The following is a 72,089-nucleotide window of genomic DNA, read 5'->3' on the forward strand; positions in this document are numbered from 1 at the left end:
TCCAGGGCTTTTTCCTGTTGTACTGTGAGGGTCCATGTATCGGCCCCATACAGCAGTACTGACTCCACAGTAGCTATGAACTCAGGTCTAAATGGGTTAATACGCTGTACATGACAATACCCTCTGGATTCAACCAATCCCTCCACAGCTTCCGTAATGTCGTATAGCAGCAGTATAAGTTATAATGGTGTGTACCTTTGTTTGAGTCGGCACGGGTAAAAAGCTAAACAAAACAAAACAAAAAAAATAAGTAAAGTTATAACCTTAACTAAAAGTTGTTTTATTTACATTTGGGGTTTGTTATTTTTCGTCAAGGTTAGTGTAATTTTTTGGGGGGGTGTGAAGATTAATATACAGTACTTGGATTAAGGTTCCACTAAGGTGTTTGGGTTATAAAGGTCAAGTTACTTGGGTTAATTTTAGGTCAGGGGGAGTTATTTCGGTTAAGGTTAGGGTACGTATGTGGGTAAAGGTTAGGGGGAAGTATTTGGCTTACATTTAGGGTGATTTATTTGAGTTAAGGTTAATGTAATATTTTCTTTATGGTTAGTTTATTACACATCAAATTACTGTCAGCCTGAGTACATATATGTTGATTGATTGATTGATTGAATACTTAATTAGACATAAATGCAAACAGCACAAGGTACACAATGTGCGCCCTCTACCGATAACGACGTCAGACTTCGGTTATCTATAGTTGTCACAGGCACGGCAGCAACAGCAAGAGGAAGAGGAAGTTATGCACACACAAAACACAAAGGCTCATGGGACACGGGAAACAGGTGGATATAGCAGCGTTCAATGTTTCAACGGACACTATGACATAATGATAATGCAGCCATGCCCATTGGAACAATTATAAGACGAAATGGGCTTACTGGTTGCTAAAGTTAAACCTTGTAGGTGTAGTTCAGACCGCAGTGATTAATAATGCTTAATTTATGCTCCTCTTTTTTTAGGCTATTTTTGCAATGTGACACCATCGTATGATGGTTCCGTACAGGCTTAACAGTCCCATTCTTCACTGAACTATGACTTTACATGGCTTTACTGTACAGTATGTCCATGATATTGATATTCAGGTCAGACTAAATCAAGCTCCCACAACCCAACCCAAATGTGTAGCCATCACTCAAGCTTGTCTAATCTCGGTTTGATCATCTTTTACCAATTCAGACCCTCTCTTTCTCTCTCTCTAATGGACTGAGTTCTGAAAGTCGTCTCCCTACAGTCCGTGTGTCAGCAGAAGCTAATCTTCCTCAGGTGTCTCTAATTACCTATCATTTAGTATTTATGGCTGACGTATTCATCATCAAGTTCCTCATTGCTCACTGGATGGAAGACAAAGGTCTTTATTTCATCCCAAATGTAATCACACCTGGCAACCCCCCCCCCCCCCCCCTTCTCTCTCAGTGACAATGCTTGGACTATCCACTGATGGCAGGCTCTTTGAAACTTTGGATTGTCACATCTGTACGGTAGGTTGAAAATGTTGAAGTGGTCCTTTAACCAATTTAGTCATTCAAAGAAACAAGCATACCAAAGATCAACCAATTCAATTCAATTCAATTCAATTGGCTTTATTGTATTGACATGAGAAAACATATGTTTACATTGCCAAAGCAAAAAGTGGAACAATACAATCAAAACAAAATGTATGTGCAATTGAAAGTCGGAATAATAATAATAAATCAATTTCTATGCACCAAGATCACTCGATGCAGATAGTGCAAGAATACACTCAATGGTCTTTGGTTTTCTTTCAACCATGATTTGAGAGCTATACTAGCAGATCTACAAGCTCACAATATGCCTATTTGTGTTTTGGAATGTGATGGGCCAGAGTATAAAACAGAGATTAATTAGTGTATGTATCAATTTACAATGTAGGCATTTATCAGACGCTCTTAATCCAGAATGATTTACAGTAAGCAAAAACAAAAACATGGCAATACATACATAAAAATAGTTATCAGGAATCATACGTAAGCTAAGAACGTATAACAGTGGAATATTTATATAATGAAACTATGCGATTATTATATACTATATGTCTACATAAAATACTATCTAAATTACATAAATTCTGCATTTGCATACGCCTGTAAGGTCGTCAGGGCTAGGGCAATGTATCTTTCGTAAAAATAATAATCTAAATCTGCAAAGTATTTAGTAACTAAAGGAGTGAACATAATAAGTAGTGGAGTAAAAAGCACAATATTTGCCTATGAGATGCTGCAGTAAGAATGGAAATACTTAAGTGAAAGTACCTCACTATTGTAGCACTTGAGTAAATGTCGCAAATGGCCGAAATGTATAGGGTTGAAGTGGTTAGTGTATGTTTTCTAATCAAAATTGTAATCGCCAAAGTAACTAAAGTTTTCAAATAATTGTAGTGAAGTAAAAGTACAAATTTTGGCTCTGAGATGTAGTGGAGTAGAAGTAAAAGTACTGGAATTTGGAAATACTAAAGTAAAGTACAAATACCTCAAAATTGTACTTAAGTGCAGTACTTAAGTAAAAGCACTTAGTTACTTTCCACCACTGCCAGTATCTACTTCCCACCATATATAATCAAGTGAGACCTTTTGAAAGCCGTTATGGCTGGCTCTGGGGCCATAACCAAGAAGGGGAAACCACACCGGAGGACAATCGAAAAATAACTATTTTATTTCATACTTGTGGAAATATAAATAGTTCAAGCAATTAAATGAGAGTTTCCAACTTAACTTGGCAGGGAAACATACTGCCCAAAACAAACAAATGAACAAAGGAACTCTCCTGCGGCCGCCCCTGCAGCCTGTGGAGAATAGCAGATCTGTAGTGCTTTGAGAGCAGGTGTCTTAAATAGTGTTTGGGGAGGACACTGGCCAGGTGTCTCCCCTTCCACTCATCATCTCTGGCTCCGCCCTCCAACACTGCAATGGAACTGTTAAAGGCACAGCCACACATACACCAGAAACCCCACATAGTAGACTAAAGGCCCAGGGGGCCGTCACAAAGCTATAAAAGGCAGTGAACTAATGGCAGTATAAAGCCATAGCCGTATACTTGGTATCCATAGTTACAGTCCAGGGAACAATGTAAAGTATGCAGCCTGTAAAGTGAAGCAAGAAGTACTCCCATCTTGTTCACTGTTCAACAGTATAGTTTTAGTGCAAGGTATATATGCAGGCTTTAAAATTAAGCAGCACATAATCCTGTATTGTTCACAGTATTTATGGCGTAGGTACAAGATTTACCCACAGTAAATGCTCTTCAACAGAAAATTAGGTGCATCCATCCACATATTAAAATGATGTTAGAAGAAGTGAACCAGGCACGTTTTATTGCCTTTCGGTAATGATATAGCACACATAAGGAACGCATAAGTGGTAGATGTTTAACTTATCCCCCCCCCCCCCCCCCCCCCCCCCTTCCCTTGTACTGAATTCAAATGCATTTTTAAATGTGTTTTCTTTGCTTATTGTTTGATGACATTGAATTCCACTGTTGTTGTTGAAATGCTGGTGAAAGTTGGATTTTAGGTATAGCCAAGTATAACATTTTGAGGTTAGGTTTAGGCATAATAGTTTCTGTGAGGTTATTAGGCTTACGGTTAGGGTTAGCTTTTGTGATTTACTCTGATTTCCGATTACATAAGATTTAATTCTGTGTCTGAATTTAAGTTGTGACCCTTTCTTTTATTAGTACGGAGTCCATGAGTGGCCATGGTAAGACAAATAAATTATCTGTTCCGGACTCCAAACGAGATAATAATCTTTTCTTACCATGGCCACTCAGGGGCTCCGTATATTTGTGTTTAATTGTTCATTTTAATTCGGAAGGAAGAACTGATATATTGTAGCTCGACGACACTGCAAGTGAGGCAACCTCAATGTCCATCCGTGAATAAATAAAGGTTTGAATGGGAAAAAACTTAAAAATAATAACATCTGTCACATTCTTAATTAAGGGTTTACACTGATTATAATGGATGTTGTTTACATGAATAAACAATTCTTTGTCTCATTCTTTGTTTGTCATTGCTTGGTACGCTCTAATAAGGTTCTAAAATGCGATATATCTACACATCTATACACACACACACACACACGCACACACGCACACACACACACACACACACACACACACACACACACACACACGCACAGGCCCACACACATGCACACGCACACACACCATATGAGAGCAAATAATTGCATATAATATGATTAAAACCATTCTGACAAACAGCATGTTGCGGGTATTATTGTAATCTTGCATAAAAAGACCAACACTGTATCCATGTATGAAATCCACAGCTTCTTAGAGTTCCACTAGAAAGCCTTTGTTGGAGTGTATTTGCCTTGGAGGAATAAACAGTCTAATCAAAGCCTGTTCTGTTCCCCCTGAAGAATACTGTTAATGAGCTGAAGCATTCTCATTCTGTCTACTGGGTATCTGTTCTAATAATCATCACTAAGAAGCCTTTGCATTTTCAGAAGAGGAGACAAAATGAAATGTAACTACAATAACACTGCCTGTGATGTGCAATAGTCTAAATGCTGGTGGATTTAAAGTTAATCCCACATTTACTTTTATTTTATTAACACTAAACACATTGACAATGTGTTAAACCCCCCAAAAAACAATGCATGGACTCGTAGACGATACTCCTTCTGATTCATCACTTGATTGGGGGTGGGGGGACGTCCATGCTCATGCTTATGATATAGCATATCCCCTCTCTGGCTATCCAATTTGGGGCATTTGTTTTATCCCCGCTGGTCAGACTGAATTATAGACTACAGTCACTACACATGTATGTCCTACTATGTTTGAATGAAAGAAAGAAAGAAAGAAAATCTAGAAAAAGTGCCCCTGGGACACCTGTCTCCACCAGGGCAGGTCAGGTTGTGGCCTCCTGGTGGTGCTAAAATAAGCCAATGTGAAAAGGGTGCCATTTCTTCTTATGCCTTGGATGGCAATTGGATGATTTGAGGCATTTTGTTCCAAAAATGTGTTTTACAAAAATCCACCTGTTGGTGGCGCTATAATAGGCCAATGTGTAAAGGGTGGGATATATTCCTCAGCCTATAGTAGGAAAGTCAGTGAAAGATTCCACGTGAATTGCACGCTGCGTTCATGATTTGAGGCTTTGTGTTCAAATTTGGAACAAATTAGGATGGAATATGAAATATTGGACAGATCTGTCTTGAGCACATGACGATATTGTGTAATGATTTACGGGATTTTTGGACAAAGTATGGAGGAGTAATATAAAATAGTGGCGTCTATTAAGCAAGTCAAATCATATTACATAATACTATTACAGTTTTAAGAGGTGGAGGCATGGCCAATGTCATATTGCAATTATAGGCACGGTAAGAAGCGCTTTCGACACCCGTGGCGTGCGCAAAACGGCCAATTTCTATGTACCAAGATCACTCGATGCAGATAGTGGAGGAATACACACAATAAGATTAGTCTTTAGGGTGGTTGTGTTCCATTTTATATCCTTCTCCTATCAAAGCTGCTCACGATTTCTTCTGCTGTTTTTGCACATTGTGGCTGTGGCTCAGGAGGTAGAGCAGGTCGTATGATCCCTGGGTCGGCAGTTCGAACCCCGGCTCCAAATGTCGAAGTGTCCTTGGGCAAGACACTAGGTGCTTTTCCATCAATAATTTTCGAAAATCAGCTATTAAAATGACTATGACTAAAACTAAAACTAAATTTGCTGTCAAAATCAACACGGTTTCAGCTGTGGGCTGATTCTAGAGAAACGCTCATCCTATTTTGACTATTTGACACTGCACTTTTTTGGGGGGTTTCTCTGCTATATAAACCCACGTGAAGTCGGTCAGATGAATGGTTTGTGATATTAGCAAAGGACACGCATGCAGGGTCGTCGCCTCTGCTGTAACTGTAGACACATTCCAAGACCAGATCACTGGCCATAATTCATTTCTCATAGTGAAACGGTGGACAGAAAAACACAGCCTGCAAAATGGGAAAAGTGCTAGTTTCTCAATAAATCACAAATATATAAATTGCTCTACCACTGGAGTTCCGTGAAGATAGCAGCAATAGCAAGCTGACGTACCCAATAACCAAAGTCAAGCAAGAGAGAAAAAAATCCAGCTATCGCTGCAATGTAGCTAGCCTATACAGTATGCACTGCCATGTCCTCTAGCTCATACATGGGCAACTGGCAGCCCGGGGGCCACATGCGGCCCCCACCTTCATTTAATATGCGGCCCACAATATCCGAATATTGATATAGTATTTATTTCAGCTGTTACAATTCCAAACATGCAAACATGACCCGCTTTAATTACTAAATGAGTAGGCCTAGTCTTAAAAATGTTATTGTCTTTTTTTTATGTCGAATGGATTTCAGCTCATCAGTTCATAAAGTTATAAAATGTTACTTTTCAGGATTCCAATTCAACAATAGCAAAATTTGCTGCTACGACAGTAAAATGCAATGTGGCCCTGTTTGCTGTTTGCTTCATGAGCACTCTAGCCTGATTCATACTGGGTAATATTGGGTACAACAGTTAATCAAACTCATCAATGTCATTATAGAAATGTATCGATAATTGATCATTTAATAAAAGAATCAATTAGAAATCAATTGCTACTTTGAATGTGCCATTACAGGCAAAATGTTTAATAAAAAAAAAAAGACATTGTGAAACAGCTCACATTGTGTCACAGTGTGACGCGTTGGAAGCTTGTACTGCATCAGCTATTTTTTGTTTTATCAAAGCCGTTGTGCAACAAAGTCAAGGTGCCTTGAACAACATATTTTCAGATGGGGGTCCGCGGCCAAATACAGATAATTATGGGGAGGCTTGACATGAAAAAGGTTGAGCATCACTGACATAGAAACATAGGGTTTTTAACTGTCTGATTTTTTTATAATCGGCCTCAACCCCTAAATGGGTTAAAGCAGCCCTATGTAACTTTTTTAAGAACAAAATGTAATGCTGTCCATTTTGTATGGTAGAGTATTGCTGTTGGGAGGTAACCTCATGATGAGGCTGTATTGCTTTGTTTTAAAAATATAAGGTATTATATAGTGTGATTTTTCCCCCCGTTATGAAACGGTGTGGGAAACTGGGCCAATGTCTCCCTCTGCTCTTCTGTTGAAGCATTTAGAAGGGTCAAAGGTCATGTCTCACCTAGAGTCTGACACGAGGTTTGACCTGATGCAGGCTGGCTTTATTAGCAAATGGTAAAGCACTCTCGCAGGAAAGTTACAGTATATACAGCTTTAAGTGGTTCACTGTTTCATTGAAAAAGATGATAAAAACAGTGCTACCCAATTGTTCAATCAATCAAAAAAGTAACGGTTAACCCAATGCTATAAGACAATAATCAATATTTGCAGCCCTAATATACGTGTGCAGTTGGTATTGCACAGCCAAGTCTAAGTCAGGCATGCCAGTCAGTGCAGTGTGGTTGGTTAGCTGTGTGTAGATACTGTCCAGTGGTACAGAGGCTAATAGTATATGATGGAGCCTACAGTGTTTGTCTGAACTGTAGTTCAACTGTCAGGTCAGAGCCAGACAGCCACTCTGGCAGCTGCATGTTGGTATGGAAAGAAAATAGCCAGCTTGTTAAATGCTTCTTGTCCAGACTGATATTTCTGGAAACCATAGAGCTTGCAGTACGTGTTTCTCAAACTATTTATTTTCTTTAATGCTATTGAGAATCCCCAAATTGATGTATTTTGTATGTATTTGCCGCATACCCCTATTTGAAAAGAAATGTCTGCCAGTGATTGGTCTTCTGGGGGTTCCCTGGCACTAAACATTTTCCGACGGGGGAGTCCGCGGCCAAATACATATCATTTTGAGGGTCCTTGACATGACATACTACCGATTTATTTCAGGTATTTGAGCCACAGACTCATCTCATTTGATGAGATTTAGCCTCTCTGTCCTGATTGGATGAAGGCAAACCTATAGCCAAATTCCAATACCCCAAATCGGTGTTACAGTGAAATTGGTGACCTGCCTAAATATGTGACCATCTTATGGACTTCACACAACTTACACGGAGGTCTTTATATACGTGGCCTAAATACCGCTAAATTGAACTCTGCTAATAAACAAACCACAATCATTTACGTTCAGAAACTGATGTTATGTGATGTCTACACGATTGTCACATATTTCATCAGGTCACCAATTTCACCATAATACCGCCATGCAGTCAGTGTGAGTGAGCGAGTGGCTGAGATTTGGGGTATTGGAATTTGGCTCAGGGCTTACTACTGGGGACAGGGAGGAACTCCTTATAATTTATATGGTCAGCACACTCTATAGTAGGGAGGATTATCACAACAAAACAAAAACATAAGTGATATTTGAATTAAGTGAATCACTGAAGATACCTTTAAAGATCTAATGAGGGTCCATTTGGTTAGCAACTCTCCATCATTTAGCTGGGGACCACCTGGAACGCCTTCAAGGACCACTGGTGGTTCCCCGGACCACTGGTTGAAAAACCACTGAACTAGACTCTAGATCTAGAGGATTTACCAAAGCTTACATTTGAGCATTTTCCCTCAGTGTTAACATCAGTCACAGTGCTCACAGAGCCTCAGAATGAACCCAATCAGTGGATGAAGATGACACAAATAACACATCCACCACGCCGGATTGGACTTCAATATCTCACCGGATTGGGGTCAGAGATCAGAAATGGTTCTTTCGTTGCCGTGTATGTCAGAGCAGAGCAGTCACCCTGTCTGTAGGCGTTTTAACCCATTCTGAACGAACGGGAACCCCTTTTGGTGTTAAAAGCATTATGTCATACTTTAGCTATTGAAACATAGCAGATCTACAAGCTCACGCACCGAGTGCCGCGTTACGAGCTTGTAGATCTGCTATTTTCTTTTTATCGTGAAAATGTGGTGCACATTTCGAATATATATTCTTTCAGAGCGAATCAAATATTTGCTTCTGGTGAGGTCCCTGGAACAACATATTTCCAGATGGGGGTCGGCTGCCAATTACACATAGTTTTGGGGACCTTGTCATGAAAATGTTTGACAACCACTGACATAGAAACATAGGGTTTTTCTGAAAACTGTCAGGATTTAAAAGACATTTTGTAGAATCATCCTCAGGTCTAAATGGGTTAAAGTAAATGGCTGAGATCAATTCTTAGCCTAGGCTGAGGCTGCCCTTCTTTCTTGCAGGGCTTTATTGCCACAGACAGTGGAAGAAGTAAAGACTTTGGAACAGCGGTATAAGGACCACTTCACCCATGTTCAACCCTTATCTTCATTGTCTTTATTCAGACCTCAGCCATCTTGCCAGCAAGGTGCATGCTACTTCCCATAGACAGCCCATTCATCCAAGCAGAAAAGTCCTCTAATTATATTAAACAATTTGTGAATGCAGCCCAGTAACATCCGCTAACATCCGCCCCACCCCCTCCTGGTGCTGCGGCCATCTTGGAAACTAAACACAATATAAACAATGGGAGAAGGGTGGGGCCGAGAAAGGCCCTTATTCCAGACTTTTACTTGTAAGAGAATATAAATCCTACTTATTAATTGCAGTATTGATACTTTTACTTACTGTAAGTAAAAAAAATTGGGTACTTTTTTCCACCACTGCAGTTTATAAAGTGATTGCATGCATTCCAACACTGTAATTCTAAATGTAAATGAATGATCGAGGACCACTGATTGATTAATGAATGAATGAATGAATAAATGAATGATCGAGGACCACTGATTGATTATTATTAAATGAATGATCGAGGACCACTGATTGATTAAATGAATGATCGAGGACCACTGATTGATTAATGAATGAATGAATGAATAAATTAATGATCGAGGACCACTGATTGATTAGCCATTTATTTATTCATCCATAATTATCCGACTGAACAGGCAAGGCCATTTACAGTCAGTAATTGCATGAATTCCGTTTAACGAGGCTTTCATTGTACTGGATGGAAAAAGTACGGTAATAAAATGCATCCATTTCACTCCACATTTGAGAAATCAATGCATGTTTTATTCTTTTTTTAGCCTAGCAATCATCACAGCATGTAGGAGCTGAGTTCTCCAGGGGTCTACACCCCTCCCTTTTTTCCCACCAAAGCTCTCTTGTCAAAAAAGCTGGTCTACAAGCACACAACGTGACGTGTGGTGATGCGATGTGAGCTTGTAGAATAGACCATCAGCTGTTCTCCAAATGCCCAGAATAGGGACCTTAGTGTTCATATGCTTGGACTTCAATCAAACTGAAATCATACCGGACAGGCAATCCACCAGTGGTGGGCAACTGGCGGCCTGGGGGCCACATGCGGCCCCCACATTCACTTAATGTGGCCCTCAGGTTAATGTCAGAATACTGATATCATATTGGTTTCAGCTGTTACTATTCCACAACATGCAAACATGACCCGCTGTTATTACTTCAGTCTAAATTAGAAGCTCATGCATTGCTTCAACACAAGTATAATTAAAGGCATTTAAAACAAGTAAGGCGCGTAAACGCGGGAAGCGAACAAAGCTGTTGTGGCAGTCTGACACACACACCCACACACACACACACACACACACACACACAGAGACCTCTGTATTATTCCAATTTCAGTTGCCCTCTGGTGGCGGGTGGGTGGTGTTACAGCGTGACACACAGACACACAGACATACAGACAGACAGTTTTGGACAGCTTTGTTACAGCGTGACACACAAACAGACACACAGGCAGACAGACCGTTTTGGCCAGCTTCTATAGTTAGTGCTCACTTCGTTCGCAATCACTTCGTTCAATTACATAAAAATGTTAAAGATGGAGTGGAGTTTTTCAAGTTTTTCATGTGTCTATGATGTGACAGTACTTCATTAGACACCACTTTGTATTTAGGGTTTCTTCCTGAGGCTGAACCCTTGACAGTCAAACGGGCCAATGAAGTAAACAGTAATATAGTGACACCACACTATCAGCCCCTCCCCTAACCCCTCCGCTTTAGTTCAGGTGGATCACCACCCATCACCACCCAATTCAAATCAATTCAAAGGGCTTTATTGGCATGAGAAAACATACGTTTACATTGCCAAAGCAGAAAGAACACCCACCAGGCAAACCAGGCATACTAATGAAGTCCACATAAAAGCATGATTTAAAAAAATACTGTAAACTTTTTGGAACAAGTTCTTCCCCCTTATATATACTGGTGGCACTGCATCTTTAATTTTCAGGATTCCAATTCAAAAATAGCAAAAAATAATTCAACATTTCAATTTGAATATATAAAAAATAGCCGATCTATACAAGCTCAAAATGCGTCGCGCGACGACAGAAATATATGGCCCTAGGGTGTGAGTGTGGAATATAGCGGCCCTCTCAATCGTCAAAGTTGCCCACCCCTGTTCTAGACGACCAGCTATTCTCCAAATGCCCGGACTTCAATCACACTGAAATCATATCGGACAGGCAATCCACTACACCAGGGGTAGGAACTATTCTTAGGATTACTAGAGGAAAACATTATATCCGTAAATTGCCTTTTGTTTTCTTCCCATATGCAACATTTCCCCCGACTGCCTCTTTAATTCTGCTGCAGTTTTGTAAAGCTCTTAAATGTCAAATAATATATGTGTTATAAAATGGAATGAGGCATTTAATAGAGTCTGGAGCTGCAGGAGTGCACAGGTCCAGCATGACTTCTGGGGTGAATAGTAATAAGGAGAAGATCCTCTGAATGCTTGCTGAGAGAGAGAGAGAGAGAGAGAGAGAGAGAGAGAGAGAGAGAGAGAGAGAGAGAGAGAGAGAGAGAGAGAGAGAGAGTGTGTGTGTGTGTGTGTGTGTGTGTGTGTGTGTGTGTGTGTGTGTGTGTGTGTGTGTGTGTGTGTGTGTGTGTGGGGGGGGGGGGGGGGGGGTAAAAGTATGCTGCAATGTATAGGAATACCGTAATAGCCAGAATTCAGAAGTCCAGAATTCAAAATGTATACTTACTTTTACTTTTAGTACTCATTATGCAGAATGTCCCATTCCTCAAGTTCACAATGTATACAAATATTTGGTTAATGTATGCTTTGTAACATAATAATAATAATAATAATAATAATAATAATAATAATAATAATAATAATAATAATAATAATAATAATAATAATAATAATAAAACGTTCACAAAGTAAGTTTTAAAATAATAGTAGTGGAGTAAAAAGTCTCATGGCGTGTATAGTGTCCTATAGTGGAGTAGAAGTAAAAGTATTGAAAATTGAAATACTGAAAAACTGTGCGCCTACTTATTAGTAAACACTAGAGTAAATGTACTCAGCTGCTTTACACACGACTGCATGCACACCAGTGTGTCAGGGACTTCAATGCAACGACTCTCTGACTGTTAGCTCTGCATGCTGAGTGAGCCTGGTGTGAATGTTTTCACCAGTCTCTCTCTCTCTCTCTCTCTCTCTCTCTCTTCCCCCTTCTTCTCCTGGTTTCTATATTCTCGCTCACCCTAGCTTGCTGTTCCCTCATACAGACTTTTGCTGGTAACATGTACTGTACACTCTTGCTGATGTTAGTAGGCCTATACTGCACGCAAGAGCTCTGCAGATTTGGTTTCAGGGTCCAATGGGGTTGTCCCGATCCGATCACGTGATCGGAAATCATTTTTCAAATGATCGGAATCGGATCAGCAGCAAAAAACTTGGGACATCCCTAGTATCAACATTATATCCATATCATGATATCAGACTGGACATTGCCTGTGATTTTGAATATTGGACTGTTGTTATATGGCGTAAGTGTTCTATTAAAAATATAAATATCGGATCGGGTAAAATCGGTATCGGGACATCCCTAGGGTCCAACATTCACAGACTCTACCGTTGCATAGGAGAAGCTGTGTTTGATTTTTCTGGGGCTGGGGAGGGGGCATGCCGTTCAGGGCCCTCCATGCAAGTGCCTTCTTCACATTCAGATCTTGCTCAGTTGAGTTGACCCATGAGTCAGTTTCACAACATAGTTTCTTCTGAACCTTTTACTTTGCCATGTGCTTATACCTGAATATAGTAGGCCTACCCTTGAATGGAAATACCTATATACAGTACCTTGACCTCTCCCATACAGTGATGCAATGCGATATCTATCAAGGCAACTATAGACAACTCAGTGTGAATTCCTATAGCGATCGAAATGTTGGAAGAGCAAGAAATAAAGTTTTGCCAGTGTACTTTATGTGGGGACCTTGTATTGCTGTTTGCACTTCGGAGTCCTATCGGGCAGATCAACCTCTTACAGTATCTCAATATTGTCTTGTTTTTGGTAAATGAATGCCCTACTCGCTGCGAAGCCACACGTTTTGAGCTTGTTGATCTGCTACTTTCTGCCATTTTTTGAAAATTGGAATGCTCTTGAATGCAGTTTGTATTAGGTCAGAGTCGGACAGAGACGATATATGCGTGTCCATGGTGGAATGCAACAAAGTACATTTACTTAAGTTGTACTTAAGTACAATGTTGTATTTGTACTTAACTTGAGTATGCCCAATTTCCAATATTTTCACTTCTATTCCACTACATCTCAGCGGCAAATATTGTACTTTTACTCCATTACAATTATTTGAAAACTTTAGTTTCATTATTATTATAAAACAAGCGGCAACCACTTCAGGTTCAGGAAAATAGCCAATCTACAAGCTCACAATGTGTCGCATCGATAGCGCATCAAAATATCTGTATACATTTGAAAACATGAAATGAGACATTCTGCACAATGTGTACTTTCTACGTTTGGTACTTTAACTCCTTTGCTGCCCCTAGGGTTAGCATGCTGTTACTGCCCCAGGGACCGCCCGTCCAGGCCCACTATACGGAGCTTGTTATCTTTCCGGGTTAAACAGGAAGGTGGGGGCTTAGCGATGCGATACAAATGATGATACAAATGATTTACGATCGTCGGGTGCGCGCCGGCTCACCACGGACAGCTCTCGAACCTTTGGAGATACGGCGCTTTGAAAATGGGGTTATAATGGAGGCTCAACGGAGCTATATTTAGAAATCACATCGCTGGTGGTGACGGAGGAGGTGGATACTACCCGGGGCAATACTAAAAGGTAAACAGACGGTCGGCGTGTTCATATATGGATTAAACGGCTGTCTACGCTTATAAGTGTAACTGGCATAGGTCCCAATAGCCTGGCTACGTTTATAAGCTTGGTGGCAATAAAATAATTAAGTAGCCTACATTTCAATATCAATTCTTTAGCACTTTTTCTCAAGTAGGCCTACATTTTTAATTCCGGCCTTTTTCACTTGAAGTTCTACATTGCAGTCTTCAGCAAAACATTTGAGTACTTTATCCCTCCACTGTGTGTGTCCCACAGTATCTCAAGCGCCATCTGACCGGTCGACTTCAGGCTTGCTGTGTTCATGTGTTCCATGCTGAGTGAAGTGAGTCAGACAAGCAGTTGTCCAGAAAAAAAATCACAGCCGACGTGTCAAGTGAGGGCCGCTCCTATCGTACATCATCATGACGTAACGTGTCTATTTGCTCAGACACATATGACGTAAATTCTCCATTCATTCAATTTAATGTAATGTGATCTAGGATTTGTGTAGGATAGCCAATTTGCTCGTCCACAAATTACGTACATTCTCCATTCATTGTCAATGGGAATGTAATGTTTGTGTACGATGAAAATCTACACTATAGCTGAATATAGGATGGGCTTGTCTGTCAGTGTCGCTTTTGTGGCCATACAGAGATCCCCGAAGTCATTAATATGATGTCATAGGCTGGCCTCCAAGTACTGTGATAATTGGTCCTGCTGCACTAACACTAACGTTTACATGGGTGTTGCATATAGCCGGTGGGGAAATAACACTCACGTTCCTCGGTGGTCCAGTGGCGTTTTTAAGTACATTTACTCAAGTACTGTACAATTTGGAGGCATTTGTACTTTACTCGAGTTTTCCCAATTTCAAATACTTTTAGTAGTTTCACTAAATTGCCCCCACAACCTACCCTTCACACAGTGATGCAATACTATGTCAATTGATGATATTAACACGGCTGCCATCTTGCCAGCAAGGTGATACCTACAGTATGACACTTCCCATAGACAGCCCATTCATCGTAACAGAAAAGTTAATTATATTAAACACCATCAAAATCACCAACATTGCAGCTGTAGGGAAAGGAGGGAAAGCTTGAATTATCCTCTTTCAATCTGTAAAGTTTTTGTTTAATATAAATCCACCGTAGACATTTTATGAGCTACTTCCTGTCAATAAATTCAGAGTATCAGAGTATGGAAGCACTCGTTATCAGTAAAGCAACCTCCTGCTGCCCGCCGGCGGGGGAGGAGTGTGTGTTATAACACGTAGTTTATGACTGTAGCAGGAGTGTGTGTTATAGACACTCAGGGCTGTATTTTGCGTGTCTTAAGTACCAGGTCTTATTCCCTAACTTGAGTAAACTAAAGACCTGGAGGCGTGATCAATGCCATTTGGCTATTCTGAGTGGCCATTGACCACGCCTCCAGGTCTTTAGTTTACTCAAGTTAGGGAATAAGACCTGGTACTTAAGACACGCAAAATACAGGCCTCAGTGTCCATATATAGATATTCTCCAACACTGTTCTAATTCAATAAGAGGCAAAACTCGCCGGCCTGCCCCCCTCCGTCATTTTTTATCGGATCAATGGCACACCCCGGCGAAATCGACTGGGGACGAGAATCGAAAGGAAGACTCTTATGCTCGAAATCCAATCAAAAATCACCGGCTATACTTCAGCAGAGCTGGAGTTAGGATTGATCTGAACATAGGAGGTGTGCACTGCAACATTGACAAGGAGCTACCACCTGGGGCTAGCCTATTATGGGGAAAATGTCAATACCGTGCTCAGCATTAAAAATAATCATTCATATGTTTAAAACACTTCTCACCAACATTTAGGAAACTTGGGGCTGCATTTTGAAGGATATATAACATAAATAAGACATGTTTTCCCCTATATACCAGTAAGACGCGCAAACACGGGAAGCGAACGCAGCTCGTATACATATTTGGGTTTTGGACGTGTAGCTGCTTTGGGGACTCCTTATATGGTTATGGTGTCATGGTGACGTAACAGCGGGACGGACACTTGCATCAATCACAAACAAATCACTCAGCTCCATATATGGGCACAAAAGCGGGACAGACAGACAGACAGACAGACAGACAGACAGACAGACAGACAGACAGACAGACAGACAGACATGATCTGCTAGGTCTCATAGTAAGTGCTCACTGATTTCGCAACTACTATCTTTGACTGCACAGTGCCATTCAACTGAGTTATTGTTGCAATCAAAAATGTAATATGCGAGTTAAAATTATAATTATAGGCAATTTGGTATTCTTTCTCTTTCTTTCTTTCTTCTTTCTTTCTTTCTTTCTTTCATTCACACAATAGTCACATGCCAATGACTTCAGCAGCTCAATGGGACTACGGAAAGGCAGTCACAGCCATACTGGATTACTGCAAATTGCTGTGAAGATAAAAAGCTGTGGCCCGCAAGCCAGACAGGACAGTAATTCACCACTCCATTCCTATTATAGGCTTTTCATTTCTTCCATTTACTTGCGTGCGGACGGAACAGGAGTAAAGTGTTCATCATGGCTGCACCGTGGCCATCTGCCTGCATATCGGCACTGCCAACAAAGAAGGCTTCCAACAAATACCAGCAGTCAAGCTTTGAGTCAAAAATAACAGAGCTGGTTTAAACTTTAGTGGGTCTATTGTCTTCGCCTAATGGAGCAAACAAAAGCTCCCTGCCAGCATGAATGACCTGCCTGTGCCAACCTAATTAGAGCATCACACCCAAAATGTGAAACTAATCCTGGATTCGTGAGATTAAAGAAGTTGTGCTTTGTGGGCATCGGAAGCATAATAATAATCTGGTAGACAGATTCTCCGTTTCGTTTTTACTCGATGGCGGAATGCAAATGACCCGTATTTGCATAATCTTTCCACCATATGAAAACAGATAATCAAATACCATCGCCTCCCATTAATATTCAATTACCTGTTATTTATGCAAAGTCATGCAGTTAAAATAATTAATAGCAAAGATATGACAAAGGGACTGTGCAGGCAGAGAGAGAGGGGAATTAATTGTGTTCAGTCCTTTGTTAATTTAATCTATTTGGTTTGCTTATAGTGTGTCCTAAGGCTGCTTTACTTTATAGCAGTCATTACCTTATAAGGTGTTAATAGCTCAATTGATGATGTCATCAGTGGACATGGAGCCCTAGACCATAACGCCTGAATATGTTTAGTCATATGAAGGTGCCGCACACCAAAAAGCAGTGATCTACAACCTATTATGCTTATGGAAGCGCTGTGTTGGTTTGCTTATTGATCTGCTATCAGCATTGGCACATTTGAGCCGACAGCCGCGGACAGAAGAAGCTGTGTTTTACGTCATTTCCGAGTTTTTAGACAGCTGGTGGATGGAAAAGAAGCTCCACCCCAGCGGCTGACTGCCGCGGATGAGAGCGTTTCCGGGAATCTGTCCGTCGCGGCAGTCAGCCACGGGGGTGGAGATTATTTTCCATCCACCAGCTGTCTAAAACTCCGGAAAGACGTCGTCAGTCAGCTTCCTTTGGCCACGCCTGTCAGCTCAAAATGCCCATGGTGTGTATGTGTGTTGTGTATAGAGGACACCATTTTATATAATATGATGTCAAATCAGGTCAGATCTGTTATTTTTATTGTAAACACCAGTGGTTCCCAAATTCTGCAAAGTTTGGTCCCCACATTTCTTTTTTCATTTTCATTTATTTATTATTATTATTATTGGGGGGGGGTCCCCAGTTGATTAAAGGGATATTTCCCTTTAAAAAAAAACGTTATCTGCATATTTCGCCATATACTTGATAATAAGCAATACTTATTCCACAAAGTTTGAAGCCTTATTTCGGCCGGACGGTTACCCAAGCCCCACAATATATCAAAACCAGCTCGGCCGGGAATGGTGTGCTTATCAAAATATTTCCGTTACGCGTTACAGTGGCGACGTAATTCGCAAAAAAAGATGCGAAAAATCCCCATTCAAAGTCAATGGGGAGCCATGGGAAAAACACTATTTAAACATCAAACAGCACACGAGGACAGCGATTCGTGACACGTCACGCCATCATGCTCTACGCTCAATTTATGTCCGTTTCGATATATGAAGATCACGACACTGACCTCTTCAAACCCTGGATAGCCATACATGGAGAAGACTATAGATCATCACCTAGATCTGCATATAATGGAGCCGGCCAGCAACTCTACATCTGACCTCAAACCTCAAACACTTATTTCTCCATGTGTAGCGGACCTGTTCTGACATTTTATATGTTGATCCTTCCCCACCCGTCCTTCCTCTTCGATGTCTCCCTTTTGGCTGATACCTGTCCATTCAAACTCTAGACGGACCCAAAGTTATTAGTGCAGCCGGAAAAAACGAGTATGAATATATATTTTGTGTACAGTGGCACGAAGGACCATTCAGATTGACAGCAGCTTCAGTCTGTCCAAAACAACATTATTCATGTCATGTGCAGTAATTCAATGAGCGTTGTCAATTAAGCTTGTTGCATAGCAACACAGTGAAACAACACAGCACAGTGAGTAAAAAAACAAAAAATCAGAAAATGTGTGTTTCTGAGCCAATTAACTAGGCCTACTGCCACTGGAACTAAACAAAATAAATAAACAAACAAAATGCACGCACATGCTATGTTGTATGCACGCACGCACGCAAGTATTACATAGGAGGCAAAATATTTCTAAATAGCCGATCTACAAGTTCACAACGCGTAGTAAGCTTGTATAATTTGATTACTTTTAAATCCAGATAAATAGCCAAGCACACACACACACACACACACACACACACACACACACACACACACACACACACACACACACACACACACACACACACACACACACACACACACACACACACACACACACACATACACACATACGTAACGAACACATTGAAACTTGAATATCATCCCCCAACACTGCAGACATCCCCTAGGAACTATATTCTCCAAAATAATAATGAAACAGGTTCCAAGCATGCATAATTCAAAAGCACTTAAACATCATACCGGGGTCCCCAAGGGATCTGTATTTGCCCCCCTACTTTTTTCCCCCTTACACAAAAATAGCTAATCTACAAGCTCATAACACGTCGCATTGCAACATGTGGCATTGTGAGCTTGAAGAACAGTAGGCTACAATCTAACTTTTAATGATTTATTTGGTGATTTGGCTGAGACAGATACAATATTCAAATTCAAATTGATTATGCAACATGAGAAGAAATGGAACGAATTTGACAGCCAGATGACCTTGCAAAGATTTTTTCTTTGTTTTAGCAGCAATACATAGTAAGACAAATCCCGAGGGAGATCCCTTTGTGGCCTTGCACATTCTGTCGATGGGATGGGGTCTCAAAATCTTCTCCCCAGGGAACCCTGTGCTCTCATGAAGCACTGCAAAGTTGCAAATTAACCCATTTAGACCTGAGGCCGATTCTACTAAATGTCTTTGAAAACAATAAACGGTTTTCAGACAAAAACGTGTTTTGTTTGTCTCGCCTTTTCATGTCAAGGACCCCCAAAATGATGTGTTTGGCCACAGACTCCCATCTCAAAATATCTTGTTCCAGGGACCTCCGAAGCAAAGATTTGAGTTAAAAAAGATATTCAAAATATGCAGTATGTATATTCAAAGATGTGCACAAATGTTCACGATTTCTCGGCACCTAAGTGATGCGTTATGAGCTTGTGTCGGCTGTGGCTCAGGAGGTAGAGCAGGTCATCCAATGATCCGTGGGTCGGTGGTTCGAATCCCATGGCTCCTCCTGTCCACATTTCGAAGAGTCCTTTATAGGCAAGAACCCAGTAGCAGACAACCTGCAGCACTCCAGATTAAAACAAAATCCTTCTAGGTGCAAGGCATGAAGATATAAATTGAGGTGAATAAAATGCCAGCACTCATTGTATGTCCTTTTGCATGATTTTTATTTACCTCTGACGAGAGTGGCCTGTATGGCGTTCCTCATAGTGAAACCTACATTGCCACCATTGGTGTGTGAATGTGGGAAGTGAGGACGCTGGCGTCAACTGTTTGCCGCTTCATGTATGAATGAATAGACCATTGTAAAGCGCTTTGAGTAGTGCATAGAAAAGCACTATACAATGCAATACATTATTAAACTAATGTATTAAATAATATATAAAATCTAAAATGAACACAGGTGCTTTTCCGGTTTATAAATGGGTAAAATAAATAAGCATACAGATAACCCCATAGGTTATAATGACACGAGAAGCACCTGCAGCCCATTATCAGCACATTACACAGAGAGCATTAACCCATTTATCCCTACATTGAGGAAAGGAAATTGGGCAACCACCCAAAAGGAGTGCAACGTTATTAAATGCGGGTGAAATTCCAAATTAATATTTGTGATTCTGCAGTTCTCACAGTATATACGCTGGGAGATGTAGATACAGTATATAGGGACAAAAGGTTAAACTCAGAATCTTATAGCATAGCAGGCCAACTAAGGACCCCTTAGCTGAGAGAGATGAAGCAGGGACCCCCGGCCCACTACATATTGAAGAAGAAGAAGAAAGCGCTAGGCCCCTGGGACATGGGTTGCCACACCTACCATCAGCTCCCAGTACGCACGACTTGCTGCACCAAGCCATGCTATACTCATTCGCTGAGTTGGCGGTGCCCGGGATCGAACCCATGAACTTGTGGTCCAAAGGCGTGTCCGGGTAGTCGGTAGAGCTCTCACTTTTGGACTACATTCATGTTAAATGTGTATTTAGTATTTTCACGACTTTGAACCACTTAAACCCTCAGTAGCCACTTTGTAAACTTGACCTTTGGCTCGGTAGGCCTATAATCATTAAGGAAAGTTTATGCATGCACAATGTAAACTCTACATTTCCATGTTACAGCCATTCAATTTGGGGGCGCCCAAAAATAGTTGCAGTGTTTAACCATTATGAACCCCCATAATTCCCATTCTTGGGGGGAACGATCACTATTTCACTATTTTTGGCGAAGAGATTTATATAAGGCGGAAAAAGTGTCCAATGAAGTATAGGCCTGTACTGTGTATAGTTGCAATTCAGGTCCATTTCACTAGGACTGGAGGGTTTTAATAAGCCAGTTTCAGAGCATTCCATTGACACCCCAGCAGCCATTATAATACAGCACATGATAGAAAGTGTCCCCAATGTGCCTGCAGAGCACATACCACATGGGAAAATAATGGACTTATCAGCGAATCCCCAGTTCAATTCCCGGTCATAAGCCCCTATATTTTTTTCCAACCGCATTTCTTGTCTCTCTCAATGGTCACTGTCAATAAAGGCTCGAATGAATGAATGAATGGATGAATGAATGAAACAAATTCAAAGTTAAAGCTTATGGCGTTATCATCGTATCCCTGCAGCTTATTTACTTTTGTCGTCGTTATTTTTTGTCCCCCATATAATGAGCATTGGGTTAAAGCGGAGATGACCCGGTCCAGATGTGTTGGTGGCCTGCCCCATGCAGCCCCCCGGCCTCTTCACAGGCCCTCCGCTGAATGCTAATGTGCACCTGTTAAATGTCCGCACACAACCGGCTAAATGGATGACTTGTACCCATTCAAAGAGCTTATCTGTATAGCCTCTCTTTGGCCCGCACTCTTTCCCTTCAATTTCATATATACTCTATAACCCTATTACTTTGGTCTCCCAGGGGTCTATGGTTCTGTAAACCACATTTGCCGCGGACCCCCATTTAAAAAAATACAAATAAAATCACACCTGTGTGAATTGAGGGGCGCTCTTAAGATCGTACATCATCATATAATTATACATCATCTCATTCCAACCAATCACAATTTGCGTCCTCACCTTCGTCATCGATGTTTGTGTTGCGCAATGAGGAAAGGAAAGGAAGAGAAGAGAAGAGAAGAGAAGAGAAGAGAAGAGAAGAGAAGAGAAGGGAAGAGAAGAGCTTGTGGTTCGTCCCTGAATAAAGACACTATGGTGCTATGTGGATAAAGAGAGCAATGGGAACACTATGGTGCTATGTGGATAAAGAGAGCAATGGGAACACTATGGTGCTATGTGGATAAAGAGAGCAATGGGAACACTATGGTGCTATGTGGATAAAGAGAGCAATGGGAACACTATGGTGCTATGTGGATAAAGAGAGCAATGGGAACACTATGGTGCTATGTGGATAAAGAGAGCAATGGGAACACTATGGTGCTATGTGGATAAGAGAGCAATAGGAACACTATGGTGCTATGAGGATAAAGACAGCGATAGGAACACTATGGTGCTATGTGGATAAAGAGAGCCCTGAATAGGAACACTATGGTGCTATGTGGATAAAGAGACCATTAGGAACACTATGGTGCAATGTGGATAAAGAGACCATTAGGAACACTATGGTGCTATGTGGATAAACAGAGCATTAGGAACACTATGGTGCTATGTGGATAAAGAGAGCAATAGGAACACTATGGTGCTATGTGGATAAAGAGAGCATTAGGAACACTATGGTGCTATGTGGATAAACAGAGCATTAGGAACACTATGGTGCTATGTGGATAAAGAGAGCATTAGGAACACTATGGTGCTATGTGGATAAAGAGAGCAATAGGAACACTATGGTGCTATGTGGATAAAGAGAGCATTAGGAACACTATGGTGCTATGTGGATAAACAGAGCATTAGGAACACTATGGTGCTATGTGGATAAACAGAGCATTAGGAACACTATGGTGCTATGTGGATAAACAGAGCATTAGGAACACTATGGTGCTATGTGGATAAACAGAGCATTAGGAACACTATGGTGCTATGTGGATAAACAGAGCATTAGGAACACTATGGTGCTATGTGGATAAAGAGAGCAATAGGAACACTATGGTGCTATGTGGATGAAGAGAGCAATATGAACACTATGGTGCTATGTGGATAAAGAGAGCATTAGGAACACTATGGTGCTATGTGGATAAAGAGAGCATTAGGAACACTATGGTGCTATGTGGATAAAGAGAGCATTAGGAACACTATTGTGCTATGTGGATAAAGAGAACAAGGGCACTTTAACTTCAATCACACATCCAGTTTTCTGGAGTATATAACCACAAGGTTTGAGGAGCGATCGTTGAAGCGCAGTATACTTCTCAGATATTGTGTTTTGAGCACGTCTGCAATCCTGCTGTATGGGAAACTGTGGCCTTTTTCTTTTTTTCTGACATTTTTTCCACCGTCTTTTTTCCTTTCTTTATGTTTTTTTTCAACAAATAAATCCTCTTAAGAGAGGCTTTCCAAAATAACATTATCTTCAAACAAACATTTCACTTTTAATCATTGCATTTCCCCCCATATACAATTCACCCCGGGATTGCAGGCCCTTTTGAAGCTGTCCGCGGGGAGTTGCTCCCCTGTGGCCCATGGTGCTTACACCAAAGCTTTTTTTCTTCTTTCAAACCCCAGCTTTGAGCAAAGAAAGGAAAAATGGAAGGGGGGAAAAAAACACAAGTCTCACAGGAAAATAGGTGGTGAACTGATGAACAATTCACCAGTGCATACACCTGACAGGAATAGCAATTTGATCACCTCGCCTCGGCTCTGAGGCGCGGAAACATGAATTCTCCTTGGACATGTGCAACTCATCTGATCATTCTGTAATATTGTGGTTGAGGCACATTAAAGCAGCGTGTGTGTGTGTGTGTGTGTGTGTGTGTGTGTGTGTGTGTGTGTGTGTGTGTGTGTGTGTGTGTGTGTGTGTGTGTGTGTGTGTGTGTGCGCGCGCGCGTGTGGAGTGTCAAACACGGGTCCCCCTTTGATACACATTTCTTATCTCTGTTACCTCTACTGCATCTACACTGTAAAATCCGTCTGTAAATACGCTTGCGTTGTCGCAATTCAATTTGGACCCCTCGTGGTCCTCAGACCCGACATGGAGAAACAGTGACCTGAATAACCTATAGCTATTACCTGTATCCTTAAACCAAACCTGACTATTGTCCTAATTGTAACCTCAGCTCTAAACATCTTAAAAAAAAAGAAAAAAAACTATGATAACTATGATGCACAATGCACACTTGCAGGTACATTTCTCTCTCGAAGGTATAGCAAGCACACACAAAAACACACATGCTGCACGTGCACAGTCCCTCAGGGCTGTGGGTGCACACATTAAGCTGACGTGCATCCAGTCAAGACACTCATACATAAAGAAACATGTAGAAAATTCAACATGATATATGACCACAGATATACACTCACACATGTGCGCGCAGCCGTGCATGTGTGACACACACACACACACACGCACGCGCACACACACACGCATGCATGCGCACGCACACGCACACACACACACACACACACACACACACACACACACACACACACACACACACACACACACACACACACACACACACACACACACACACAGGGAGGGAGGCACATTAGCTCTTGAAACGAGCCCCAGATCCTCATGGCCGCCCGCCTCTGTCAGGCTCAGTACAATGTTACAGAAATGCCACTTACTAGCAGTTATCTGACATTCTGTCTGAAGGGCAAGCAGCAGTTTGTTCATTCAACACGACGGTTTATTCCATCTCATTCAGTGAGTGTACCCTGCTACTGTATCCATCTCTCTCTCTCTCTAGAATCACCAACACATTTATAAAATTGTATTTAAGCTTGCGAGCTAGCTACACATGGACACCCAATAGAGTATGGCACCGATTCACTAAGGAAATAAACACCCAGGTGTAAATAAAGTGACTAAAGGGAGTGTGTATTTTCGGTACGCCCAATCTCACGTGCCATTCAACAAACGTGGCGTACTGTACTGGCTTAATTTGTGCGTGTATCATGGCTGTATAGCTTTTTCCTCACAGTCGCGGGGACTCATTCTTTCCCAAGCGTTTCGCCCGGCTTCGCCCAGTGTAGTACAAAATCTAAGGCCATTTCACCTCCATAAATGGTAACCAGAAACCAAAGTGATGATGTGTATGGTCGCTATCAGGACACGTTATCATCAACAGGTTTCTTTTTTCTTGTTTTTATCCCACAATTTTGTAACCCCTTTTTCACCCCTGTGTTATTATCTAATGTGATCCTGAGCTCTATACACACCCTCCGCCAACCTAGTCCCTATATATGGGGGACATGGGGAGAGCAATGGACTTGAACTCATGCTTCCTTCATGCATGAGTGTCCAAGTTGCTCCTTTACACCTGACAGGGGGGAGTTTCCCTGGTTGGACGTAGCGCGTGGAAGGAACACGTTATTCCAACCAGTTCCTTTCCCCTCCATCAGGCGCCCAGGCTGGCCAGGGGGAGGCAGTTTAGAGACCAGGATTACTGCATGTTTTTTGTGAGGGTATACATACCCTAGGGGACACGGGGAGAACATGTTTCAAATGGACAGATTTTCAAGCTAACAGCCGAGCGTGTCAGTATACTCATGTACCATAGAGTTATATAATAGGCTATAAAACAAAACGGCCGGTACCAGGTCAGGAAGCACCGCATAGCAACTTGTAGATTAGCTTATTTTGGCTTTGGCATGTGTTATGGCTGGCTCTGGGGCCATAACGAAGAAGGGGAAACCACACCGTACCACACAAGTATTTTATTTCATACTTGTGGAAAGATAAATAGTTCAAGCAATTAAATTAGAGTTTCCAACTTGACTTGGCAGGGAAACATACTGCCCAAAACAAACAAATGAACAAAGGAACTCTCCTGCGGCCGCCCCTGCAGCCTGTGGAGAATAGCAGATCTGTAGTGCTTTGAGAGCAGGTGTCTTAAATAGTGTTTGGGGAGGACACTGGCCAGGTGTCTCCCCTTCCACTCATCATATCTGGCTCCGCCCTCCAACACTGCAATGGAACTGTTAAAGGCACAGCCACACATACACACACAGAACCCACATAGTAGACTAAAGGCCCAGGGGGCCGTCACACATGCGATTCCTTCACTCCTTGCTGAATTTAATAACTGAAGTTAACAAAGTTACTCTCACATATAATGAGAAAGAAGTTAATTTATACAGTTCAAACTCACGAGCAAATGCTAATAAAACTTGGCAAGGATATTATAAAAGCCCTTTCTACTGATGAATTGCTCACTCACCTTTGAAAAAAATCAGATAATTTTAATCAGAGCTTTATTGATTACTGGGGTGATTGATTCCCTCCACTGTCCCACTACATTGGATTTGGAAATCAAATGGAATAATGGACAATGGACAGATTTCATCCGTAGCGGACCAGAGAAACGTCTTTTGGATTAACCCTGTTGGTGTTTTAAGCATTATGTTATGCTTTAGCTATTGAAAAATAGCAGATCTAAAAACTCATAGAGCTTGTAGGTCTGCTATTTTTTTTTAACTATTAATATATATTCTTTCAGAGCGAACGTTTTTAACTCAAATCTTTGCTTCTTGGGAACAACATATTTTCAGATGGGGGTCGTAGGCCAATTACATTTATTTTTGGGGGTCCTTGACATAAAAAAGTTTGAGAACGACAGACATAGAAACATAGGTTTCTCAGAAAACTGTCAGGATTTAGAAGACATTTTGTAGAATCGTTCCCAGGTCAAAATGGGTTAATCATTGTTCCATGTCGGAAAAGCTATAGATTTCATCCAGCTGTTTCCTCATGAAGTATAGTGTTATACGTCTCGCTCTCCCTATCGACTTCACATCTGTGTGCTGTGGGTACTCTGTGCCCTTCAGCGCCTCCAGGGGGAGGCAGAGCAATCCACAGCAGTGTTGTTTTCGTCGACCAAAACCATGACAACAAATGTTCGTCGACTACCTTTTTCCACTGAGGAAAACTAAATGTAAACTAAATGAAAACTAAGCTATGATGACTAAAACTAAGACTAAATATACTGACAATTCTGTTAACAAATACAAGAGATCCAGTATAAGTCATTTTACACTTGGTTGCATGCTGAAAATAGCCGATATACAAGCTCATAACGCGTCACAGCGTGACGTGTTGTGAGCTTGTAGATCAGCTATTTTCAGTGAGTGTAAAATCAGTCATTACGACGGCATCAAGGCCCGCCAAAATACATCATAGTCGACTAAATCAACCGTATGGATTTAGTCGACTAAAATCTTATGACATTCAGTCGACTAAAACTCGACTAAACACTAAAACATCTGGTGACTAAAATGTGACTAAAACTAAATGAAAGCTATATTCAAGAGACTATGACTAAAACTAAAATAAAAATGTGCTGCCAAAAACAACACTGCTCCACAGCACCCCTCAACGCACCCGTCTCCCAGTTACAACCTCCCCACCTGAGCGTCATCTGCAATCAGCTGATGAGGCTATGAGAGCCAGCCCTATATGTCTGCAGCGCCAGTTCGTCTCCAGTCTACAGTTGGTAAAAGTTAGACCAACCGTAGTGTTTCCGGGACCTCTGTGCAGTGGGCTTTAACTCTGTTTTGCCTCTTCTTCTTGTGCATTTGGGTCACACCAGTGCATGGTGACTCGAGTCATAACAATTAGGATATAGTTCAACAGTGTCTGAGATGCAAGAAGGGGAAACTAGTGGCGGCGCACACAGTTGCAGCGGCTCAGTGCACTCCCCAGCACATCGCAATTCCGTTGTACCTGTTACAATGACAATAAAGATATATCTATCTATCTATCTATCTATCTATCTATCTATCTATCTATCTATCTATCTATCTATCTATCTATCTGTCTATCTATCTATCTATCATGTCTGGCGTTCATGTGATCAATAGCCTCCTACATTACTATAAATTAATACCATGATGCAATGGAGCACGTTTGTGGCTCATCATCATTACGTGAAACTTTGGCTGAGTCGCTCGACACTGGCGACCGAATAATAATGCTCTGAATGCAACTGATAGCCTAATAGATACAAAAATGAATACAAACCGGTGGACTTTGTCTATATTATGCATAAGCTACAGTACAGGCAATACATTGTTTGACTTTCTTTTTTCCTTTTTCATCTGTTGACAAAATGTGCACTCCTCAAATGCACATTATTTCATTTAGAGTGGAACTATGAATTGATTCAGCATGAAGACTAAAGCCTTCTAAAGGGATGGATTAGGGGGTCAGTCACTGCAACAAACTAGCAGCATGTCAATGGGGATGCACTTGTAAATCAAGCTCCCTAATGCTATAAGAAAACAGGACATAGCATAATGATTCATGGATCAGCTGATATTACTCTTTGTTCTATTCACAGCGCTGACGGCTGATAAGGCGCGGCACAATACACAAGATTAGAGGTGCGATCGGGACACGTTGCTGAGAATCTCCTGGTGTCAAAGCAATTTCACACAGGGCCTGCATCGAGGGCACCCGAAGAGAATTTCCCATTCATTTTTCCAATAGACATTTCAAAACGTATTTTTTTAAAGTCCTTTTTTAAGCCACAGACAAAGCCAACTCGGCAGATGTTTTTTTTTAGTTTTTCTTCCTTCTAATTATTTGTCCGGCCCCAACATTTTTTGTTTTATTGTCATGAGTTGTCACCTGCCGAGTTGGCTTTGTCCAAGGCTGTAAATGTCTTTAAACAAATACTTTTTGAAACATCTATGGGAAAAAATGAATGGGAAATTCTCTTCTGGTGCTCTCGTCGTTCTGAAAGGGGGCTGGGGGGGGGGGACTGCGACGCTCTATTGGCATGGAAACGTATTGGGAGCCCCTGCAGCAGCAACTGTCGAAAATACATGTCTTCAGCAGCAAATTTTGATTTTAGTTTTAGTCATTTGTCTCTTGAATAGTTTGTCACATTTTAGTCACCTGGAATGCCTTAGTGTTAAGTCTAGTTTTAGTCGACTAAATGTCATGCGATTTTAGTCGACTAAATCTACAGGTGATTTAGTCGACTAAAGTGTATTTTAGCAGGGCTTGATGCTGTCGTAATGGCACATTTTACACTTGCTGAAAATAGCAGATCTACAAGCTCACAACGTGTCGCAGCGCGGCGCGTTGTGAGCTTGTAGATCTGCTATTTTCCAAGTCAAAAAAATCAACACTGCACCAAACGCACGGTAATTCTCTATGTACAGGGATACACACAGGAGTTAATGGAGAGGAGATATACCCTCTGTATGTACAGGGAAACACACAGGAGTTAATGGAGAGGAGATATACCCTCTGTATGTACAGGGAAACACACAGGAGGTAATGGAGAGGAGATATACCCTCTGTATGTACAGGGAAACACACAGGAGGTAATGGAGAGGAGATATACCCTCTGTAAAACCATCATGGGTAACGGTATCTGGCACTGGACACACACACACACACACACACACACACACACACACACACACACACACACACACAAAAACACTGACCTAACACGGTGTTTGAAGTTATGATTTATGGATCAGCTGATATTAGTCTTTGTTCTATTCACAGCGCAGACGTGCTGATAAGACGCGGCACAATGAACCAGATTAGAGGCGCGATTGGACACGTTGCTGAGAATCTCCTGGCGTGTAATGCCGTTCCTCTATAAACCCTCTAACAACAGAAACCCATGATAGTGTATTGCTCGTGGTTCAAGAGCAGGGAAAGATAAGAGAATTGGGTTTCTTTAAGCCTCGCGCAGGCTTAACCTATGGCTCTACTTATAGCCAGTCTCAAAGAGCCAACCCCTGTTGGGTTTAGATTGTGTACAATAAACTCAATTCTGTATGATGGTTTAATGTGTTCAAATAGACACAGTGCCTTATATGGTTGAGCTTGTGCTTGCGTTATTTGAATGGACTTGCCTTGAGAGAGATATGTATATATATATATATTATTTTATACTTGAGTACATATATATACTTAGCAACTTTCCACCACTGAGCCCTTCCTATAGTGCACACTTCAGCTCTGTCCCTGGCGTCCCCGAGCATGTCGGCTCCGAGGCGACCCGTGCACTCCTCTCCCTCCTGGCTCCCCTGCAAGCTGTGGATATGACCTCTGACCCTAGCCTCCTTCTGTCCAACCCTCCTCGTTTCCACCAGTCTGGGGACAAAATAAAACCCCAGTCCAACCCTCCTCGTTTCCACCACAGTCTGGGGACAAAATAAAAAAACAACCCCTCCTCAGCTCTTCATGAGTCCGAAGTCATCTCTGTTATAGTTATGCTATAGTTATATGGTACGTTAAACCTTGTTTGTCCAAAACGGTTGCTTTTAGGAAATCGATAAAATTAAAAAAATATATGTTTTTTTTGCAGCTTCTATGCAATAGCAAGCTGAGTCTATCATCAGTTTTGGTATTATTTTATTTTATAATTCAAATTCACCCCAAGGGATCTCTGTGCATTTTACAGCAGCAATACATAAAAAAACATATCAAAGACACAAAACATAGCAATACCAAAACATAGTAAAACATGGTCAAATACAGTGGTGGAAAATAACGAAGTACTTTTACTTAAGTACTGTACTTAAGTAAAATTGAGATATTTGAACTTTACTTGAGTATTTCCAATTTCCAGTACTTTTAATTCTATTCCACTACATCTCAGAGCCAAAATTTGTAGGCCTACTTTTACTCCACTATTATTTGAACACTTTAGTTACATCGATCGCTAGTCCTCTAGTAGTCTAGTCCAGCTGGTTTTCTCATTGGTGACATCGCTGTGTTATAGTACAGTTGGCTTTCTCATTGGCTAAACCGCGATGCACTGTTTCTGCGTGTGTTTGTGTGTGTGTGTGTGTGTGCACACCACAAATATGTCCGGGCGGAAACTAACTATTCAGAACACAATAGTTCTGCCTTAGAGAATTCTGGTTCCTATTCCTATACCTGACAGAGGCAGTTATAGATAATAATAATGCAGCTGCATGGTAATTCATTGATTTAATCCATTATTGTTTTAGTCACACACTGTTGTTTAATACTTTTCATTTGTTCAATATTTATAAAACCCAGAGACAGGCTTATAAGCCACTTGACTGGCATCTCTATTTTGGGCGTGTGCATTTTCAAAATAATAATACTAATAATACATAAATAAAATGTATTTATTTGAGTTAGGTTTCCTCCCGACAGCAACGATAGGCTATGTATTTGTATTTTTGCAAGACACTGTCATACAACAAAGTAAATGAAACAGAGCATTACTTGATTGGAAAGATATATATAGAGATACTGTACCAGATTTCTGCCCAAAAGTTATTTATGTTATTTCGATCAAGAAAGACCATGAAAGTAAATAATTATGATAATTATTATTTTGTATTTAACAAATGTAACTTGTATTAGTTATGAGACAAAGAGTAATTCAATTATTTTTGTGGGGATAGTAACCCCCACAGAAGCAGCATATCCATCCGTCCACTCCGAGGAATATCATTTAGATTAGTAGATTAGATGCTAGTTCTAGGCCCTGTTCAGACTGGCAGCCCAAATCCATCCTCAATCTGACTTCGTAACCAGATTGGAGTAATTCATTCTAAACAAGGCACTCTAATTGGGCTACTGTACTTGACCGCTTCATCCTGTTAGTTTAGTTGACTATTAGGGTTTGTGGTGTTTACTGCAACCTTGCACTCTGTAAGGCCTCTCTGGATAAAAACGCCTGCTAAACGGTTGTTGCAGTATGATCTATGACTCTCCATCACACATATGCGTCTGGGGAGCATACAAGGTGTGAATGCTGGGGTAAACGTTTAGGGGGTTGTGGGCAGGTAAGGTTATTGAGGTAGACCTTCATGTGAAATTTGGGGTTATCTGCTACAACCATGCCGTACTGTACTGTATAGCCTGTGGCGTAGGCTATACAGTACGTGTATAGGCCCTACGCGACACTGGAAGTGCAGCACAAACGCTCCCACAGTCTTCAATTTCCATAACAACTGTGCATAAAAGGTTGACCCTGCTGCGCTGCGGAAACAGTGCTGTAGCAACAACACGGAGACCACACCGAACACAATTAGAGGTTATAATTGCAGACATGCCTTTTGCGTTGTGTCTGCATCAGTGTTGTTTTCGCCGACTAAAACTAAGACGAAAAATGTTCGTCAACTGCATTTTTTGACGAAAACTAAATGGAAACTAATTGAAAACTAAGATATGATGACTAATAGTAATTACGACGGGCCGACGGCCCACCAAAATATATTTTAGTCGACTGCATATTTAGTAGACTAAAATCTTATGACATTTGGTCGACTGAAACTAGACTAACACTAAAACATTCCAGGTGACTAAAATGTGACTAAAACTATTCAGGAGACTATGACTAAAACTGAAATATGCGAGTAAACAGTACTCACTGTTCTGCAATTACAGTTCTTCCCCACCATGTGTATTATTAAGAGGGTCTTATTGGATGCATGTAAATTTACATTGTGTAAAGAAAAAAAACCCTGTACGTCAAATCCCATTATGGCTATGATTTAACAACTCAATATATTTCAGTTGACCAGGATCCTATCTCCTATTTGTTATTCCTTGTACATACATCAAATGTTTTTGCCAAAAAATATAGATGATCTACAACGCATTGTGAGTTTGTAGATCAGCTACTTTTGGTAAATGTTATTATAACATGACAATTAAGGGAAGTTAGGATTCAATGTGGATTAGATAATCATGCATATTGTACTTGATGAAAAGTATAAATGATCTCACATTAATTGGTCCACAAAACAAAGAACAACCACATCATTCAAGCTTTAGGCTATTGAAAGGAATCAGAAAAAGGAAAGAACAATTAATGGTAATGCAGTCTTCAAACTTGTGAGTGAGTGAGTTGCCGAACCGAAGGTTAAATATGATCACTTAAATTGGATGTGACAAAGCTACATTACAATCCATCTTGGGATATTAAACATTTCAAATCTGCAGAATTAAGCACTAATAATGCTCCTGAGTGGAACGTGAGATGGATGGTGTTGGTGAACAATCACCAAATGGATCTGATGAGGGTAAATGACATCAGAGTTGACATATGATATTGTCAGGATGTGCGTGTAGAGGGGTGGGGGACGTGCTGTGATGAAATATGAAATTATTTTTGCGCCCCCCAAGATTGTGACAGCCCCTTCTGAGTGCATTTGCAATGAAAACAGAGCGTATACGTGTCAGTGTGGGGACTAATTAACAATTTTTTTCTGTGCAATGTTTCTCTTCTTTTGACTCTCTGCATTTCTGCGTTATTTGTGTATAGTGGCAGTGACAGAGAGAGACATGAAAGGCAGCAGATTGAGGGCATGACTGAGACTAGAACCATAGTCTGTCGAGTGGAAATCTTATATTTCCAAATCTGTTACTTTTCAGGATTCAAAAAACAAACAACCCACACACAGTCAGACAGACAGACAGACAGACAGACAGACAGACAGACAGACAGACAGACAGACAGACAGACAGACAGACAGACAGACAGACAGACAGACAGACAGACAGCGATCAAAGCCCGATCTTGCGCCAGATCGGGAGTTTTGTCGGCAAGCTTTAATATTTTAATATCTGTTGTAATTATGTGCTATATATAGCTACAATCTAAAATTACACAAATGTTTTCCTGGTTTTAATGGGTTAATCCATTTAGACCTGAGGCCGATTTAAAAAAAAAGGCTTCTAAATCATACAGTTGTTCGCAATGTTCACAATCAGTGGTTCGCAAACTATTTAATGTAATTGTCCGCCGACGCCCATCTGAAAATATGTTTCTCAAGTGATGTTTTTATTTAATTTATTTGAGATGCCAAAGACTTCAAGTTCAAAGTATGCTCACTCTCAACGGGAATCAGTCAAATGTTGTCACTGCAACAACCATTCCATTAAATGCAGCTGGATACAAGAATATGGTCCATAATGTACCTCTAGTGTGCAATATAATCTGCATGCCCCCCCCACCACCACCACACACAGTCATGCACCCACCCTGCTGAGTTCACACATCTGTCACCGTTGGAAGTGGCTATAATGGCCTCCCACCCTGGGTTTGTGTAAATTAAGTGAACTGTGCTCATTACCTAAACCCTCCCGGTTCTCTGCATGACAACATTTTTACAAGTTAGTTATTTGACAAAATAAACACAGAAGAAAACAACACTAAAGTTTTCTAACCAGTCTGACTTTTCTCTGCCTTTGCTATATGCCATTATTTAACCAGGCCATACTGCAGTGAGTGGTTCCCAAACCTTTTCATGTCAAGGACCCCCACAATTGACACTCATTAGCCCCGCGGACCCCCATTAGAAAATATATGCCAGGGACCCCCATAAGAGAAGATTTTTACAGCTCAGTGATTTTCAACTATTTTCATTTCAAGGACCCCGAGTTTGATATGCAACAGGCTACAGACTCCCATGTAATGGAATTTCTATCTCTGAGACCCCAGTTTATGTTGTAAAATCAATGTTAATTTAACTCTGAGAGTGTACAAATGGAACCAAATGTACACTCTCAGAGTTTCAGACCCATAATATAATAAATATATCATAGTTATGTCATAGACAGACAACTAGCATGCAGTCATAGGACTAGTTACATGAAGTCTAAGATCTGCATTGAGCTACGTTGTTTCAGCATATTTGTTAAGCCCCTTTGTCTAGGCTAGGGGTACGCAACATAAAATCTGAAAATGTGTAATGAATAAAATATTTTTTTGTATCAATCTCTATGGTAGAGTAAAAGTAATAGAATACAACTTATACAATCGAGCTGGCTGTCTCCCTGCTCTTTATTGAGACATTTATATTGCGTCAAAGGTCATGTCTCATATAGATACAGGATCTGAAACGAAGTTTGATTGACCTGATGGTCAAGATTCAATGGATCCCCTGTCCCTGAACAAGCAGGCATGCACCATTAGGACCATTAATGTAGCTCAATGGTAAAAAATGTCAGCACTTGTGCAGGAATGGTTCAAATAAGAAAGTTGCATACACTGCTTCACAAACAAATGTGAAAATGCCATGGTTACAAAAAAGTAAGTAGCATGTGACATGTCAAACTAGTGTGTTTTCAAATGGGCTAAAAATGCCCATATAAGTCATGACAAATGTGATGAGGTCAGCACATTTTGGGCACATTTGGACAAGTGGCTATGGCTGGAGTGTATTTTGTGCAAAACTAATGCTTGGAATGGATTCAGAATCATGAGAACCCCCTAGTTTGAGATGTCACATGCTACTTAAAGCAAAAGGAAAGTTTGACATTTTTGCCTGCCATAATAGGATGTTAATGGTAGGGTCACAAGAAACCCCTTTACAAAAAATTGCCCAATAGTGACAGCCGGTCAGCAAGTGGATTCATGAATGTATATAGACAATATTTTAGGCCAATAAAAAATACTATATACCAAATTTCCCACGCATCCACCTTGGCTGCCAGACTACAAGGACATTTCCCAGAGGCCTATAGTCATGAACAGAATAAGATCTCTAGCAGAGACTCTTCACAAAATTACAAACGTTTGGTTCAGTGGGAGCTAGCTAGGACGGAGAATTGGAGTCTCCGCAGTGGAAGCTATAACGGTCTTCCCAACAGTTCAGAGTGAGGCTTTATAGGGAGCAGCTATAGGGCCAGCGAACCATGAGCAACAGCGACCAATTCCCCACACAGACTGTCAATTTGCCACAGCTGACTGACAGTCAATGTGGCAATCAGCTCTCCAGTTGTCCACCACACTATCCAAAATATCCAAAATACAAGCAGCAACATAATTATTTATCAAATAATATAATGAATACACGGAAATAATTGCTTGTTTTTATTTAATTATTTTCACATAAGTAATAAATGGCAAATGCTAAATAGTGCATTTACCTCAGTTAATTATTATTTATAATGACTTGACCAAAATAGGAACGGCAATGGCAAACTGAACACCTGTCACTGAAAACAACACAACCACGTGTTCAATTAGTTCGGCTGCATGCAGTCATAAAACTACTGGTACAGCTCGAAAACTAAAGTGTTCTTGTACACAACTTTTGACGAAGTGAGTGCGTGGTAATGTGCATGCAAGTGTGACTAAAGTGTGAGTGTCTGTGTTGTTCAGGGAATAGCTGTTTATGAGGAGATCTCAACGATTTATTCCAGACAGCTGCAGCTGTGACAGGCCATCATTAGCCGAGCCATTCTTCAGGTTGCTTCGTTTTCTCCCGTGGCCGAGACAAACTGCACAAGATCTTAATTGCTGGTGTGAATAAAAGTTCATTTTCGGAAGAGATGGCATCATAATAAAAGCAGCATAAAGGATTACTGGGGAGATGAATATGTCAAGTACTGTATTCTCTCACCAGCGCAATAAAGAGTCTGGCTAATAAACCTCTGATGGGCCAGAAGGGATATTCAGGCACAATACAGAAGATGAATGCTCTTTATCTGCACTCTTATGACTGTCTAACTTATGGTGCCTATACATTTATCTTAAGACAGACACAGAGAGAGAAAGAGAGAGAGGGCAGGAGAGAGAGAGAGAGCATGTGTGCGTGGCTGCGTGTGCACACAAACACTAACTCACACAGTAGTTAGAGAGAGAGAGAGAGAGAGAGAGAGAGAGAGATCATGAGGAGAGATTAATTGACTTGTCCCAGAATACTCCAGGAGCAATCAGACAATGTAGCCCAAAATAATAACTAGAAGCCTATAGAAGATTTCAACAGTAAAATAACATTTGGGTATATTTGACTTTTGAGTAAAATGAAATGATCAAATGTGACATTTGCACACAGACAACATGGAATGAAATGAATTAATATGCTTTTTAGTTTGAAAATATGATGATTAATAATAATTAATCATTTATCATTTTCTCAACCACTTGGATGCATTTCTTGAAACTCTAACCTCATTCAGCTTGTACGTGCCTCAAATCCATGATGGCCAAATGGCCAAATGCCACAATTTAATTCCTCACCCGCTTATTCGTAGTCGGGTCGCAGGAGCAACAACTCCACCAGAGAGCTCCAGACGTCCCTCTCCAGAGCAACATTAGTAACTTCCACCGGGGGGATCCTGAGGCTTTCCAAAGCCGAGTCGATGTAATCCCTCCACTGCACATACATTTTGTTCTAATGATTGACTCATGTGTTTCGATGCATGTGATTACACTATAAACATTATTTTTATTTGCACAATGAGCCCCCTCTGTCTTGGTTTCGGTGGAGGAGACAGAGGCATGCGGTCTGAAGCAGACTTGAGCCACGAGAGGCACTGCCGATCGAGCTAAAGTTAGTCACCGTGCCAAACGTTTCCCGAAAAACATGTTTTTTTTGTCCTCATCATGGTTGTTTTCTACGTTGACTGAAAAAGCCATGAAATTGTTCAATAAAGTGATCGAGTCACCCATTTCATTCACGTCCCGACCTTTCACTATTAAATAATAATGTTTGCTACTAGGCCAGTAAGGCCAGATCCCATCATTTGTGTGTACAAATCCTATACTAACTATCAATAATTTAGCTGGGGATCCCCTGGAACCCCTGCAAGCTGGACCTGTTTGGGGGTCCTTAAACCCCACTTTGAGAACCATGCACTGATCTGGACAACACTGAACAATGAGTCTAAAAGCCACACTTGTGGCCCTTAGGGGCTGCGCTGCTCCTTACGTTACGCCCAACTAGATCAAAGTGGTTTGAACTGGCATTGCCGTCCTTGGAGCCTTGCACTCTCACTAACAAGGCGGAAAATACAAACAAAAATTTCAGACCTTTAGGCCTAGCTATAGGGCTGCAGTATGACTTGAGCAAGGGTGTCCAAAGTGCGGCCCGCGGGCCAAATGCCGCCCTGGGACTAATTTTATACGGCCCACAGCTTGAATTGTTTTATGAACGGCCCACCCAACTGTATGGGACATTTTTACATTCAAGTTTTTTTTAACTTGGGCATTTCCCAGAGTATAATTTGTCAGTGTACCTTGTATTTTCTTTTATCGTTATTGCTCGTCTGGTTACATTTGGTAATGTAACATATGGCTGAAAAAAGGCTGAGTTACACTTTTTGTTCATGGCACACACCTAACCATTAATATTCAATATCGAGGATGACAGTTTAATTGTTTAAATGCGATGCATATGTATGTGACTTTGTTATAGTCCGACGGTACATTATGTTGGAAGATGTAGTTGGCCCTTGGGCGTTTTAATAATTTCTAATATGGCCCCCTTTGAAATAAGTTTGGACACCCCTGGCGTTAGGGGAAAGGTCATGGGGTCACTGTAGTGGTTGCAGGGGCTCATCCTCCATACAAGTCATGAATGCACTCAGCAAGTTTAATGGAAATTAGGCTTGGAGATATATTCTCTGCATGTGCAAGTGGAAATTTGAAGTGGTGCTAGACCAAAAAGTCAGTGGGATTCAGGGGAGCATGAACGTGCAAAGCAGATTCCACACGGCATGTATAGAGTCAGAACTGCATACTAACACCCAGTTATCCGTCATGGTCTGAAGACTCACCTCTTCAGACTCCACCTCAGCCCTTTGCGTATCACTTCTTGCTACCTTTTTATTTCAATTTCAATGCTGGTCTGTTAAGAATGTTAAGAAGGTTCATTGTTTGCCTGCATAGACCACAGTATCCTATAGTTTCCTTGAGACACTACTGTTCTCTCTGCACATGTGATTATTCCCCTTGTTTATTGGCAGGTGTGCATGTTTACTCTGCTTATTCTGATCTTGTATCACATGTAGATCACTTATCTGTCGGGATAAGAGCATCTGCCAAATGTATAAATTGTAATTTACAACAGATGGAATGTCCAACTGACTGACCATCTTATACATTAAAGGGACATTTCAGCGCTGAAAGAAACTTAGTCACTTAGTTTGCAGTAGATAACAGCAGCACAATTTGAAATTTGCACCCTATGGCCAGAACAATAATGAAGTCTGTGTGTTTGACTAGGATTTGACTTGTTTGCTGAATTCCTACAATGCCCATAATGCTTTAGTGCACTTCCCCTCCTTGTATAGAGGGGGGGGAGGCCGCATGGAGGTGTGACTTTGTATTCCAGGAAGGAAGTGAGACCACATTTTCATGACAGGTTTTTGGTCATCAGAAAAAGAAGAAAGAACCCTCATCTGCTCCAAATATTACTTTATTGGCGATGTTTCGAGCTAAGGCTCATCATCTGGTCAAACTCGGTTTTTGGACATGAACATGGCGTCATGAATAAGAAAAATCACACCCGTGTGAACTGAGTGGTGCAACTCCCCCCCCCCCCCCCCCCTCTCTCTCTCTCTCTGTGTCATTAGCAGGCAACAGTGCAGCACTATCTCTCTCTCTCTGTTTCTGGCACAACAGCGCCCCTACTGGTACTAATAGTCATACTGGTGCTCAGTCACATAGGTGGGTGTGTGGGTTAACTTCACATAGGCGAACACATAGGTGAACACGGACATTGCTGTTCCTTGGAGTGCTTGCACCACTCAAAAATATATATAAAAAAACATTACTCACATAGAACCCCAAGAAAGTGTTTATTGTGTCTTAAACATCATTCAAATAAGCTCTGGTTGCAAAAGGGGTGAAGTCCTTTAAGTATACTAAAAACATCTACAGACGTCATATCAAATAAAACCGTCGGAGCCTAAGACGTCTACAGGCATTTTATGTTGATTAATGTAGGCCCCGACCTTACGCTACATCTGGATAGCTCTGGAATGCTAGCATGATGTATGTGAGCCATTTACCTTTTTCATATATGCTCATCTCGGATTCTAATCCCAGATTCCGATTCTAATCAAAACAGGCAAAAAAAAATGTACAGACAGTTTTTCACCACGTCGCTTGTCGTGGTTGCAAGGTTTATGTTTTGGATGACTTAGCTGCGATCCGATAGATTCAACGTTGGTGGCTTTCACTCGCGGTTCACAGACCTGAGGTGATTTGGCTCAAGTAAATCCGCTCAGAATGGTAAAGGCATGGCAGAGGCTACAATAATTAATTCATAAATAGCTGGCTACAGGAAGTGTTAAAAATCACAATGTGAGAGGGAATAATGAGAGAATAACGATCATAGACTGGAAGAAGTGAGATACAGATGGATGTGGTGTACACGTGTACGTGCATGTGTCAGATTACATAGTTGTAACAGATGGAAGCACAGTAGACGTGCATGGCCATCCCGAGCCGTTCCCTGTTTCAGACGCTGCCACACATGGCAAAGGGCTCCGTAGCCACAGCACCACTGGCAGTGGGCCGCTAACACACACACACACACACACACACACACACACACACACACACACACACACACACACACACACACACACACACTGTGTTCTGAGGAAACATGTGTGATTTAAACATACCACACACAGGTGTGTGATGGGACCCTGACGAAGGCTTGTAGCCGAAACGCGGCGGTCCATTTTTAATGATCGTTGCAATGCCATCAAATAAAGGCTTTTTCACTTGACTGGAACAGAGTGCCTTGGACCCCTCTTTTATCTTTTCATGTTTGAACCCTCGCCAACGAGCACCTGTCTTCACTTCACAACTACAAAGGACCACAGCAGCCATTTTGAATATCAAAACCAACATGAATTATATTAGTGTACAATACATTTTGCATACACACAGATATCCAGATATTTATACACGGTGCATATACACATACAGTACAATTAACATTTAGTTAAGTAGCACTGCATCTACTGTACAAGCACAAGCACCTCAAACATACTGTGACTAATGTATGACCACGGTATTTATTCTGCTTACTATTGCTCCTATTCTGTATCATTCTATATCGTTTTTAGGCTATTATTACTGCTATTCTTTATCATGACTTATTTGTTATTGTTCTACTTGCTACAAGGTTGTGTTGAGGAACCGAAGCTAAATGAGCATTTTACTCATACAGTATTATGTGTACAGAAAATGTAACAATACAAATCTGTAATCTTGGCACTTGGCACAACACTGTAATCATACCCTATGGGAGTAGACGGAACCCTCCAGAGCAAGTAGAAAATATCGGCTCAATATAATTAAGCATTCAAGTTTCTATATGCTTTGAAAGCTTTAAGAAGTTGGTGGAGTACAGCCTATATCTATTATACATGGAGAAGTGGTACCCAAAAGCTGTACCCAAACGAAACCCAAAGCCACAACAGCTACATCGCTATTGCAACACCCACAACACCATCTTACACACTACACCCACACACACTCACACGGCAGTGACGTCACACACTTACCCTTCGCAGTGTTCGCGACCTATCTCCTCCTGTCGCGTCCCTCGCCAACACTGACCACCAGCCGTCAAACAATGGCCGTTGCATTGGCACTAACACTGCCTCCCTTCCACACTCACGCCGGCAATGCATTTGTTTAATACAAACATTATCGCCCCAATCACCCACACCCCCGAGGCTTCCCTACACGGAACACTAACCACTGCTGCCTATGCTGTTGCCCCAACAGGCCCAGAAACAAGGCCTTTAACCATGCTACTTACATACACTACAACTCGCTTACAATTCGCAAACCTGGCAACACTGCCCTGGCTCACACGTCACCAGCTCTCAGAAATTCACAATCTGTTCTCTCCGTCTCTCGGACAAAAACAAGGAAGAGGAATTCTAGGCTCGCGAGGGGAGTAATTGGATTTTGCTTATTCCTTCTAAATGTCTGTATTTAAAATATCACTGACAAAGCGATTCCTTTACTTACATCAACATTGTTGTTTGTCAATAGTTGTTTTTTGCCTAAGTAAAACAATTAGACTGTTCGCTACTTCACATTGGCTTCTCATTGCATGCACACACACACACACACACACACACGCACGCCTGTAAGCCACCCCCCCACACACACACACGTGTCCCACACACACACACACACACACACACACACAGGCGCGATTACATACAGTTTCATTCATGCAAACACGGCACTTCTGCCGCGGAGTGCGTGGCGAAGTAACTCTGGGATTGAGTTCCCCGCGTAGCGGGCGCACAATTCTACTACTGTACAATGCCCAGATGATTCTCAGCAGGGTTATAGGCGTGTGGAGAATGCACTGGGTGGTAAAACGTTGCCTATTAGTATTGTGGGCAAGGGACTGTGCTGGAGACATTAGGGCCAGTCTCTGGAGACCGGCGCTACTGTTTGCATGAGCGGAGCTATATCATGGAATAATGATCAGGCAATACCCAGTGGTGGAAAGTAACTAAGTACATTTACTTAAGTACTGTACAATTGCGGGGCATTTGTTTACTTTTACACTTGAGTATTTCCAATTTCCAATACTTTTACTTCTACTCCATTACATCTCAGAGGCAAATATTGTGGGCTACTTTTAATCCACAATTAAATTATTTGAAAAATGTAGTAACTGTTTTGTTATTTGTTATTACAAAACAAGGGGGGCTTGAGCCCCTGCCCTTTTGCCTCAAAGTGCCCTTTCCCTCAATTTCATTTTTCCCCTCAGTCCACGTAAGGGCATGTGAGGGGCCAATGTGTGGCCAACAAGGGCTTATATGGGGGGCCAATGAGAGCTTATGTGGGGGGCCAATGATCCATGGGTCGGCGATTCGAATCCCGGCTCCTCCTGTCTAAGTGTCCTTCATGGGCAAGACACTGAACCCCAAATTGCTCCCGATGTGATGGTTGGTACCTTGCATGGCTTCCGCTGCAATCGTTGTATGAATGTGTGTGTGAATGGGTGAATGTAATGCACTATGTAAAGCGCCTTGGATAAAGGCGCTATATAAATGCACCATTTACCATTTGCAATAATATATAAGAGCTTATGTGGGTGGCCAATAAGGGCTTATGTGGGGGGAATATATAACAACTTATGTGGGGGGGGGCAATAAGTGCCATTGGCCCTTCAATACTTTTAATGTGCTGGCTGCCATCAGTCAGTTTTAGTTTCAGACTAATGAGAATGTATTGCTTATTTTACTGTCCAATGACATGAAATGGCACAATATAAGGGACATGTCTGCGCGCGCACACACGTGCCCTTTTTCTGGGTTTTGAGCCCCTGCCACGCCCCCAGTGCTCTCTGCATGGCCCTGACTCATGGTATGGTACTTTAGCGTCATTTTACATGCACTTTAAAGTGAGGACAATGACAGCAGGAACGCCCACTAGGAGATTTTTATCACCCCAGAGTCGCCGCTGTTCGCCCACTGTTAAAATGTAGGATCAGTCCTCTAATCTCAGAGCTGGGCCGATGATGGTTGGTCATGTGAGAATGCAGACAGTAGTTTCCATTAGTTAAGAATAAGTTAGCACCGGCAAGTAAAATAAGACTTGATTGTGCAATGTACATTTAAATGATTCATTGGTTTAAAGTTTGTTTTGATCAAAGTTCACGGGGGTGCAGTGCACACCAGTCCTTTAGAGGTGCCAGCCAACACCAAAGACACAAAAAAACATAAAAGAGTTTTATTCAGGAAAAGGGAACAATTAAAAGCAACATTTCAACCCTGAAGAAGGCAGCATCACTGACCAAAACGTTGGTTTTACTTGTTCTCTTGTCCTGAATACAATTTGCATCGACAGCTCTGATAGTGTGTGGCGACTCTTTTATGCTTTTAAATATTGTTTCAGCCATTGAATCATCATTATTGATTTACATTAATTTTGGATTTAATACATCACAGGCAAACAAGACATACATTTTAATTACTTCTTCACCTGGCTAAGTACTGTAGTAACAAACCCTTCATCGCAGGCATAATTTAATAGCCTCTGAGTGAGAATTCATTCTGCTTGCCCACCAGATAGGCCAATAAAGGACTATAGTGTCATATGATGATTCATCCTTGCAATGCTGTGACATTTACAAATACATAAGCCCTTGCATGGACGGGCATTCCATTGCACATGGATGCAAAACATGTGATGCAATAACGCCAAGCGAACAGCTTGTGATCTCATATCATACTATACATGTTATTGCATTTCATATTGCATCCACTCAGTCCAATTGCAGCCAGGTTCCAAAGAGATCTGGATTGCTATGTTTCTCTTCTTTCTTCACTCATCTCATTGTGTTGGGACTGGGAGTGGGTCATTTGTGCACCTGCTGCCTTCCTTGGATGTGTGTTAGCTTGTTAGTTTATCATGCAGGCTCCCTCTCTGGAATCACATGGATATTGTTTTAACTGTGTTCATGCAGGCTCTTGATGTGGAAACTGTGAGGCAGATGTTGCGGTGAGATTGAGAAATAAATAATACAACAAAAGACAGAATGCAGCCTTGTAACTATAACTTGTAAGTTTTATTTTTGTAGAAGAGGCCAACTAATATTGTTTAAATGCCGTTTGCTTTGATTGTATAATTGATTGAACATGCACTCCGTAATATGATTTGGGTGTGTTCTAAATAAAGTGTTAGTGTTGATTATCGTATATTAATCTAATTATAGTTAACTAATACTATTAAAAAGGATAAAGATGAAGGGAAAATATACCTTTGTATAGTGCAATAAACAAGTTTACACAAACAAACAAATTACACAATAATCAACACAACACAGCCGGGAGCTGCCTATGCCATAGAAAGCAAAAGTGAGTTCCAGTCTAGGCAACGCAAGAATACCAGATGGACAACATACTCAACCCCAGTAGGCTCAGAATAAATAAATAAAATACATTAAAATATATTCACGTAAAGTACAGATACTCAATAACAACAAACATTGAATCAAGTAGCCTACAGTACTCAAGTAGAAGTACACCACTGACAATCAGACCTAAAAATCCTATCTGAGAAACACATCCACTTTGGGCACTGTCTGAATAATGATTAGTCTTGAATTGAATTGAAAGGTGTGTAAACTGTATTGGCAAGAAAAGCATGTTTAGAAGAAATTAGTAACGTTGCAACATCTGCCAAACAGTCCATTGTTTTTGTTGTTGTTTAATGTCCTTTGATTAAGCATCATGAATAGATCTTTAACTTAAACTCACCAGAAGACTGCTCAACCATCACACTCATTAATGGGAATCACACCTCATCAACAGAGGTGTTGGTACGGCACGAGCCAGTTCCCTTCCATTCACTCATTTATTCAAATTAGAACATTGTTCATCCAAATGATGCAGCAAATGGCTAGGTTTGTATTAATTACTTGTACCAATGCACCCGTAACATTGGGGTTTCAGAACAGCAGGGCTTATAGGTGAAAATGCATTTAAAAAACATGAACGACATTTTAAACAATGGTGTGTTTTGTGGCAGCTAGAATAAACACCAGATGGCTCGTGGGTGCATTCTAGTTAAAAATGTTCCCATTGAATCTAAAAGGAAAATAAGTCTCCAGTCGGGTCAATATGAAGTCCACTTTACAGTTAACTTTAAATGAGTGTTGGCAGTGTGGAAAGAGGAAATGTAATACTTAAAGGTTTAGGGTTAAATCTCCTGGAAGCAGGCTTCTCTCAAGGTGAATACATTGACAAAACTTGAAGGCAGGAAAGGGCTTTTTTCTCTTCCTTCAGCTTTTTGAATTGATAGACAAATTGCCAGATTTCCCATGATTGCATCATAGATTGCATGATAGATGTGAACTATATTGGGCTATTATCAAATAAGAGGCAACGCTGTGAAGAAGGGAAAGGAGGACGTGACCGTACTGACAACATGCTTTCCGAGAATGTAAGAAGATATCTGAAGATATTACTCTGGTTCTTGTTGGACCATGTGGACTTGTTTTGAGATGCGTGCTTCCCTCTTGTGTGGAAACCTTTAAATGTATACATTTTAAAATGTTAACTCAATTCTTTGCTTCTGGGGCTCGGCGGCCAAATACATATAATTTTGGGAGTTCTTGACATGAACGTATTGAGCACCACTGATTTAGCAACAAAAGGTGTTTCAGTTTTTACTGGTTTAAAAGGGATAGTTCACTGCACGCTCACTCCGGCTCCATCCTATAATACAGTATATATCAGCCCGTGGAATGCCCTCCCACAATCAATGTCGTGTCGTAATAGGAAAACGTTCAGCAAAACGACTGTTGACCATTTGGAAAAAATAGCAAATTTGTCAAAGAAAACACGCTCGCACACTTGTGTTTTGGCTATGGTGAAGAGATTGTGTTACTGTATAGGGTGGGCGTGGGGACCATGGAGGTGCAGACCCCTGAGTTGAATTATTTTCATTATGAATACAATGCATGAGGAACCAGAATAACATATTGTCATGTACCCGTACACAAAGACACATCAATAAAAAGACATTGGCCCTTGATTTTCCTTTAGAAAACAGTATGATATGGCAACGGTGCTTCAAGTGCTGTAACCAAAAGGTATCCATGGATGTTAAATGGATGTTTTCCCATAAATAGATTCCTGCTGGCAGTGCTTTAAAGCAACTCCTGAGTACTTTTATGTCAGGCATTATTATTCACAGCGAAATAGGCTATGGAAATAGAGAGATACAGCTCTCTCTCTCTCTCTCTCTCTCTCTCTCTCTCTAAATTCCCAGCTCAGGAGAAAACGGTGTGGTGATTGATGGCAAATCACTCGCTTTAGAAAACTTTCCATTCATGACAAGGAAATTGGTCTTTCTCCCTCAGATCCTCCATCTTGAAGCAAATAGGACAGCTCTGCTCAGTCCACTGCTGAGCACGACAATAAAATGATGATTAATATTGGCCTGCATCAGCAGCCAATTACATCTCCTTTTGACTTCGACGGTATAGACAGCTCCCAGTGAAATAGATATGTTTTGATTTTTGATGGTTAACAATGACAACAACCCTGGGCGGATAATTTGTTCATTCATCAATCTGTCACATATCGACTCTGTGGAAAATACCATGCTTTAATGGCTCTCGGGAGTTTCTTGTATCTCAGCAGATTTGCCATACAGCTCAGATATGAATATGTGTCCTATGAACGATGATTGGCGTTCAGGTCGATACGATTCACGCCGAACAGCTCTGTGTGCATGCATGTCCTTTTCTTACTCTTGTTATGCTGTAAGATGTTGTGTTGACCCAGTTAAACACACAGAACCTAGCTTTGCTACCCTGTGAATGTCATGATACTAGGCAAATATTCTGCGGAAATTGCCAATGTTCAAGCTTGTAGATCAGCTATTGTTACAATCCTTTTGGTCTAAGGGAAATAACGGATTGCGACAAAGGCGGGAAAGTGAGCTGTACTGTTTATTTGCTGCCCTGTAATAAAGGTATTGTTTCTACACAATGCAATTACAAACCAAATGGGGTATAATGCCAGTACTCTGTTAGACAACCATGACCAACAACTAGATTAACCAATTTAACTATAAAGGATGAATTAACACTCTGCTCTAGCCCTAAAATGTCATGGTAAGGTTTAACTGAAAACTAAGGATATATGGGGCAAATCTGAAAAACAAGCAAAAATAAACAGAGCCTACTAAACACAACAAAAAATACTAACTGATACAAATATGAACAAGAAAAGGGTTACAGGAATGATGCTATTCTAAACTAACTACTCTAATCCAACCTAATCCAAAATAATGGCGTGTTACAAAAAGCTGGTGTCCTGGCTGGTGCCCATACTCCATAAACACTACTTGCTAATAATACCCGACTCAATATAACAGACAGCATGAGAGGGAGCACCAAACTTTGGAGCACCAAACGTTTGGAGTCCCAAAGTATTGGCTTGGCAGGAGTGCTCTGGGCCGCGTGTATACAGTATGGATAGCTGAGACACACTGCCCAGACAACACAGTAGTCCAGTAATAATGGAATCGGACCTCAATCTAATTGCAAAAGAACCAAACTCATCTGATTTTGTATCTTCAATATACCCTGAATAACAGAAAAAAGGTTGCCTGGAATTGTCTGAGGGGAAAGTTTTGAAAATGGCCTGTACAGTATGGCCACCATTGACATATCCAATATAAGGCAAACTAGGGTGTTTTCATGATGCTGAATCCATTCCAAGCATTATTTTTGCATAAAAACACCCATTGCATGGGCAAAATTAGGCCATAGCCACTTGTACACGCACACACACGCACACACAGGGCCAAGAATGATCTGTGATAAACAATAAAATAAAGGGTTCCACCACCTCGTCATTGCTGCCACCTTCACTCTCCAGATTACTTCATCACTTTCGGTCTCTATAGCTGTGAGAGAAGGTATAATTGAACAGACCATAGCAGTTGTGGGTTTTTGCAGTTTTTTTCTTCATTCGTGACAAAAAGAAAAGAGGCAATAAAATATAGATTTTAATCTTTCTTCTCTAAATCAAACTCCATCTTTGGTCATGTTGTATATAGCCTTGGGTTCCAGCCCTGCTGAACCCTCCTCATTCCTGCCGAGTGTCTCCATGCAATACACAGTAACTGCGCTGCAGCCACACAACAATGGATCTTGACAATTGTTTTCTGGTTGCCTCTGGGAGCCCATGGGCTTTCCCCCTGAAGAGATATCATGGCCCAGAGCTGGTTTCATATGATGGGAGATATATTTCACCAGTCAATCGATGTGGGTACAAGCCATTTGGGAGGCTCTAGCTCTTCCCAGTTCTCTGCCTCTTTCGTGTACATATATCTGGGGAGCAGCCATGATGAGAACACTGAAAGGGAGGGATTTGTCAATGTATCAAATATGTTGAGAAGCATCCGAGAGAGAAGTGCAATTACACCCAGACGGAGAGGGGAGGAAACGGGTCTCCCAGCGACGCCACGGAATTGAGAAGAGCGCAAAACTTTTTCTCTGAAAAAAATAAACTTATAAAGCCTATAATTCATGCTTCGCCTCATGGCCGTGTCTCGCGTGGAAAATAGCCGATCTACAAGCTCACAACGTGTTGCACATACAACATACATACCGCCATGCCACGGAGCATACATTTAGGATATATCCTTCTCCGTCAGGAATCTCAACCCTGTAAAATTCCTTATGTGAGTTTATTCGTTCCTTATCCACTTTGTTTTGTTTCACTTTTGAACTGTTGGATTGTTATTTGTGGTACATTTGTAAATTATGGTTTCCACTGATATTTATACAGATGTGCGGGGAAGATGGAATTGTGCAGGTTCTCATTAGAGACGTTTCATCTCCACGTACTTTAAAGCACAACGTGTGTGTGAAGCTTAATGTGGTCAGACAGCTTTGCTACCTGGAAATAGCAGGTAGCAAATGGTGGTAAATGGTGCATTTATATAGCGCCGTTATCCAAGGCGCTTTACATAGATTGTGCATTACATTTGTCATAAATTTGTCATTTACCCATTCACCCATTCACCCATTCGAACTGGCAAAAAATTGCGTTGGAATCTATAACCTGTCCACCCGTTTTTCTTTTCCGGCAGCGGCATCTGCCGCGGAACACCCACGGCAGTCGGTAGTGTTCCTCGGCAGCATCAGTCGGACAGTCTACCCCAAACCCTTACCCTAACCACAAGCACGACGCAACACATGTCGGACCAAACACACAGCCACGGAAGCGAGCAGCAGTCGAGTGTCATAATCCCCCCAGTTTCCCCGGCAGCTGCCGCCCCTTCTCTCGGCAGCGCCGTAGCTCTTACCGGCAGTTGCTGCGTGAAGCGGCAGCCAAGAGATGGAGCGGCAGTGGAGTGACATAATTCCCTGGCACATGCCGCCCCGGCAGCGTTGCGGCTTTTACCAGCAGTTGCAGCGGCTGGAGCGAGGCTACCGAGCGGACCGACAGAGAAGCTGTCCATCCACCTACTCTCCCCGGCAGTGCTGTGTCTCATGCCGTTGCATGCACTCGCTGTTCTGCATAAGCAACTACACTTCAGAAACAAGCCCAAACAAAAGCAACCCGCAACTACGAATCACTTATAATAAACAGACCTGGAAACACTGTCAGGCTCTTGCAGAACAGCACTGCAGACTACTGCAGAAGGTCATCTTTTCAGGCCATAGTTGGTCGGCAGTCTCCTCAATACTCGAATGCTCCGCTGTCTGCCAGGCCGCCATAAAGCAAGTGGTTCAGCAGGGTCCATTGCCGGCATGGAAGATCTCCCATCTGCTGTTGAGGTGATATGCCGCTGACACTGTCTTACCAATGCTAATCTGTGGTTTGACAGCATCTTTACGGGGGAGTCTGTCCTTTCAGCCCCTTCGGTTTTTCCGTCTACACCAACTCCCTTTGACGGAAATAGACAATCTTGCCATGCATTCATTGTAGGCTATTTTCAACGACTATTCATCTAGTATGACAAGCCTGGACAAGGGACACTAGGGTTCATGAGGGATGTGTCTATGATTTTCACGCTCCATTTTATAAAAGCAATAAGCCATGCAAGGCCATTGTTGACCGTGACTGTAGAACAGCTCTCTGTGTCGTGCCTCACAATGGCCCTTAGCACTTCTAAGTAAACCACACAGCCTCTTGTGGCTTAACTCTCCGCTTTATTTTCCCTTCATAGGAGCGTCGTAAAAAAGTACTGTCTAACGACAGACTTTTGTTCTTTCCTTTTTTTCTCTCTCTCAGTTTGTCAAAGTCATTATTGCGTTAAAAGGGTTCAAAGCCTCGAAGAAACATCTTCAGTCCGACGTGCGACCTTTTGTTTTGAAACATGTACGACGGTTACCAAGAACATCCAGTGGGGCGAGACAGCCGCCTGCAGCGTTCTCTCCACATCAATCCAAAAACGTAGCCTCTCTCTCCAGAGAGTGCTGCATGGCAGTATAACGGCAACACATGAAAATAAATATACCAAAGAGATGTTGTCCTTGAAAACACATTTTGATCATGATTGCTGTGTGGTTGCAGTATTGTTTTCGTAGACTAAAACTAAGACGAAAAATGTTCGTCGACTACCTTTTTTCACTGAGGAAAACTAAATGGAAACAAAATGAAAACTAAGCTACAGTACGATGACTAAAACTAAGACTAAATATACTGACAATTTCGTCAACAAATAAAAACTTGACTAAAATGTTAGGAAGGGACTAGTGGACAAGAGATCCACTATAAGTCATTTTACACTTGGTTGCATGCTGAAAATAGCAGATCTACAAGCTCACAACGCGTCGCAGGAAGTGAGCAAGTGTAAAACCAGTCATACGACGGCATCAAGGCCCGTCAGAATACATTTTTGTCGACTAAATCACCTGTAGATTTAGTCGACTAAAATCGATTAAAATCTCATGACATGACAACACTAAAACATTTCAGGTGACTAAAATGTGACTAAAACAAAAGAACCATTAAAGAGACTGACTAAAACTTGCTTTTCTGGCCTGGTTGTGTGGTATCACATATGGTATGACCTCGATTTAACTTAGAGAAGTGTAACCCAGGTCAAAATAGCCAAGTCAATAAAATAAGGATCTAAATTTAAATGGATTTAGGATGTAAACCAGGTTAAAATAAAGTAACCAAACTGAACTTTATGAACACTGACTTGGTGAGTTGAACTGTACTGTGTTTGTGACTGACTGACTGCATGCAGCAGCAGCCATGTTACACTCTGTCTAACTTTCATGGTAACAGTTTAGATTTAATTGTATATCCAGCTAATTGTAAATGTAGTTGAACTAAGATGAAGACAATGTTTTATTTTGTTTCTAAACTTTTAAGGGTGTGATCCTAATTCAGTAATTTGTGATTATATGACCTGTTTTGTAAACAGGTCAGGTCTTTTTGCTTTGATTGGATTGATTCGAGTGATATTGGCGTATCACTCAGGCGAGCTACCCACGATTCTACGGATCAAGATCCTCAACAACAGTACCCTTAAATCAGATAAGACATTTGGTTTGAACATTGCCCCTTTTCCCTCTCATCTCACTGCAGCACATAGATATTATAAAAAATGGATGCCTCACTGGCCGTTGCAGTTCATTGGAGCGACGTGTATCCCAATGAAGGTGGAAGTGCAGTGCTGGAGCCTGAGCTTTTATTTTTTTTAACAAATCTTTATAACATTCAATCACGACAATACATTACAATACAAAACAAGACAAACAAACAAACACAAACAAACAACAAAGTTATTAATACAACAATACAACATCAGAGCCAGGGGGGGGTTAGATTACTAACAGAAAACATGAAAGAGTGAACACAAAGCAACAGTTCTCCGCAGCTTTCTTATTTAGAAGTGCTGAAGGCATTTGCTGAAGGAACGCTGCGTCGCTACCGCTACCCAAGTGACGTCACTCATGCGACTCCTCCATGTCTCTCGCTGTCACTCAAGTGACTACTGGCCAATCACAGCGCGTCTTTTCTGGGACTTATGTTACGCACATGGAAGCTGCTCATTGAAGGCAAATGCTTTGCAAGGAATGTCGGGAAAATTGTGCCTTCAATTGTGACACTCGCCCTAACACTTCAGCCCTACAGTATATAAAGTGTATACACTTTATATACTGTAGGGCTGAAGTATTTAACAGTTTGACTCCATAAAACGCGTAACCCGCATTTTAATCAAATATTCTACGCAGCCGAGATTGTTTTACTAACTTTAGACGTACGCTGAATTATTTGGGCTTTTTATCCGTGATAACGATCGTAAAGACGGATTAAACACATAAAACAAAAGGCGGAAATGTCGTAGTAAGCACGGTCAAACCCTGGATTAAACAATTAGCGGCCGTCAAACTGTTTTAATGTATGTTTTGTAATATTCAAAATCTAAATCTAGCCCACAAAGTAACTAGTAAAAAGTACAATTGCCTCTGTAGACTGTGGAGTAGAATTAAAAAGTAAAAGTAGTAGAATTATTCAATTCTACTACTGTACAGCACCTTGTAAATATTTGTGTCCTTGTATTGTATCCCAATTTCCCACAACGGCCTGTTATAGTGGCCGACTTTTGTAAAACAAAAAGTCGGCCGTTACTCCTCCGGATTCAAATCGTTAATCTATCATCATGTGTCTAGCGTCAAATCTAGCGCCATGTGTTCAAGATGGATTTGTCCGATATTTCACATTCAATCCTAATTGGCTAACATTGGCTTTCAAAGTTTGCAGGATTGGCCTGTTTTTAACAAAAAGCCTCAAATCATGAACGCAGCGTGCAATTTACATGAAATCTTTCACAGACTTTCCTACTATAGGCTGAGGAATATATCCCACCCTTTTCACATTGGCCTATTATAGCGCCACCAGGAGGCCACGACCTGACCTGCCCTGGTGGAGACCTATACTGGATCTCTTGTCCACTATAGTCACTTCCTAACATTTTAGTCTAGTTTGTATTTGTTGACAAAAGTAGACTTTAGTCTTAGTTTTAGTCATCATAGCTTAGTTTCCATTTAGTTTTTGTCAGTGAAAAAAGGTAGTCGGCGAACGTTTGTCATAGTATTAGTCGACGAAATCACTGCAAGTGCTCCATCATTCTTCATTCTTCAGTTCTAAGATCCGACGTAGATTGTAGCAAATCTTCATTAGATAATTCTATACCATCGCCTGTGTTTTTTCATTTAAAGTAGTGTGTAAGTAGTGCCGACCCAATTTCCACTGTTTATCACTCTCCCACCACTGCCGCCATTATCCAAGAGCCGGATTCCTTATTAGCATTGCCCCGCGATAACCCCCATTGTAACGGTTCAGAAGTCAGCTCGGCAATTCAGCTGATTTCTCATAATCACTCCCCTCTCTCTGCACAGATAATGCCGAACAAGCGAAAGAAAGTCTGATAATTATCTTATCCGTATATGTCTTGATGCCAGGAGGAAAATAAAAGGGCAGCACGGCGCATATTGAGAGGTTTCAACATGATCCTCATTAGAATACATACTGTCCCGCCACATCTAAAAGTATGATCATCCATTCTACCCTTGAGCTGGGGGATGCACACAAATTATCTTATCAAAATCATCTGATTATCATTGACAGCATACATGTGATGTAACCTGCCTGCATGGCATGAATAATTCATGTCCATTTCATCTGTTTTATAGCCTGCATGCAGCAACCTTTTGCTCCAAGTAGGAACTAAATATGCACACGCTGTATACTGTGTCGAAAGCTCAGGTATATGAAGGCAGGTTGAGGCACAAAACAAGTGTATTGTGTACTCGTTTTCTTAATGCTTCTCAAAGTGGGGTCGTGCAGGGACCCTCACGGTTCCTTGAGGGGGTTCCAAATAAACTATTAAGATTTATTTAAAATTAAAAGGTTTGAGAACCACTCCTCTGTACAACTTTGTCTCTACTTTCGTAAATCATTTTTATATGATCATTGTCGGGAACAGACTCTGTTTTGTAAATCATTAGTTAATCAGTTTTCACCAGCAAAATATTTTTAGTCTAGAACAAAGTGTGACTTTTGGCATTGAAATGGTAAAAGTAGGCCTACTCATTTCCAAATCTTTCAACAACGATCTAATAACAATGTGTGAGCTTGTAGTAGGGCTTATAGATCGATGTTTGAATATAGCCGAATGATAAAAATGGGGCTTAGCGGTAGGGGTACTTGAGGGAGTTCCAGGTCCCTAGCTAAATTAGAGATAGTTAGGAACCAAACGGACCCTTATGGGTGTGAGTGTACAATTGTAACCAAACGGACACGTTACCATCTGTACACTCTCAGTTAAATTAACAGTGGTTTAACAATATAAATTGGGGTATATGTTTCGGAATCAGAATCACTCTAGAGCCGTAAAAATCCTCTCTTATCGGGGTCACTGGCATACGTTTTCAAATGGGGGGGGGGGGGTAATAAATGTCGATTTGGGGGTTATCGACATGAAAAAGTTTGGGAACCACTGTTTTAGAATCATAATCTAAAGCTACAAAGTAACTAACTATAGTAAAGCTGTCAAATAATGGTATAGTGGAGTAAAAGGTGCAATATTTGCCTCTGAAGAAGTGCAGTAGAGGTACAATACAAAGCTATACTCAAGTATATAAGTAAGTACTAAAAGTACCTCAAATGTGTTGGTCTACTTACAGTACTTTAGTAAATGTGGTAAATGTAGATTAGTTACCTTCCACCATTGTTCATCTTCATGCCTCCCCTGGTTCTGAAATGTTTCTACCCCGGTGAGTCTCTTATTAAAAATGCAACACACACACACACACACACACACACACACACACACACACACACACACACACACACACACACACACACACACACACACAGATAATCCAAACAAAACAGGAGGAGGGGTTATTGAGGAGGGAGAAGAAAAAAAACCCTAAAACAAGCTCGGTCTGAAAGCAGGATTTATGACTTTGGGAACAATTTGCATAATTGTATGCATCCCATACAGAGTGAGAGTACACAGAACCAGCAGGAATGATCAGTTCTTATCTCCCAACCGTGGCGGAAGATAACACAATAATGTCCAAGAGAAACCTTTTATGTCCAAAACCGTTGTTTCATAAGATTTATTCATGGGAAAAAAAATCTTTTCAAAATAGCTAGTTAAAATTGCCGATGTATACAAGATCGTTGCAACTCGCTGGGAGCTTGTACTGTACATGATACATCGACTATTTTCATAAGAGTTCACTCGTGTGCAGAATATGATGAAGTGTACAGCATTATTTTTTACAAACAAAACATGAAAAAAGTGGACATTTTGGAGAAAAGAGGTTTCTGCCCAACAGTGACGATGATAAGAGAAATGTGGGTCTCCCGCGGCCTGTGTCATCCAGCAGGACTCGAGAGACTGTAATTTATCACGACAAATAGTTTTAATATTGCATCGTGGCTTCATGAGGCCATTTAAGTGGACACCTGCAGTGTTTATGATCGCGTTGTTCACTTTACCTCCACACATATGTTCCAGTGTATATAAAATATGCAACGTTGTTTATATTCACTGATAAACTGGATCTTTGAATATCCAGTTTACCCCTCCCCCCCAGTAAATTAGTGTGTATTAACAAACTTGTGCCTGCCTGCCTGCCTGCCTGCCTGCCAGCCAGCCAGCCAGCCAGCCAGCCAGCCAGACAGCCAGCTTTGCAGAGATTTGCAGAGAGTTAAAGGTATATTCAGTGATTTCACTTAATTCAAATATCACTTATGTTTTTGTTTTGTTGTGATAATCGTCCCTATAGAGTGTGCTGACCATATAAGGAGTTCCTCCCTGTCACCATGCAGTTAACCCCTGCAGGTCAAAAACCTTAGGTTTCGTGTTTGGCTAGGTGGCCCAGCCTTCATCCAACCAGGATAGAGAGGGGCCTTCCGCCAATCATGATCGAGCGGGGGCGGGCCTTGGGGTGTGCGTGCTGTGGCCTGTCGTATGTCCCCCTATAGTGCGTCCATGTACACATCTTGTTACCGGGGCGGACCGGGGGGTTTTCAAAATCACCCAAATCACTGAATGCTCCTTTAATGCGCCTTTAAACAAACTTCAATTAGTCACTTTAAACCAGTTTTGGGTATGACATTATGGTCATAAAGATCAATTAGCCCATAACTAAAAGCTTTGCAGCATGTCAGAAAGTATAACATGAGGCGTAAGAGGTCATAACCTCGCAGCCGCAGCCAGCAGATAGCATACTAAATCCAGACAGCGAGGGAGCCATGACCCCCAGACCGTCAGACATTGCATTTTTCTCAACGTTTACTTTTTACAATGTTTTTCCACAGAAGCTAGTGTCTGGAGACAGAATATGTTTGACTCCCACAATCTTCTAATGCAGTTCCCGCCTAACCGTCTGGTCTTCAGAAGCTCCGACAATGAGTAGAAAATAAAGCTTGACCCTCGTGCCTCGCCTCGGGTCAGGTTTCACACAGTCCACACAGTACGTTATATCAGAGAGGTCTCATTTCTTCTTCAAATGTCTTATGTTAACCAGTGGTGGAAAAAGTACTCAATTGTTTGACTCAAGTAAAAGTACCAATACTGCAATTTAGAACAGCTTCGTTACAAGTAAAAGTATGGAATTGAAAATGTATCAAAATGTACTTAAAGTACTAAAAGTAAAAGTATTCATATTGCAGAATGTTCCATGTCACAAGTTCAGAATGTGTAGAAATTCTATTGAAAATAGCCGATCTACAAGCTCACAATGCGTTGCAATGGCAAAAATGTATAGGGTTGAAATGTATGTTTTCTAATCAAAATTAAGTAACTAGTAACTAAAGTTTTCAAATAATTGTACAATTATAAGTACAAATACCTCAACACTTCTGTGTTTCTGGGAATCTGTGTTTGAAGCATTATGTCATACTTTAGCTATATTGAAATAGTATATCTACAATGGCACTATAGGTATGCTCTGAAAAGGCCGGGGAATGAGCCGTTTTCTCACATCTCCGCAATTTGTTTAGGCTATTTGCAGTTTGAAGAGCTGTGGGGGGGGGGGGATCTGGCAGTCATGCTGTATATTCGAAGCTGTGTGCAAATACTGTAGATCTCAGTGGGTTTTGTGTGCCATGACGCACCAGACATACTCGATATCATATGCTCAAACAAACATCAGATCACACCATAGGCTACTGGCCAAGCATTCAGTTTACTGGGTTACTGGGTTTTTTGGCCATATGAAGTGCCATTTTTTTTTTTTGTGTTTGTTGTTTTATTTTGTGAAAAAACAGTTACTACTGTGACTATTAGCATATTGTTTTGTTTGTTTTTTAGGGAAAAAAAGAAAAGAGAAAAAAAGGCATATAAGCACTTCATTTTTGAGTGGTGCAACCACAGGAGTGGTGTAGACAGCCCTGGGTCTGTCTGTCAGAGCACAAAAATAGCGTTTGGTTGGTTTTCACCACCAAGTGTCACTGTTGCGCAGCCTACACACACACACACACACACACACACACACACACACACACACACACACACACACACACACACACACACACACACACACACACACACACACACACACACACACACACACACAACAAAACTTTTCAAAATCAGTGGCATGCATGTTTAACACAATCAATCCCGGGACTCCTTCAAAATAGGAGCTCTGGGGTGCCGGAAACAGACAGACAGATGGCTATTAAAACACGTAAGACAATGTGTTAAAAAAAGTATCTAGAATGTTTTGGAAATCTTCCTTTATATGGGAAAACAAAACATTTTCAGGTGAGCCAAATACATATCAATTTGGGAGTCCAACATGGCACGAAAAAAGTTTGAGAACCTATTCCTTTCTGTCTTGGCCGACAGCAGCGGTATTGAAAAGCGAGTGGCGGAGCGTTTGACTGGTGACGCAGACATGGGGGGAACGGGGTGGGGATGAAAGTCGAGACAAGGAGGACAGATTGCCTTTAAAAAAAAGGCTGCAGATGATTGGCAGGTTGAAGGGGCTGATGGGAAGACAGGGTGGTTAGAGTTGGACCTGCTGCTGAGGAATGACAATCAAGCTGCTGCACCAAGGAAACAGCCACACACTACCACCGCGAGCAGCCATTCACCGTCAATGGCTCTGTCGTTTTTGTTTTGTGTATTTCCAATGTTTGAAGGCAGCATCCGTATGATATCGGAATCGGTCAGAATCGGTATCGGTATAATAATAATAATAATACATCTTTATTTGACACCTCTCATGACATGGACTGCAGCTCAAAGTGCTTTACAGAGCAAAGGAGAAAAATGAAAAGAAAAGCAAGGCATAAAACATTAAAATAATAGCAGTAATGTGTGAAAAAAAATTCCACCAAATGACCACCAAGTTCTTTACTGTACTGTTACTTTCTACAATCAGGTTGCCAAGTCTGCTTATTATTGCTTCTTTCTGCTCACTAGGACCAAATAATAATACATCTTTATTTGACACCTCTCATGACATGGACCCCGGCCGGTTGGGACCTAGGTGGTGCTGCAAGTGAGATCCGTAGCGATTTCTATACCCATCTATCCTCGTGGAGGATTTAATACATTTTATTTTTAACTTACCATTTTTTGTTGAGTGATGCTTGGAGTTGGAGGACGCCTTATGCTTGCACTTTGCAAGCACAAGTAAAAGCCATGCAGGATCGCCCGACGCACTTTAATTCATTCATTCGGCATCATCATCCCCTTCGTCAATTATTATTAGTCCTTTTCCATCTGCAACAACCTGTTGCCTAACCTGTGCCTAACTTATTAGGCTGTGCAACCTGCATTGAGTAAGCCACGCTCCTCTCGACCGGTCTCATAACATAACATTGTGTGTCTCTACACAATTCTGTTACCTGCTTCCTGGTACCTGTTTCTGGTCATGTGACCCAAGCAACCAATACACAGACTAACAGGGCTTTTTTGGGGGTTGCCAGTTTGGTTAAGTGTGTGACGATATCCCCCACTTCATGCAAATAGTGCAGCAAATGAAACATTGTTGTTGTGAGGAGCAGAACACAGGTGCAAAGTGTATTTATTCTTGTTTATTTGTTCAATGGGGAGGGGGCGCCTAGTCACCCACCAGAGATTTAATTTCATTTAATTGAATTATCTCAAAAATATATATTTTTGGAGCGCTTCAGTGCTTCAGCGTCCTAAGGACCTGCGCCCCAGGCGGCTGCGTGCCCCACTTGCCCTTTGGGCCGGAGCTGACACAGACACACACACGCACACACACGCACACGCACACACACACACACACACACACACACACACACACACACACACACACACACACACACACACACACGCACACACACACACACTCACACACAGCTCATTCTAACGATACTTTGGATGTAAACTAAATCTACAATTACAATTTACAATTTACAATTTAGGCATTTAGCAGACGCTCTTAATCCAGAGCGACTTACATTAAGCAAGAACAAAAGCATGGGAATACATCACATAAAGACATTTATCATGAAACATGCGTAGCTAAGAAAGTAACAGTGGAATATCTATAATGAAACTATACATATAAGCTATACATCTATACTACTATGCTACACATATGTACTATGACGTGCTATGACTACTAGAATTGCTATCTAAGGGGGTGGGGTAAGTGCTATGGGCCATGATGGAGTCTGAAAAGGTGGGTTTTCAGACTACAATACATGTATAAGAGCAGTATACGTATCATAGTGGCTTTTCCCATGAATTGCCACCTATATTTATGTAAAGTAGGCTATGTCCTTAAACAGCCAGGCTTTATACACCAACCACAAAATAGAAAGCAAAATAAATGCATGAATCACCATGCAGCTATGACCTTTGCAGAGTCATACTTACAAGTGGAAGTGAATTGCAACTGGCCTCCGGATTAGCCTGCCACCGATGGAACTGCTTGTCTGGACTCCAGGTATGTAATTGCTCTATTTCTTCCTGCCCAGGTCCATTACTGAGCTGTTACCATAAAGTTATAAATTATCTAGAGCAGTGGTTCACAAACCTTTTAGCTCGAGATCCAAAAGAGAAATAGTGGTAAATGGTGCATTTATATAGTGCCTTTATCCAAGGCGCTTTACATTTAGATTGTGCATTACATTCACCCATTCATACACTTCTTAAATATTTGTTTTCTAATTTATGTTTTTCTTTCTCCGCATTGTTGCTCCGCAAATGCGGAGAAAGAATGCGGAAGTGCTAACGAGCGCTCAATGTTAAACCCCTGCAGCTGCGCAGGGTTTCCTCGTGTTATATGCAGGGGCCTGCAGTTCCAGCTTTGACCAGTAGGCGTGACGGCTTCAACGTTGGCCAGCCACTTGAGGGGGCTTGTTGCTGATCCAGTGCATGAAGCAATGGAATTACACACTACTTCCTCAATTGTAGTGGCCTATTTGCTGTCCAAATCTGGGTCGGGAAGTGATTGGTCATCACCCTTGAGCAAGGCGTGAATTCCGTTTGTGTCCGAGCATAGGCATGGTAACGCCCCGCCTGCCTGTGATTGGTCTACTGACACTGCCCGTCTTGACTGTCCTCAGAGATAAGAGGCAAACTAATATTGTTTATGCCGTTTGCTTTGATTGAATAACACGTATGTTGTACTATGATTTGATTTGGGTGTATTCTAAATAAAGTGTTAGTGTTGATTATTGTGTATTAATCTAATTATAGTAAACTAATACTATTACACTAAAATGGATAAAGATGAAGGGAAAATAGATCTTTTTATAGTACAATAATGTTTCAAGTTTACACAATCAACACAAACACACCCAAATCAAATAATATTATGGCGTGCATGATCAATCAATTATTCCATCAAAGCAAACGGCATAAACAATATTAGTTTGTCTCTTCTACAACCATGCCTATCCTCGGACACAAACGGAATTCACGCTTATTGAGCAAGTCACTAAACCCCCAATTGCTTCGAGCTGCTTAGTGGCCACCAGTATAAAACTGTGGTTGTACTGGTCAGCTCCCAGGTTTTAATGTGTGTGTGTGTGTGTGTGTGTGTGTGTGTGTGTGTGTGTGTGTGTGTGTGTGTGTGTGTGTGTGTGTGTGTGTGTGTGTGTGTCTATGTGCAGGGCGTTGCTGAAAATGAGCACTTGTGCTCAGCTACTATACCCTGGGGAAATAAAGGGAAGAAAATGCAGAACATCAAAGCACTGAGCAGGCACATTAACATCTTAAATGTGGATGTGTTGCAATACCATATTTGACCACCAGGACATGGCAGCTTCAATAATCTTCCGTGGTCCTGGGGTTTGGGTGTTGGCGTGATGGTGTCCCATTTTGGGGTCATGTAACAATTTCAAATATTTGTTTTCCCAGAAAATCTAAAACTGTCAAGTGTGTGTGTGTGTGTGTGTGTGTGTGTGTGTGTGTGTGTGTGTGTGTGTGTGTGTGTGTGTGCGTGTGTGTGTGTGTGTGTGTGTGTGTGTGTGTGTGTGTGTGTACATGCGAGAGAGAGAGAGGGGGGGGGGGGGGGGGTTCGAAAATGGATAAAGGAGAATCAATTAGAAGATAAAATAAAGAAACACTATGGAAATGCCTTGACATAAAAGCTTTCAGAAGTGATTTAAAAGGAAACTTTTCTAACCTTATATCCTCAGGCAGGGCATTCCAAAAGCTCTGGTGCCCAGGCTGCAAAAGCATGATAGCCCCAGCCAGGTAATGAGTCACATTTTATGAACAACGAAGAGGATGGCCATGCCTGAGGATACCGTATGGCTGGCGGCTCTCTAATGCTCAACCTAAAAGTGTAACTCGGAGCTTATGAGGCTTTAAAGGTGCTATATAAAACGAGAGATTCTCAAACTCACATCAAGGGCCCCCAAATAAATGGATTTATTTGGAGGGCCATGGTTATCGGAAATTGTGATCAGAGCCGATTTCCGAATCACTCGATCCGATCGGGACAACCCTAATCATAACCATTATAAAAGATCAATAGCCGTAGATCTACGGCTGCAGCGGTGGCCAATGTATTAATACAAGGAAACATGTGTTGTTCTTTTTAATTTGCCGTTATTTAAACTGACTGAATAAATATAATCACACAAGGTGCACCAGACAAGGTGCAGTTTAATAATGCAATCATTTTAAATAGTGCAGTGCACTGCAGCTCAGGGTCACGTGAAGCAGACATTCTCTCAATGCCATGCCTTTATACAAACATTACGACACGCTTTCAGTCTAACTAGATTTAATTGGCGCCAAGATAGAATTGTGTGGTCTGACCTTCTTCGCTATTAAAATGTCAAAATCTGCAGATTATAAAACGATTTTTAGGTCGGAAAAAATATTTAGGTTAATGACAAAAGTTGCAGCGGAGTGCACTGTAGAATATGTATTCGGTTGTATGTCTTGCATTCATAATGCTGTGTCATGACGTGCATGCTAATGAGCCTCTCTGTCACATCTGAACCGTTTATCAGCTCAGCGTTTTATCACAAACGGCATATAAAGACGGCATAATAGCAGAGTAATTAGGAGCCATGAATGGAAATATAAGATCCACAGCATGCTGCGCAGACTGTCAGCAGCTCTGTGGTAGCTGTAGTGTAGGAGACATGTGTTCTTTCTGTTGTGTGTGTGAAAAGAAAATTGTATGTCTCATTAAAGCTTTGATGTCTCTTATTTGAACCTCACGTGCACAGACATGATGACAGCACAGCACCAGCAGCAGCATGGAGGCAGAATGCCTCCACAAATTTATGTGGACACGCCCACCAGTTTGTTAAGTATGTCTGGTTTGCCTGGTGTGTGAGGGTGTGGTGATCCATCTGAACTGAAGCCGCACCCACAGCTGTAGTTGTATGATAAAGGGGGAGGGCTTAGGGGAGGGGCTAATAGTGTGATGTCACTATATTGCTGTTTATTTCATTGGCCCGTTTGACTGTCAAGGGTTCAGCCTCCAGGAAGAAACCCTAAAAACAAAGTTAATACACCATTGCACATAAAAACGACTCCACGGTGTCTAATGAAGTACTGTCACCTCATAGACACATGAAAAACTGGAAAAATACAAAAATTGTGGCACTCCATCTTTAAATAAATAATGTAACATCAAGTGGAGTAGTCCTGGTGTGTACCGTATGTTCCTATGGCCCTATACAATGTGTCCAGTTGCACATGCATGCATGAGACACCTACGTAGCTGTCTCTCTTTATATGTTTTCTATGAAGATAAATATGAAATGTTTTCCACCATTAACCGGTGCACTTTTCAAAGACGGCTTCACTGTGTTACTGTGGAGAATTGATTGTTGAAAATCTTGCTGCCAACACACAGTAATAGCCCATACTGTGTAGGTCACTCAGTAATCTGCCATGCAGTTTAATGCTCCACTATATAGACCTTGGAATTCAGTGAACAGATTGACACAATTACACACACACACACACACACACACACACACACACACACACACACACACACACACACACACACACACACAAGGCTATAGGGGGAAATGGTTGTGATTGCAGTAACATGACACCATGCAAATCAATTCAATTCAAAGGGCTTTATTGGCATGAGAAAACATACGTTTACATTGCCAAAGCAGAAAGAACATGCAGTGCCAATGGACAGCATATTTCTTAGCTAGAATATCCACTCTTATAGAAGTGCTCCGATCGTGACATGATGGCAGGTGTATTTGTTGAAGGTCAGTTTGATTATGCCTCCACATCCTGGTGCAATAGCAGATCCCTGACATCTCAAACATGTATTTGTTAGGTGGGTCCTTAAACTCAAGTCCCATGCAGAAAAACATATCCTGCCTTCTCATTTTATTAGCCTCAAGTGGCTCAGAGTGGAGAAGCTAGTTTCATATTATTAAAAATGTGCATGTTTCACAGGAGAGTAAACAATACCAATGCAATTACTTTTCTAAAGCCAGTGATACACAGTTAGTCTCGGGGTAGCCTCGGATACCCAGACGTTTTTATTTCCAGGGTAAAAAAAGTCCACTCAGTCACACTAATATTTATTTATGGCATATTTTACATTGAGTAAAATATACTCATGTTTAGTGATGGTTAAAAAAAAGGTTGGCGCTGTCGGGTTTAATCCGCGCCCCCTCAGTGACAATGGACTACCAGGCTCTGCGTATATAAAAGGTAATCCCCAAATGAAGTAGGCCTATACTGTCACCTCAGACACATGAAAAACTGGAAGAAAATATGATGAACACTTTATTGAGTTTTATACAAATGAACAAATAAATACGTAATTATTATCAAAAGAAAATGTACACAAGGAAAAATAATATAGTCTAGATAGACAACAACAATGGAATACAAACATGTATGCATTTATATGAGGGCACCGAAATATAATGTAAAAATTAGGACAGGCAACATTACAGGTAATACTCACAGAGATTTGAAGTGTTTAGCTTTGGAAATGTTTGAAGATTGTTTTAATATCTATATATATATATAATGAAATGCTCAGAATTCTGACCCTGCAGGGTGAAAGCGGTTAACATGAATTATGAGGACAGATCAGACCTTTCTGATGAGGTCCAGTCCAAATGTGTTTCTCAATCATACAAGTGGGCCACGAGAGGTTCGGACAGGGATGGGAACTTTACTACAGGAGAATATTATTATACTAGGTCGCAAACGTTAAGAGCTAGTTTAGTTTAGCTTATTTCGATCAATTCAACTGTGTAACATAAACCAGTTCCTTAAATATTCACATTCTCTCATAGTTGATTGAAAAAGGCATAGGCTGAAGCTCAAAGCTTATTGATGCCTATCCTTTGTGCATGTCATATTTTCACTAACATATTTTAAACTCACATAATGAATAATCCCCCTATATTATACAAATTATTTACATTCACATTAAAACAAACACTCAACATTATTATTATTCAGTATTTGCGAATTTCGAAAATTCATTTCTATACCTCCAAACAAAGTATTACTAGTTCCCAGATTGGATCCACATGCCCAGTGTGGATTTTGTCGACTAATAGCCTACTATTATCACGAAGAAAACTAAATGGAAGCTAAGCGATAGTGACTAAAACTAAGACTAATTATAGGCTATTGACAATTATTGACAAACAAATAAAAGCTAAAGTAAAATGTTAGGAAGGGACTAGTGGACAAGATCTAGTATAAGTAAAAGACACAGGTAATTTTACATTTGGTTGCATGCTGAAAATATAGCCAATCTACAAGCTCACAACGCTACTCAGCAATTAGATTAGTTAGGGAGGGAAGCTCATAACTGGGAAGCTCATAACTGGGCTCCAGTGAATTGGTAGACACTCCCTAACCAGGCTTCAAGCGCGCTCTTTAAAACCCTCCGGTAGCCACGCCCCCTCCACACACACACACACACACACACACCCCCACACGGGCTGCAGTGCAACAGAGTGAAAAATATAAACAACTTATAATGTAACTTTGCACTCCATGAAGTGGAGTAGTCTGGCGTGTTAGGAAGTGAAACTGCTCAGTCACAAGTGTGTGACAGCTTGAAAGAGAAGTTATCTTCATAACAACAAACTGGTGGATTTGTTTTCATTCTGCAGGTGAGTTAGCTACCTAATGCTAAGTGAGCATATTTAACGTGCATGGGTGCGTGCGACACACACACACACACACACGCACACACACACACACACACACACACACACACACGAACGAACGCGCTCTCACTCTGTGTGCATGTGTGTGTCAATTTAACAAAGGTGCAGACGATCAGAAATCAGCAGAGAGTGAGCACTGTTTGCTACTCTATGCCGAATTGAAGTGGACTCAGACCCAGACTTTTTTTTCCTCCCTGGAAATAAATACGTCTGGGTATCCGACTAACATAGCTAAGCATTAACGTGTGTGTGTGTGTGTGTGCTGTGCTAGAGGGGGGGACTGGAGGTTGAAATGAAAAAACAAACAAACAAACGGGTGCATTAAGTGCTGTATGTGTGCATATAAAATAAATATATACAGACACAATGTTTTGTTTGGGGTGTCACAGCACCAAATCATTCTTCTTAACTGTTTACCAATGATAATTTCATGATAGAAGGCTTTCTTACTTTTTTTTGTAGTTGTTACGTCCCCACCAAATAGGTCCAGGTGCTAATTTGCTTATTTCCATTGTTCAAAAAAATCATAATGTAAATAGTATCCCAAGTGGCGCACTTTACTACTTATTTTGATGGAAATAAGCAAATTAGAACAAAAATCCAACCCCCATTGTGGGCTTATATATGGGGAAATAGCCAATACTTATACTCAAAGCTTATTATGGTCTCTCTCTCAACCTGCTCCACAGGTACACGGGCCAGGGTGACGACCCCAGATCCCCAAGATAAGCTTCTTCTCAGCCCTGACATGCTGTGAATGCTGGACCTTATAGAGCCCTGACATGCTGTGAATGCTGGACCCTATAGAGCCCTGAAATGCTGTGAATGCTGGACCCTATAGAGCCCTGAAATGCTGTGAATTCTGGACCCTATAGAGCCCTGAAATGCTGTGAATGCTGGACCCTATAGAGCCCTGACATGCTGTGAATGCTGGACCCTATAGAGCCCTGACATGCTGTGAATGCTGGACCCTATAGAGCCCTGACATGCTGTGAATGCTGGACCCTATAGAGCCTATGCCCTAAACCCCTGACTATGACATGCTGTGAATGCTGGACCCTATGGAGCCTATGCCCTAAACCCCTGAATGCTGGACCCTATAGAGCCTATGCCCTAAATCCCTGACCACGACATGCTGTGAATGCTGGACCCTATGGAGCCTATGCCCTAAACCCCTGAATGCTGGACCCTATAGAGCCTATGCCCTAAATCCCTGACCACGACATGCTGTGAATGCTGGACCCTATGGAGCCTATGCCCTAAACCCCTGAATGCTGGACCCTATAGAGCCTATGCTCTAAATCTCTGACCACGACACTACAGCAGAATCCTTGTATAGTACGAAACATCCAGACCAAGGCTGAGTGAGAAGATCAGGCAGCCAGGATAATGAGGCTGGTTGGGGGCCATTGATACTGGGAGGAGAGTACTGCATGGCCAGCTAGCCAGCCAGATGTATGGAGGATGGAGATGACTGGAGTCTGGAGAAGCTGCTGGAGGTCTCATCATGAACTGGAGAGAGAGCCACAGTTTTCCCCTGGCATCACTACAACTAAACTTATGAAGTCAAGTGGAAGAGTCGACGGCTCCAGGTATGAACTTAGTTTTTTGCTTCTTGGCTGCTGCTTGTGTTTTTAATGCGTGTGTGATTCAAGCTGGTGTGCTAGTGCTGTCATTGTGGGACCCGTTGACTGGGTGTTGTAGTACTATTGCTGTCATTTTGGGGCCCGTTGACTGGGTGGCAATGACACTGGCTCTGGAGTTGAATGCTAGTCATGTTGTGTTGTATCTGCCGTATGTGAGTTCAGTTATTGTAACAGGGAACAGTATTGTGGAGTTATTCATACCATTTTGATGCCTTTTGCTATATGTTGCATGCATAAAATTAACCATGGCATCCTTGGAGCAGGGAGTTCCCCTTAGCTGGCCACCAACCGACCCCCTGGGTAGGTCAGGTCCGCCTCCCAGGGGTTTAACAGCAAGAAATAGCTATCTTTCTCTCTCTTTTCTTCAATACAACCTACTGATATGATCAAATCTGATTCGTGATCAGGTCGTAACAGGTCGTATTTGCTTTCATATATTATGTCTTGCTGCTGTAAAAACAGACCGTACTGTATAAAACAGCTACTGTTCAGGAAATGGAGAATGTTCCACACAGGAGTATTAATGTAGATCAGAGTCAGAGAATAGTAAATCCTCACATTCCACAGCGAGGAATTATACAAGAAGAGCCAATGCTTTTGAAATGTATCCTATAGGCCTACATACTTTCTTACTTTTGAAATTTTGAGATGCAAGGTTGCTACCCGACAGAAAAAGTGTAATAATTCTAAAAGTATACATTACATTATTAAGTACATTATGTGAACAACGGCACAAGAAATGTGGTTTATGATACTGATCGGTCCAGCAGTTTGCGAGACTAATATCTCAAGAGTCAGCACCACTGCCCTAAACATGTAGTCTAGTGGTGTTGTTAGTAGTAGGCCTATAAACTAGAGAACCAGAACCAGAAGGAGAAGTTGCTCAGTGGCGTTTGAAGCACCGGGAAGAACACTCTCGGCATGTTCTTTAGGATACCAAAATGTGGTGCGGAATTGCTAACCTCCATGAACGATTCATGAACGAGTGCTCTGTGTTAAACCCCAGTGGAAGAAGCATATACTTAACTAGAGTATAGAAAGATTAGTTTTAGTTAATTTTGAAGTACTGTAGCTGTGTAGCATATATTACAACATAGAAATACTCTGCTGCAAGTAAAAGTCCTGCATTCAAAATTGTAAGTATCATTGTCAAAAATAGTCTTGAAGTAAAAGCAATCATTATGCAGAATGTCCCATTTTCATTCACATTTCCTTTGAGCGCGTTGTGAGCTTATATAGCTAGGCTATTTTTTAATACTATGGGAAAGCATGGTACAGGGTAGCCTAGAGTGAAGCTTATTGGCAAAGAGGAGAGGTGACTAAATGGCTGACTGTACTCTGTTGCTATAATTCTTTACATTTCTGTCTAATAAACAATTCAGAAACCAATCAATCAATCAATAAAAAAGAGCAGCAGCTTGGGTTTATAAATGCCAATAAGGAAGATCACCTCAGAGCCATTGTGACCTGCCTGTTTCCTAAATAATGTGAGGTCATCCTCCAGACCGCGCAATTACGCTTGAAATCATCACAGCAAAAACAAACAAACCGTGGTGGCAGCACCGCAGGCTATTATTGCTGGTGGTCTGTTAACTGTGGCACATGCAGCAAACGCCTCATCAGACAGGAGCAGTCAGCCGTGCACATAAACCGTCACCCAGAGCTACTGACGCGGCCTGGGAACAGCTAGGAGATCTGACGTTTTGTCACAATGGCAGAGCTCCAAAAGGCCACGAGGCTGAAACACCCAGTTCGATAAATATGTTTCACACTTTCTGCTGCCATGTTGCTGACCGATCTAACAAGATCGACAGTGTCTGTTGTATGCAAGCCACGCACCCACCCACGTCCCTCCGCTCTGTCTTGGCAGAAAGGATGGAGGATATGAATTTCTGTTGCAGTACTGTACTGCATTCATTCTAACGTTTCTATTGTTTGAATTCACACTTCAAAGGTCTTTGTGTGATATGTAAGGCTTCGGCCCCTCTAAAGTATTCGTCTGTCTTTATCTCTCACCCCTCCCCCCACCCCCCTAGCTGTCTTTCTGTCTGTCTGTCTGTCTGTCTGTCTGTCTGTCTGTCTGTCTGTCTGTCTGTCTGTCTGTCTGTCAAAAAAAAGTGGAACAAAACAATTAAGATAAAACAATGTATGTACAAACAAATATTGAATTATAAATCTGTTAGTCCGTCCGTCCGTCCATCCCTCTCTCTTTCTCTCTCACTCTCTCTCTATGATGTTCACACGCGCACACACATGCATGCACACGCACGCACGCATGCACGCACACACACTCAGGTGAACACCTGTGCTGCAGTCCATTTGTAATTCACATTACTGCTAGCTTTCTCTCCGCGCTCAAAGTGCCGACACAGTGAAGTCACAGGGGGTCACATGCAGGAAGCTACCGTCATATTCCTTGGCACATTAATTTGACCATCACCGCACCATCTGCTTGCCATTTTGTAGACACACACTGAGTGTGAATGAATCAGCCAAACCTAGATATTCATTGCACTCTTCTCTCTCTCTCTCTCTCTCTCTTTCTCTCTCTCGTTGCATTCTGAAATAGACAATTACATTTGTTTTGTCTTTTCAAACTTCAAACATCGCTGTCCCACATTGAAATTATAACATTTTCTCTATATTTTTTTATTTCTTTTGGTATAATATTCATAATTATTTCAATACAATCTCCACTTAAAAGGACCTAAGAAAAATAATAGCACATAAACCCATTATAAATACATTCTTGTTGTTGTTGTTGTTGTTGTTGTTGTTGTTGTTGGTGGTGGCAGTAGTGGTAATGGTTAGAAGAGTTTTAGATTTCCAGAAGTTTCATAGACATAATCCATGTGGCCGTTTGCTTGCTGTGTCAATGACAGAGGCGCGTCGTGTCGGGTGGCCTTGAGCCCCACGTGAGGCACCGTCGAGGAAGAAGCTAGCCAGGCGAGTCGCCGTGCCGAGCGTTGCGACGGCCATCAGACCCGACTCATCGCCGTACGAGTTACGTTCCGATAGGCAGGGAATTGTAAATATTAGTAAATATTAGTTTCCATGCCCCGACAATAGAGATGACACGTTCAGCAGGGGGAGTACTTGACCAGGCTATGTCTGCACCACCATGCACGCGTGCAGTCCGGGTGAAAACAAACACCACAATGTCCAGTATGCCAGTATGGCCATATTAGCCTTATTCCAACTTCCTGATAACGGTTTAATTCGTATATTTAATACAGTGATAACAAATACGCTGTATCGGCAGTTACCGGCAACGCCACACCTGCACGCTTGCTGCCGGAGAATGCACTCGCTCTCTCTCCTGAATTTATCGTACGGTGACTGAGAGACCAACATGTTTTCTCTTAATTGCAATCAATTTGCAATAACCCAACTCAAACTTGAATTCTTAAAAAGTGTGTGTGTGTGTGTGTGTGTGTGTGTGTGTGTGTGTGTGTGTGTGTGTGTGTGTGTGTGTGTGTGTGTGACTGTGTGCGTTGCTGCGTGTTTGTGAAAAGAGCCTTTCATATTCTCCTCCAAAATTAAACTCAATTTAGATGTCTCAAAAGAACCCTGTAATGGTTTATAGGAAAAAGACAGAGGTTATACATATTTCAAGTAATGTTGTTATCTACTCCTCCTTCTCGCTAGTCAACCATCTGTTTCATTATATTACAATAACATTGTTCCTTTGTGCATGCATGTGTCGTGGTAAAACACACACACACACACACACACACACACACACACAGACACACACACACACACACACTGCTGTTTCTGGATAAAACAAGCCACGTCTTTCTATACTTATTACTTCACAGTACTGTATGTGTTTTCCTCTGCGATCGGTAAAGAACCAATCGAAATGTATTATTTATAATGAGCGGTTACTGCATCGTTTCTCAAACCTGTTCATGTCAAGGACCCACACATTGATGTGTATTTGAGTTGAACGTTGTCCACAATTATCTGAACCTTTTCACAATTTTTCAAAAATCTCAAGCTGTCTCTTTCCCATTGTGAACAGTCTTTAACCCATTCTGACCTGAGATCAGATTCTAAAAATGTCAGACGCTCTTCGATTTTTCAAAAATAGCAGACCTACAAGCTCGTAGCGCGCCACTCGGTGGCGCGCTATGAGCTTGTAGATCTGCTATTTTTCAATAGCTAAAGCATAACATGATGCTAACACCAAAATGGGTTCCCGGTCAGAATGGGTTAATAAAAAGGCTGTCAAAGAGTTGTAGTTTTTCGTTTATTTTATGACGATGGTTATCAGATTGGTCAAAGTATAACAATCTAGGCCTGGGCCGGCCGAGCGGTCCAGGCACCTAGGTTGGTAATCAAGCCTGATGGTGTGTCGCGGGTTTGAGTCCCGATCCCGCCGACCTTTGCTGCGTGTCTTCCCCCCATCTCTCTCTCCCTGTCCTGTCAAACTACTGTCAATGTATCAATAAAGGCAAAAAGCCCCAAATATATAAAAAAAATAGGGATGCACGATTAATTGGTATAGCATAATCGGAATCGGCCATATCGGCCATAAAAATGCCATATCGGTATCGGAATGGTCTCAAAAT

Source organism: Protomyctophum bolini (assembly GCF_963924005.1).
Source record: "Protomyctophum bolini genome assembly, chromosome: 1".
NCBI classification, from domain to species: domain Eukaryota; kingdom Metazoa; phylum Chordata; class Actinopteri; order Myctophiformes; family Myctophidae; genus Protomyctophum; species Protomyctophum bolini.